This window comes from Melozone crissalis, unplaced genomic scaffold (assembly GCF_028551555.1).
Source record: "Melozone crissalis strain CALT ecotype California unplaced genomic scaffold, PUWL_Pcris_2 ptg000005l_1, whole genome shotgun sequence".
Taxonomy (NCBI): domain Eukaryota; kingdom Metazoa; phylum Chordata; class Aves; order Passeriformes; family Passerellidae; genus Melozone; species Melozone crissalis.
In genome coordinates this window covers 15,336,628-15,408,716 of record NW_026535783.1, presented here as the reverse complement: position 1 = coordinate 15,408,716, position 72,089 = coordinate 15,336,628, and the positions used below count along the sequence as shown (strand labels likewise).

The 72,089-nt window shown below is 41.8% G+C and overlaps 1 protein-coding gene across 2 annotated transcripts; it reads right to left on the bottom strand.

Annotated features, from left to right (window-relative positions):
• Positions 1–19,984: 19,984 nt before the first annotated feature.
• On the bottom strand, positions 19,985–48,828 carry LOC128942269 (3'-5' RNA helicase YTHDC2-like). Of its 2 annotated transcripts, XM_054284616.1 has the most exons (30): positions 48,648–48,828; positions 48,323–48,413; positions 46,679–46,875; positions 44,764–44,960; positions 43,957–44,123; positions 41,106–41,208; positions 39,784–39,940; positions 37,857–37,964; positions 36,584–36,732; positions 36,068–36,203; positions 35,558–35,684; positions 35,229–35,294; positions 34,115–34,293; positions 33,844–33,940; positions 33,676–33,763; positions 33,510–33,590; positions 32,502–32,584; positions 31,363–31,468; positions 31,109–31,228; positions 30,480–30,752; positions 29,910–30,036; positions 28,761–28,966; positions 28,140–28,335; positions 26,954–27,063; positions 25,356–25,645; positions 24,781–24,958; positions 23,644–23,847; positions 21,586–21,768; positions 20,305–20,408; positions 19,985–20,153 (listed from the first exon to the last, which is right to left on the bottom strand). In XM_054284616.1, exons 1-29 carry the CDS (start codon positions 48,826–48,828, stop codon positions 20,346–20,348), a joined length of 4,263 nt encoding a protein of 1,420 aa, XP_054140591.1. In that variant the 3' UTR covers positions 19,985–20,153; positions 20,305–20,345. The 2 variants fall into 2 exon arrangements, with proteins under 2 accessions (XP_054140591.1, XP_054140600.1); XM_054284625.1 differs by lacking the exons at positions 19,985–20,153; positions 20,305–20,408; positions 21,586–21,768; positions 24,781–24,958 and having other exon boundaries at positions 23,703–23,847.
• Positions 48,829–72,089: the final 23,261 nt, after the last annotated feature.

Here is a 72,089-nt window from a genome sequence, read left to right as displayed (position 1 = left end):
AAATATAGTAATACTGCTATTAATACTAATATTAATACAAATAATAGCAATGAAAAGGAAAAAGGGAGAGAGGGATAAAATCCTTGAGAAAAAAGCAATGCACAATACAAATCTTCACCACTCACTGATTGATACCCAGCCTTTCCCTAAGCAGCAATCACTACCTTACAGCCAGCTCCCTCTGGTTTATAATACTGAACGTTGGGCACTCTATGTTGCGTAAGTTCAGGTCAGCTGTCCTGGCTGTTCTCCCTCCCTGTTTCTCGTGCACCTACTCACTGGCAGAGCATGGGCAAACTGAGCAGTCCTTGATTTAGGGTAAGCACTACCTAGCAAGAGCCAAAACATCAGTGTGTTATCAACATCATTCTCATACTGAATCCAAACCACAGCATTGTACCAGCTACTAGGAAAAAAAAGCAAGGCTGTACTGTGGGGTCTATTGGTAATAGAATTTTTTCTCATGAATCAGAGCAGAAAGTAATTGAGATGAGTTAAAGATATGTATCACTGTCTCCAGTGCATTTACTAGGCATAAAACAATGGGTGAAATTCTGCATCCATCACTGTGAAGTACCATAATCGAAAAAGAGGAAGCTCTTTATGATATACATATACAATTACAGGTTTTAATTTAGCCATTATCTCTCAGGAAGAAGCTTAGAACATTTGGGACAGTTCCATGTAAACATAACATCAATATATAACATTACTCAAAAAGGCAAATAGAATGTTAAAAAGTGTAAGGGGAAAAATCAAGCAAAGAGCAGGAAATACCACACTGCTACTATATAGATATTTTTTGCAACTCCATCTAATTAATATAATATAATATAATATAATATAATATCTCAAAAAAATAGAAAAATGTGTCTTCTTTTCAGAGTAATATTGCAGAAATTGAAAAGATACAGCAAAAGGTGGTGTAGCTGATCAGTGTTGCAGAACAGCTCCTCAAGTAAGAAAAGATCAATACATGAGGATTCCTCGAGCCTTGAAAGCCAACAGCTGCTGAAAAAAAATGGTAACTGAATGTCAACAAAAAAGATTAACAGGTAATCAACAGGTTTGATGAGGATACAATTTTGGGAGATACTTTCTGAAATTTAAAAGTAGGATAGAAATTTTTTCTATTGAAAAGCAAGTCCTTGTTCCCCAAAACATAATTGAAGTGCAGGCTATTAAGGTCATTGACTGTCATGACTGCAAAAGCAGGGAAATTCCAAAGCAAAAAAAAGAAAAAAGCACCATGTTTTTTCCACACATTGAAACATCTGATCATGTGTCAATATGAACTATTTATATGAAAGCTGATCATTGCCCAAGCATCAACATAACTCAAATCCTGAAGTGCAGCACTTACTTTACTTTGAAAGTAAAGAAAAACAAGTCATATCCATCTCATAACTTAGTTTAGGTTCCAAAGGGAAAACTCCTGTTTGTGCAGGACTTCAGGAAAAGCCTCTTTTAACAAGAAAATACTTGTATTACCAGCTAAACTGACAATAATGGCTGTCCCCAAGGCTCAGATTGTTTTCCCTTCACCTAGTCAGTTGTTCTTCTGTAATTTGTCTTGCAACATGCTGTTCAGACAACACAGGGGATGCACCACACTCATTCAGTTTTCTGTTATTCATTGCAAATGGGTATGCATTGCCTTCAGCACAAGGACATCATCAATCAAGTTGTTTTGTCCTCTGAATATCTGGAATAGGTGGCTTTCTTTCTACCATTTAGGTGTCCCTTAATTTTTTGTTACTATTGCAGTTGACGTGAGGGGATAAAGAAAAAAAATTATGATCACGGTCAGATGAGAAGGAGCCTGGCAACCAGATTTTCTTGTGCTTTGCATTTGGGGCGAACACTTACTATTTTGTGGTGCTCTCCCAACTTTAGTATGATTTAGCAGCGGTTGCAAAGTGAGATGCATCTGATTTGTACTTTTTCTGAATTTTATATCAGTAATAGATGCAGTCTCTTTGAAGTCTCTGCTAAGATTAAAGAAGAATGTATTTAAATGAATACTCTTCATTTTTATCTACTCTTATAAGAAAGACAGTGATGGAGAAAAGATGTCCTTTTTTATTTAGCTCTACTATGGGATGGGAAGATCTTCATCCGATAAAAGAAATAATCATGATGTTGTCCTACTTAGAAAAAACATATGAAACAGAATTTAAACCGCCTTAACCTGTTGCCTTCTACTCATTTGTCACACTAAAAGAAAAAGTCATAGAAGCAGGGTTGGAAAATAACTTGGAACTAGTTCCACGAGCTGCAAATTATCATGCTTGGTTTAACTTCTTTCTGTGCTGAGTCGGAAAGAAGTGGGTAATACTGAACTACTGCTCCAGGGATGTCTGTATCACATGCAATACAAAACCATGGGCCGCAACAAATACCCCCACCGCTGAGGTGTGGAGTCACTGACAGTGCCCTTGTACTCCTAACATGTAATCAGGGTGAGCCTGTGGTCTGTAGAGCATGTTAGAATTTTCAGCCTAGAAGACCTGGTCTCATTTAGGACAGTTCCCCACACACATATACAGAAAGTTGTTGATATAAGTTACAAATTCATAAAGCACAAACGTAGCTGAGATTCTGAAATTGCAGATAAGTTGTCTAGAGATGCTCAGGTCTGCAGTGAGATGTTGTCTTGTGCTGATGTAATTTTGCTGCATATATCCATTGCAGTCTCCCAGTCCACTGTTTTTCTCATCCTTATTGGTGTTACAGATTTCATCCTTCTTTACATTTACTGTGCTTTTTCTGTCAAAGCAGAAGTTTCTGCTGTTTTACCAGACACTAGGTAAATCCCCAGTAAAACAGATGCCCTCAAAGAGAAGTGAAAGAGCAGTTTTAGCCTCCACTGTGCACATAAAGCAAGAGGAACTGGAGGGTGTCTGTGACCATGTTCTAGGCAGGCTGAAAACTTCAGACTATCCAAATCTTGGTAATTACCTTGTTCCCAGAGAAACAGCAAATTTTGAGACAATCTAAACCACTGTGTGGATGATCAAGATCCTCATTTTTTGACTTTTAAACCAACATCATCTTAGCCATAGCTGAGCAAGCACATTACTATAGATCTTCTAAAAATAAAGAGCAGCTAGAGAGTACCAAGAGGCTTCAGCAGCTTGACAATCAGCTAAGAGTAAACACTCATGGATCATTAAGTCATTGGGTTTCCCAATGCCTGTTGTTGCAGTCTGATTTGTTGCCTAAGGGCCTAAGGCCCAACAGCCTTCTAGGAGCCATTGGAAAGTGAGAACATCCACTTCTTGGGAGAAAAGATGAATCTCATGTCCCACCACTAAGGGTTAACAGATAGGACTGCAAGTACATGAAGACCATTTAGAGCTAATAGTGGAGGCCAGAGAAAGAGATGGAAACTAGTCTCAGCTGGGTGAAACTGGACTCAAAATGAACAGTATTATTCTCAGCAGCAGTGTAAAAACCCTGGTGAGAAGACCTACAGTAGAGGCACGCAAAAGCAGAAACTTAAGTGATATGCACTGGCAGGACCAACCTTTGACAATTTGCACTTGAGGAAGTTCTGACACAAGCTGCTCAGAGTTGGAGGGTGCTTAGGGCAATGGGACCCACGCTAAGAGAAAGACACCTCTAATTGACTTTGAACGTCTTCTTGTCCACTTTTCTATGGTTGAACAATGCTTCAGAGTAATGCAGAGGAGGCAAGATTAGGGGGTGTGGTTGAGGAACATAAGGGATAGAAAAGGGCGGAAGTCAATTTTTACAAATGTTTGCTGTCTGTTTTCATTAGACATCCAGTATTCCCAGTGTACAAGCCTCAAATCTTGGCACAAAATACATTTATAGGCAGTTTACAGTTAGAGAGTTTTACTAAATACAAAGTCTTTTTAGGTGGGCCTCATTTCCTGGTATCTTGATAAGTAATTTGCAGAGCAAAAGACTTCCCTTGAATTTCTGGTCCAGCTTCAGCAGTAGCAGCAAAGACCCTCATCTCCATTTCAGATGAACAAAAGTTTATCCAACTTATACTATGATAGCCAGATTCAGGTTATGAATATACTGGCAATGTAGTCTTCCACATTCAAGAAAAATTAGGCTTGCTGGGTCCCAAACCCAAGGCGGACTACTAGTATAGAGTAAAATAGTATGACCTGATGCAATGTCTAAGCCACTATTTATCTCAGGAACAGCAGAAGTGGTTCAGTTCTTATTATATCAAGGAAAAACTACTGAGCACTGAAGAATTAGCTGCCCTTATACTCTTCTTTTGAATCTTGTATCCCCTTATATCTCATCCCCTGCTGTCTTTTCTATGTTTTTCAAAACTCAGTATTTTAAAGCCTTCTAGTTTTCTTTATCATTTGGATTCTTAGCTAACATTTTTTACCCATAGCAGAGTATTGTCACTTCTTGAAATATGAAAATTAAGGTGACATTCTGCTTTGGAGAAATAAGACCAAAAGAGTACTAAATAACACAAAGCCTAATCACGTATATTTTATTAAGAGAAAGCAGAACACTTTAAGTAAAAACATTTGCCATAACCTAGCTACTTTTTAACTAGTAATATACTAGGCAGTAATATACTTAATTGGAAATGTAAATTGAAAACATACAGCACAAAAAATAACAGATGTCAAAAAGAAGTGTCATCATTGGAGTAGGGTACAGGCATGGAAAATAAAAGACTTCTATTTTGTCCTGACAAATATGGTCTATGAGCACAGTCAGCACAACTGTTCTGTTGTGTTTCATTTAACCTCCCCATAAAAGAGGAAATTGCAGGCATAGCTTATTGCATGGTCAAGCTAATCTACTTAATATCAGTAAAGCTGAGAGGGCAGAAGGCAATATTAAACAGTGGGTTATACATTATGTCAAATAATTCAGTACTGCTCCAATAAATCTGTCTTACTAAACGAATTTCTGTGCTTAAGCAATGTTGCTAGCAATTTGAAATTCTCCAGGAAGATGTAATATATTTGTTACATATATATGGAAATATATATGTAACAAATATATATACAAATATATGGAAACCAAATCTTAGCATTGCTTCATTGCCAAGAAGAAATCAAATATATATCTATTGCAGAAAATGTATGCTAAAAAAAATGGATAAATGGAAGTAACAGCTGTGTGAAAACAAGGACTTGAAACAACTAAAAGTATCACTTCTTTCAGTGAAGTGTTTGGAGCTGCATAACCTTGAATCAAAATCTGTGCATAGCAACAGAAGTGAATTTGGCAGTCAGCTGTATTTACATTCTGTGCTATTAGCTCTTTGAGATATAAATATCTTGCTTTTACCACTCTTCTGGTATAAAAGTTGAGGTTTGATTCTTTTCACCCTTTGACAGAAAGGAAAGCGAGTGCTTGGCAGAAATGCAGTCTTAGGAAAAGAAATTAGGTTTTACAGGAAGAAAAAGAAAAGTGGACAAGAAAGAAAAGAGAGAGGAAAAGAATGAGAAAGAATCCAGTTCTCTTTTTGATGTACTGCATTTACTGGTACAGTGTTTGACCCCACTGGCAGACTGGCTCCACAAAGAGGATGAAGACAGATGTCCTCATTTCTGGAATGGCCCTCTGTCACGCTGTGTTTCAGCAGCTTTCAGCCACCGCACTGGTCTTTGGTCACCTGAAGGTATGAGTATCTCTCCCACTGTGTACATGAAAAGCAACTAAGAAAAGTAATTCATTGCTCTGAATTCGCTTGACTGCTGTTCTCACCCCAGGTGGAAAATTTTCAAGGGCGTGCAGTGAGGATGATGCTGTACCAGAGCCCCGACTGGCACGAGAGAGCATTGCAGATGCAGAACCGCACACAGCAGCATGAGAAACTGGAGAAACAAGTCCCTGCTCAGACCTCGGCTGACCCCATTTCCCTGCCCCTCCACCCGAGGCCGCTTTGCAAGATGAACTGCTCTGTCGCTGCTCTGTGAGCGAGGCGGGTGAAGAAATTCTGTGTGAGCACAGAATGCAGTTGTTCCCTCTTGCCCCACGTATTCAAGCTCCTCTGTTAACACACAGGTGCTGTGCAGATTCAGCCACTTCTCCTGTGGCCAAAGGAAAGTAACCCACACAAAGCGTACGTGGACAGCACCAGGAGGCAGTGCATCAGTGCTGTGCTTAAGCCTCGGGAAACCTCCCCACTGTGGCAGTTCCAGCAGGACACTGACCTACCAAAATCTGTTTGATGAGAGAAGAGCTCCTCCACCTCCACTATCATCACCTTTTTCCCTACTTTGACTTTATCTGTCTGTCAGACAATTCCAATGTAGAGGGAAGGATGCTGTGGCCGTGAGTAGTGGCCGCTTCTCCCAGACACATTGACTGCTGTTCCTCATCTCTGAGGAGAGGCTGGGGAGACCCATCCTGTCAGAAGGGCAGAGGCCACAGATAGACTGCAGGGCTTCCTGGGATTTCACCATTAGTACTGTGGTTTTCAGAGCTGCAACCTTGCAGCAATAAAGTCAGCAAAGTACTGCCAATACCACCAAAGGAATGCACACACACAGAACTCAGCAAATTCCAGAGTGGATATGCAGAACATGGAATCATGTTTTCCTGTATTTCTTTATTAGTACCCTAGCATCAAATCTTGTATCAAGAAAATAGTTTGGGCACAAACCATTTGGGGCATTAATTTAGTACACAATGGGTATTAAGACGCTCAGAATACCACGTCATGTGAAACAGGTTAATAGTAATTTTGATTAGTCTTTTACTGTTAGCATAAGTTAAATATTTAACCTTGAATTTTTTCTCTCACTGGGGGGAAAAAATTCCAAATAACTGGAGAGTGAAAGTCCATGTAAATCTTTTAGATTCCATACAGATTTTCCTACTGAAAAGAAAACGATAATTTTTTTTCCCCTCAAGAAGATAGTGTCAAGAACAAACCTATCATTAAAAATACAAGCAGCAGACTGGGGATCTCCCAAGTCAGCATCATGTGTCTTCCAGGCGAGAGGAAAACTCCCTGTAAGGCAGACAGGGAGTTTGAATTATTAAAGCTGAAGGAATAATCGACTCAGACTGATCAGAGCAGGGCTCTCTTGAGAGCTGGTGGGGTTTTTCCATTGGCAGGGAGACTATGTTTTGTACGTGAGCTGCATTTAAAGCAGTTTATTTCCATATTGCTTTCTCAAGCAGAATTTCTATTGCTGCAAGTAGTTTCCAAAGAAACCTCCACCACTTCACCACCCACACACACACGAGAAACCCCTGTTGTTAAAAATGATCAAAAATCAAATGAGAAATTAAGATTAAACTCTAGAAAATAAAAAGTAATTTCCCCATCACTCCACTGATTCCATGGGGAGAATTTTGGGGGAATTTTTTCGGCTGAAAATAGCTACACCTACATAATGCAGCAAAATGAAAATCAATGGACACAGGGTTTCCCAGGCAACCTCTTATCAATTGTCTGTTTCTTGGTGATACTGTTCACTGCAATATAAAACCTTGAACAGTTTCATCTGCCGCAGACTGAAAGAAGGGGGGTGGCAGAGGGAATCACCCAAACGAGAGGCTCATGAATAAATGAGTACTTGCAAGATTATTTTGATTCCTCTGAAGAATTTCCAAGATATCCGAGTGCAAAGACTGGTTGTCAAGCAATGCATTAATATATTAAGAGAAATTATTATCCTAAACACTAAAGTATTTTCAGTCTCTTACAGAAAATATATCCTGTATTTTAAAAAATATTTCCTGGCACCCCTGTGAAATATTTCTGGCTTCTTTCATAATTCAGATCTGTCACTCACATTTATTATGACTTGCACCTCCTGAGGTTTCACAAGAAGAAATGCCAATCATGCTGCAGACATACATAAATAATCACTTTGTTGGAGTCAGCCTCAAAGAGCCAGGCATCAGGAAAAGCAATCTAATTTCCTGACATTCTCTCATCACCATGTCAGTTGCCTTGTTTATAAATTCTCCTCAAGGTGGGGAACAGAGAGTTGCTGCATGCTGTGCTCTCACCTTGCAAACTTGTCTGGTGGTATCACAAAGGGCTGGAAGTCCCAGTGCAGCTGAAAGCTCCTGAAAGCTTATGTTTTGGATAGGTATTTATGTGTTACAAAGGTACCCACCTGCACTGAAAAAATTTAAAAGTCTCCGATTACTAAACACAAAAGCTTTTCAGATGATGAGAGTGCCTTTAGCCATAAGCCCACCATCCTCACTGACAAACATCTTGCATAAAAATTCTCCTGCGAGTTCCTGCAGCAGTCAGATCTTCATCTTCTCTTTCTCTGCAGCACATTTCCCTGTCCTGGCTTTTGCCTTTTCCTGCCTTTTTTTGTCTATTTTCTTTCATGAAAAACTGACATTTGGGTCAGTCCTGCCAAGGTGGGTAAAGAGTATGCGCTGGTAACCTATGGAGCCCCTAAGAAATCACAACAGTATTTCAGGAACCACCTTTCAACTCCCATCCTGCTGCACCAATTGTAGTTCCACAAGTACAACAACAAGGCAAACTCTGCTGTCTTTTTGTCCTTTCATTTTCACCATTGAGAAGATGGTGAAAATGTGTCCCGTATCTTAGTGCATACACACAGAGGGAAAAAAATCCTTCATTTTCTTTTATTTTCTCCTCATATGGCAAAAACACTAAAATCTGTTGTGGGCACACAGCTTTGTGGACTCCTCCCTCATGCGATTTAGATTGGAAATATGGGGAACACTCAGCTGGGAACCTTCAGATCACTAATAGTTAGCAGGGAAGTAAGGGGAGAAATTTACACCAATAAATTGAGAAGGTCAAAAGCCAATACTATACTTTGAATATTAAACAGACTAGCACTGCCTGGATACGTTCAATCATTTCCATATTTTTACTGCAGCTTGATTCTAAATTTTACTTTTAAATTATAAGGGTAAAGCATTGGACACAAAGGAAATGTGACCCAGCTTTGGTAACAGCAATAACCAGTAAACAGCAAGTGAAGCAGAACACACACCACTGATAGCTAACATCTCATTGAGTTGGAGTTTTTGAGACTCCCAAAGTAAAACTCAGTAATAATTACTAAATAGTACAAAAGGAGATTGATTTTATTTGGTACCCATACCAAACACTATTGCAGAATTTACTGCAATTGTTTATTTTGTTGGCTATATGTAATTAGTAGAACACAGAAATAATGTTTTGAAAATTAATTGAAGCAGAAGACAAACAAAATCTGCTAGTCTTATCTATAAGCAAGAGTCAAGAGGGAGAGATTAAGCAATACTACTTCTTGAACTTTGCTAATTCATAAAAATTTTTCTGGATTATTTAATCTATTTTGCAAGGCAGTAAATAATCCAGTCCCTGATCAATTATTTTTGCCGCAGCAGCACCTCCACACAAGACAGCATCCTGCAAGAACTGCTGCACTATTGCTTAGTGTGGAACAGACTGGCGAGCCTCATGGAGGTAAAGCACCAGATGGAAAAGATAGGGTGGATGGTCAATACGGTTTGATCACCACAGTATCAGAGGTACCACCTCTAACTGCAAAGGATCACCTCCAGAGAAGAAATTCAGTGTAGAAAGAAGCCTCACTAACATCAATATCTTGCTAGTGTCAGAAAGCAAAAGCTCTGCAGTCTTACATGGCATAACTATGGAAGGCAGGGCAACAGCAATTTTTCAATTTGATAGTAATATATACAAACTTGAGTGCTTCTTGAGTGCTTCTCTCCGTTCCAGATCTCCAACCAAACTTATTCTGCAGTAAGTAGAGATTTTGGGTATTTTAGGGACAAAAACCATCATTGCTCCTGATTTATTAATATTTTTCTCCGCAACACCTGTTGCTATGTAGGCAGGACATAGGTCTACTGATGAAAAGCCCTTCACTGTCACCTACCTTAACTCTTAGCTACTGGCCAGAGGGTAATACAGAGCTTACACTCAGAGCTAAAGAAATCAAAATTAGAAATCTTTTCCCTCAATGAAATGGGGATGAAAATGTGTGATGAACTCTGTGATCTAACCACACCACTTCCTCCGTGTAAAATATTTTTTCATCTTAAGTTGTGGTTACAGGAGAAACAGTACCAATATGGGTGTAGCCAAAGTATGCATTCCACACCCATCTGCATTATTCCTGATGACTTGTTAATAGTGGGCCATTTGCAGAAGCTGTCCCATGCACATCCCACATAAGAGCTGGGTGTAAGGTTTTCTTTGTCTTCACATGATGATCCTTAAGGGGGATCATCTCTGCCAATGAGCCATCAAGGGCTCCCCATAATATTCTATGGCTCACAGGAATACATAATTCCATTGTGAAAATTCCCACCCTGGTGGAGGTACCAAACATTCCCTGCCTGTATATAATCTGTGGCTCGAGACACCACCACCACCACTGGACATCTGGAGGGGGACCAGACTTTCCACAGGACCACGTCTTTTGGCAAGGCTGCAATCATCTCTAAACAGCACCACAACCACCGCTTAATTGGACTGAGACCACCACCCCGATTAACAGGGGGCACGTTGTATCCTGTGGTTTTAAGCCAGTTTTCTGTATTCTTTGCATGTATTGTAACCTTTCTATTAAATTTTAACTTCGACTTAAAGTCCCTTGCAAGGTATTTGTGTGGGGTTAACTTCTCCTGCTGGCTTACCTTCAAGCCAGCACAGCTTATTAAAAATAATACGTAAAAATCATTATCTCATTACAGCTGGGTGACCTTAACTCTTCTCCATGTATTTTTGCTATATGTCCAGATAATCCTTAAAACCCCTCTATTAATTACCTTGATTAGCTGTGCAAAACACTGTAAGTTTTTGATGTGCAGAACTCTTTACCTTTTTATCACCAGTACCAAGTTCTGAAGTATCAAAGGACAGAGGTACCACTATCTGATCACAGTTACACAAAAAGGCATGAAATTAAGAGATGTATCCATCCTGAACCCAAAGAGAGTGCCCCTCTCAAATGCAAAATCTGGCCTCTGTAAACTGTAGTACAAGGTTTCTCTTCCCAGTTAGCAAAGAGTCTATGCTACCCCCTCATTGTATTTGTGGGTTTTGACAAGTTGAAGAACTTGATGCTGATTTCACTCTCCTGCTGCTGCAGTCAGTTCTACTTTATGCAACCAGGTATTCCAGAACGCCCCTGCACACACAGGCTCCTCACAATGGCTTTGCTGGGGTTGGGACTGGCATTACTGGAATGGCTTAATGGCACAGACATCTCTAGGGGTCTTCATGAATGAAAATCTTCCAAACTAGAAAAGCTAAGTAAAATAACGGTTATGCTAATTCCACTACTCACCCAGCAGGAGAAAAAGCACTTTATGACTGATTTTTGGCAGTAATTTTGTCAGTATTGCCCAAAAATACTGAAGCAAAAGCAGTTACCTGTGCACAACTCTGGCATTAGAGTGCTGTTGATAGATGTTTCCAGTTCCAGAAATTAAATGAATGCCCAAAATCTCCTTTCACTCAAAAGCAGGATCAGTTAAATGTTGAAAGAATGGATGCCATTCTGAATTCATCACCAACAGAGTTAACAGGCTTCAGCATTTTATTACTTTATATAAACCAAAGAATATTGCTGGTACTGAAATATACCATGATTGCCTATAAGAGAAGCACAGCTATTTTACTGAGAGTACAAGCAGGAGTCTCAAAGTTTAAATTGTGGCTTTTTTCCTAATGTTCACAATAAAAGCAGTGCAGCATAATTAAATATATTAAAATGTGGCTTTTAGAGGTAAACAGAACTAACCTAAAAGATTACCATGACTACAGATTATCTGCATTTTTTCCAGATGTGGAGTTTGCAAAGTTCTTAAGTGGCAGCATTAAAAATCTGTAAAACTCAAATGTTATTACAGAATTGAGACTTTTACAGAGGAATCACAGTTTTCAAATATAAATATGAATCCTGTTTTCTCAACCAAATCCTAATATTTAATATGGAAAGCATGGTTGAATATCTATTTTTTTCAGAAAATACAACAGAATTTCCTTATGAAGGACGACATTTCAAAGGTTATTAGATTTTCAAAGGCCTAAATGCCAGCAGCCTGTGGATTAAAAAGTGCTTTATTGCAAGAGGAATGTGCTAGAATATGCTACTTCACTTTCTTATTAAATATTTCTGGTTAAAAGAAAAAATGTGCTGGATAATCACAGACTCCTGCTAAATGCTCCTCTCACCAGCAATGCTAAGGACTCATCCTCTGGACCTTATAAATCCAGGTAAGCTCATGGACAAGCTTCCCCCTGTCCTGATGGATACAACTTTTTACTTGACTCTAAAATGAGATCATGAAATTAAAAAAATGTGAAATAAACAGAGGCATCTTTACAGTAGTCTCCTAATTTAATTGCACAGCATCATGTTGGTTGTCCAGCAGTTTCTTAAGATTCCAATATCATAGAGTTGGGATGGTTTTGTCTCTCTAACAGCACTTGTGTCTTCAAGATATGATCAAGAATAGAATCTTGGTATTTTCTGCTCTGGAAAGATCTTCCTTTTGCAGCATGATTAGATATAGCATAAAACAGACAAAAGCTTTGAGGTGGAGCAGTAAGAGCTGCAGAACTTCTTACAGGGTACATATTTTCTGCTGTGAAAAAAGCAAGATATCATAGTGTGGTTTGATTTTTGCCTAAAGCCCCATATCAGGGGGCTTCATCAGTATCCAGAGCAATGCTGAAATAGTCACGACACTTCTAAGGGATGAATATAGAACTTATTAATCAGATGAAAATTTGAAGTCACTAATGTCTCTTTCATTTTTTGTGTGTTGCCAGTAAGTAAGCAAGAAGCTCCTCTAAAAGGCTTGGTCTACAGCAAAGTTAATGAACCCCCACAGGACAGATACAGCTTACACAGCAAGATTGCTTATGCTGACACAGCTTGATAGTACTGCCACAAATGAAATAAACTGTATTGACTTGTTTGTGAGAATGAGTTGCATTTGCACCAGACATTTACTCTGCTGGTATAAAAATGCCCATTATTTTATTTTTTTACCCCACAAGCCTCACAGACATGACTACTTGCATCTACCTGTCCCAATGCCTTTCCCTCTCCCTCCTGTGTTGGAGAGGTCATTTCGTAACTGACTGTGTTGTTTATGAGTTGGTGGGTAGCCATAAGTTATTTGGGCATTTGTTTTTCACTGTCCCTAAAAATGCTTGGGGGAAGAGGCAAGGGAGGAAAATTAAATTCTTATTTTTATTTAATCAGACCTCAGAAACTTGTTTTGGAATGTAATTGGCAGGAATAGGATCTGGGTGGAAAATTTTGGTTTACCATTTCACACATGAACAATTCTCAAAGACATGTAATAACTCCTAAAACTAGGGTGTGCTGTGGACTAAGGAGACTATTTCCTTCCCCTTGTGCCTAGCCAGTCCAAAATACTGTGCTCATAGATTAAAATTCTTGGTAATCCAAAAGACTGTTATATTATTTCATAGTTTCCAGTGTGTTTCTGCTCCCTCTTAATCTACATTAAGGAGATTGCAAAGACAAACAACTTCGCAGAAGTAGGAATGGTAGTCACACTAAAGAAAGTATTTGTATTTGCTGGAAAAGGAGAGTCATGCCGCAGAGAAGCACATATTAAAAGGCAGATATGACTGAATTCACTTATTTTGGCATACAGGTGCTCTGAATTGTTGCAAGTTTCATAACATAAGCTGCAAGCAGCAACTGCCAGAGAGAAAAGAACTAAATATGTATTTTCTGCTTCTTTTTAATACAGAAGTAAAGATGAAGACTTCCGTTATACATTGGAAAGGCAAATTCGACCTATCTAGTCAAAATTTTAGGAGAAAACAAGAAATTGGTATTTGGGAAAAAATGAAAGAGGTTTTAAAATCTGTTTCAAAATTATGAAAAGATGATTCTTCTGAAAGTTCAAGTACTCTTTATACTATTGCCTGTGACGTAAGGAACAATTATCCTCTTATTTAAGGGAGGACCATCCTGGTTGTAAGGAACATTTCTGCACCTCTTTATAGATTAGGAAAACATATAACAAAGCAAATACATTTATGAAAGCAGAAATGTCTCATAACTACATGTCAATCTCCGCACCTTCTTTACTCCCTTATGCATCAACTCCAGGAATGTTTTTAAACTTCAGATTTGAAAATGCAGTATCAGATGCCACCACCCTTCCCAAAATCTTTACAGCAGTAGTGTCAACTGCCTGGTGAAGGAAGATGTAATTATTCATGTACAAAGCCATTACTCAAGTTAACGTACATAACAAATAATTCATAAATTTGAAATAAGTCAACAAGAAAAGAGGATTTTTTTCTCCCTGAACTTACAAATTTTGCAAAACTATAAAGAAAAAACTGCAATAACTAAATCATTGTAATCTCTACATTCTCTGGCCTTTTTCATTCTTTATTCATGAATCTTTAGCTCCCACATTTTAAGCTTTTCTTTGGCAGAACATCACCACCTAGTGATCATGTGTGCTTACAGGAGCTTCCAGAAAGCTGACTGGAACCCAAAACCAGAAGGCTGATGGAAAGAGAAAAAGAAAATTTAAGTGAAGAAAAATCCTTTTTTTATTTACGTTGGAAACAGTTCCTAAGGAAGATTGAATAGGACACTCTAAAGTAATATAAGAAGATTTTTAGAGACTGATTAATTGAATAACAGTTAAGTAACAATATTATTTGGATAAGAAAATGTATCCTTTTAGCTGACACTATCTCAGATCAATTCATTTCATTAATATCAGATAAAATTAGAATTAAATTTACACGTAAAATACTAAGAAAGAGGAAATTCAGGCATTTTTAGCAAACCTCCCAGAAGTGACAGCTATTAAGTGGAAATAGCATCTTGACTACATGTTATACCCTAAAACAAGGCTAGTACACATCATAGAATTAAAATCCATATTTACCAGCATCTCATATAGTCCAATTGGTAAGTTTCTTCAGAATTTTTTTTTTGGCTCTGAGATACTCAAGAATCAAGACGGAGGTCTCATTTGTAGATAAGCTTCTCCCAAGCAAATCACTTAGTATTGCAATCACTCTTAAAGTGTTTCTTTCTGTGAGACTATGCATACCACCACTCCAGTTACACTCTCTTCCCCTTTGGAGTAATTTTAAAAGGCAGAAATACAAAATAAAGACTAAGTCAGTATATATTTTCTAAATATTTAAAAAAAAAAGGAAACATACCAAATTTTTGCAGATGTGTTCAGACTTATAAAATTAAATGTCATTGCTATGTTGAGCTAAATAAAGTAAAAGATAACAAAAGATAACATACATTTAAAAGCCAGCAACATTGAACTGTTCCCTAGAATGTTTCCTAAAAGTGGACATACCTGGAGTTTTCAGCTCATTCAAACAATGAACACAGCTATAACTAACACAGAGGAGCTACACAAATCTCTCAAAAGCAAGAAAGTATTTCAGACAATGAAACTACATTGCAGTCAGTTTAACAGGGAAGAATCACCTCAACAAAACGGTTTCTTTTCAGGAAGTTCCTTCAGAATATTCATAAATGCTTTAAATGCTTGCTAAAGCTTGTTCTCCCAAATTCTTCTGCTTAGAAGTGCACTGGAAGGATCATATTTATGCCTTTCCTGCCAACAAAGTTCAATTCCAGGCCCCATTCTGGAGTTTTGTCCATTATATTTTCTATGGTTATAAGTGGGAATCTCAAGCAAGAGCCGTAGCAAAGGGAAGATAAAAGAGTCCACGACGTGTCCTAAGCAGGAGGTGACAAAGAACTGCCCAAAAGGGGAGGCAAACCACACCAAGCCCAGGCGCAGAGGGACAGAGGCCAAAGCCTCACTACTCCTGCAGACAAGGGGCACAGGCCTTTGGCAAGGGGCCACTGCAGGGCTGCCAGAGGGGAGCCCATGGCCTCAGCAGGGCTCAGGCTGCACACAGCCAGCATCCCTCCCACTTCAGGTCGGCACTCCAGGCTCTGAGTGCCGCTCTGCCTGCATGGGGGGATGCCCTGAGCATTGGTGGCCCACTGGCAGCACCAGGTCGGGCTCCAGAGATGCTGGCTGGCCCTGAGCCTGCTCAGCATCCCATGGGAGCAACACGGGTGGAGAATGCCAGCAGAGAAAGGCCTGCACCGCGTTTGTGTCTCAAACACTGATAATTGCATGGCTGTGGAGTCAGCCAAGGACTCCAGCTAAAAACATGTGAGAGCTGTTGGGAGGAACCCAGCACTATTTGTAATAACTGCATATCAGAAAGAACAACTTGTGACTGGAGAAGGAGGCCATGCAGAGGTAGGACACCGCTTCTCTGGGACAAATATCCTTGTTTGAGTGCCTGGAGGTAAACACAACACAGTACAGCAAAACAGTAAGAATAAAGCCAAGAAGTGAGCATAGGCTGTAGAGCAGAGTCAAGATCATGCAAGAACCACCACAAGCAAGAAACCTGGTTTCCGAGCAGGGAAACCTATCCATAGAAAGGAAGCCCCTAAATCCTGGACAGTGCTTACAGGACCATGGACATCTATTTTATCATCTGCATCAATGACAGAACCAGGAATGACATCCCATCATCTGGGTTGATGATGGAACCAGGATTGCTGGTCTCTTTTTCTCTCCCTTTTTCTTTCTCTCTCCCTCCTTCTCTTAAATCCACCTCTCCTTTTCTCCCTTCTCTTTTACCATATCCCTTTCTCCCAAACCCTCTGCCATGTGTATATAGGGTAGGCTAGGACTGACATAGCAATTTCCATGCCAAGTGTGTCACCTAGAACCGGGACTAGTGGTCTCTCATGCACATTTTTTTCTTTCCCTCCCTCTGTTTAATTCATGTTTTTTTCTCTGCTTTCCCTTTCACTCTCCCAAACCCTCTGCCTTGTATATAGGACAGGGTATGGACTAACATAAACATAGCAATTTCCATGCCAAGTGTGTAAGTTGCTAATAAAACTTGGTGAGATTTTGCAGACCCTGTCACTTTTGCTGTTCCTTTTGATCACGAGCATTTATGAGTATTGGATGCTTCCTTCCCCGTAAAGGGGGATTCACAAGCGGTTGGTTTCACCATGGACACACTAACGTAAGTTCTGTGTGTTCTCAAGAAGTTTTCTTCCTCCCATTTCTGGGAATCTCCTGGACCAGTCCTGCAGAAGAGGACCACAGAGATGCCAATGGAGGAGAACACGATCCCCAGCTGTTGGGGCAACCACAGTGAGCAGGGCACAGCCACAAGCTCTTAAGGCTTGGGGGCTGCACTGCCCTGTACCTCATCCCATGGCACATACACAGTGCACAGGAGCCATATTCTTGTACAAGTCGCCCGTGTGGTCTCCACTGGGATCCAGAGGCCCAGCCAGCAGTCAGCCACCACACAGGACCAGGCCCACAGCATGCCTGTGGCAGCTCCCCTGGGCAAGCAGGACCCAGAACTGCCTTTGCCCAACATGGAGGAGAACATGAGCAGGACACCTCTGCCAGGCCCTGAGAAGCACAAGAAGGATCAGAGAGTCATCTCCCAGACAGAGCCTTCTCATGTGCTGAAGACCAGCAGCCAGGTAGCCATTGTACATCCCAGGAGATCTGCATCAAATACTGGAGCTGTATCACAGAAAATATCCCTCACAACAAACTGCCAGGATCTAAATATTTGGACTGCCTCCCAGATATTACTCCCCAGTTGGATCTGGCACCCTTTTCTACACCTGATACAATCCTGAGGAACTTTTATCAGGTCTTAAGTTTTCACCAGACTTCTTTAAGGTCTGTTTGTTTTGCCTAACACAGTAGGCCACTTCTCACATTACACTTCATTTAGGCCTTGGATCACCACCAAATGGTAGACAGCTGATTTTTTTCTCTAATTTAAGACCTCCAGAAGCAGTGTATCAGCCAGATCTATCCCTTCTGTATTTGGTACTAATTACCTGTAATCCAGCCAAACGAAGTATAAAAGCCTGCTGCAGCAGGATTCACAGACTACAGGCAAGACAGAGACACCTATTTTAATGAACACAAGAAGCAGGAACCATTGTGTAACACAGCTTCTCTCCAGTTTGGATCTGGATCTTAGTTCCATGCTATACTTATCCTCACTTGAAATTTAAGAAGGAGGTCCTTAAGATCTCCCAAATCCAGTGATACTATTTTGTCTTACCTCTGTTACTCAGCACCTTCCCTCCACCAGTAGATGTGAACCAAACCCAAACTTTAATGGTTCCCTTAAACAGCAAATAGATACATCCCAATTGCCCCACAGGCAACTGGGAATGCTCCAAGAGACTGCAGAACAACTGCAGAGGCACTTCAAGCAAGATCAATACAAAAGCTTTTATCTACAGTTTCATTACAAAATTTTTCATACAGGTTATTTGACAGCATGAAGACAATTTAAAAAAACCCCAAAAACTGAAGGACAGAGAAAGGCACCAAGTCTAAAAAATCCAGTTTATGCCAAGTACTTTGTTCAATGAGAACACTGAGAAGCTGAACATTTCAGTACAGATTTTCTGCCTCCCTTCCATCAGTTTCAGATCTAGGGAAAAAACAACACATTCCAGCTTCTACTCTTACAAAGAAATAAGTTTACCTCTTAGGGTCCTTTTAATAAGGATTCCTCCAAATGCCATGTTAATGAACAGCAATGACCACTTTGACCATGTGGAGAGAAAAGGCAGCAGTCAGAGAGGACATGACAAGCACGTCCTAGACCTGTTTATGAAATTATTGCATCTTGACTGACCGAGAGAAGAAGCAACATGCCAAAAATCTGACTGTTTTCTAAGAGCAGGGTTCCTGTAGGTTATATTTACTATTTTTATATAAATTAAAGAGGGTGCTAAACAAGTAATAAACGTCTCCCTAGGAAAAAAAAAGAGAGAGGAGATGGATTTTAAAGTGCAAATGAGTCTTCAGCTATGGATTCAAGATGAAAACATATTATACATATATTTTTTAAGATGTTTGTTTGTTTTTTAAATGCCTAAAGATCCCTTTTCTTTTAAATCTCTGGATACCTTTTTCATGTCCTTATCTTTCACAGCCATTCATATTCTTGGCAGCTTTTTTGTTGACTGCACAAGGCCTTTTTCAGGTCCAACTTAAATTTCTAATGATGCTGTGCCAGAGTTAATGAATACATGGGATAGCCTGAACTATGAGAACATCCTAAGAAGACATGAGAAACTAAGTAGAAGCTCAGAAGCAGGAAAAGCTCTCAGTTTAACTCAAGAATGAGCAACATTGCTGACAGTGAGCAGACTGAATTTGCAACAGCCTTACATTACAGTATGTTAATGACTAAGGAAAAGCCCAATAAATGAAAACAGCAGTAGTATAGAAGAAAGAAATGAACTTGAAAGACAAGGTATAGAAAGAAAGAAAAATTGAAGACTACATCGAAAGATGACTGGTGCCAATGTACTGGCAATTATTTTTTATAAAAGAAGTAGAAATCTTATAACAATGTTCAAGTTAGTGAACTATTAGGAATACCGTTTGGCCACAGGCCTCTGAAAGATTGTTTCAGCTTGTCAAAGTGTGAGTATTTTTACGGGCAAAAAAATTGAAACTAGAAATACCACTGGATCAATCCACATTCAAAAAAGTCTCATGCTTCTTTCCCTTCTGTATTTAAACTAGAATTCAAAAACTAGTGTTCTCCAGCTGTCTAGTTGTTTGTAATTGACTATATCCTTCTCTCTTGTACTATGGATACAGAAGTTCATCAAACAATTACAGAATCTCCCAACATATTTGGAGACATCTATTCTCAATTTATTTATTTTAATCAAACTGCAAGAATGATTAATTAACATTAAACTGGCTTCTTTCATACATTTACTGGATTGAGAATGCTTTAAATGTAAACTGTCTGCTGGGCTATTTTAAACCCACAAACAACTTACATGTGGTGCGTTGCTTTAAACTTAGTTTTGAACTTTACCACATTTTCAAGTATCTGCCCACTACTGTAGAAAAAAATAATCAGTCAAAAAAAGACTCGTGGATAACCTTATTGACATTTTTTACAACAAGGAAACACTGAAACAAACATAATTCCCTCTTTTTTTCCACTGCTAGCTAACAGCTAGCATGACTAAGAGCTTCAGGAATTCGTTTGTTGTGCCACCTTCTTCCTGATCTTGGTATTGTAGGCATGCTGCTGGTTCTAGTGGTTAGAGCTGATGTTTCAATGTCAGCTAGAAAAAAATCAAAAGGAAGAAAACATTTAGTTCTCTGTGTACCTGTTCTTCCAGAAGCTACAAATGACAGTACTGAAATGATATAATTTATGTTGAGACCTGCTCCTCCATCATAAAACCAGAATGCAATACATGAAATAATAACTACCTCCATCTCATTATCTGACATGCTTAATCAGTTGAGTTTTTTCACTCCAGTGGAATATGGTCCCAAAGCTGCAACAACTGCTCTCCAACTTGTGGTTCGAGCTCCTAGAAGCAATCAGGAAATTAGAAAATTTATTAGCACTGCTGCCATTGTGCATGTAAAAACTATTTATTACAAAATCCTTAGAAGAGGTTGCTGGTGGTCTTTCTGAAATAATTACTTTTGCTATTGTGACTTATATTAGAACTATCCCTACAAAAAGGGGTCAACAGCAGATTAGAAACATTCATAAGCAACCCTCACCTACCAGTTGTTTGGGGTTTTTTGTTTCAGGCAAGATGTCAGTTCTCAAAAAAGAATTCTTAATGAAAACACCATCACTAGAACAAATGCGCCATACAATTTGTGTGTTCCACAGGCCACTTCCTTATTAACTTAAGATCATTATTCTCCACATCTTTTAGGTTTAATTCCATTAAATGCAGTGGAGAATGTGGAAAGGCAGGTCATAGATAATGCAGTGGCTCTCGGTGGAATCACAGACAATAATATAAATCACTTATTTTTGGTATTGTTCAGATTCTTTAGGTCTTAAGAGCCACTTAGAGGAGATGCACTGTCAACTTCAACATGTGCTATGTTCCTTTCCTTGTTCTTACAATACTTTCCTTATTTTTCAACTGAAGAGTTTTTGGGGAAGCAGTGAGAAGACAATACAAAAAGTTTAGCTCCAGAATCTTTTATCAAGGAGATGTTTCGGGAGGGGATTGAGGAGAATGCAAAAAACTGCTGCAGAGAATTCTTGTGCAAATTCTTTTCTGGCTTTTTGTAGTTGCATTTAGCTTTAACAGACTGGAGAACAGTACTAAGCTTTATTCTGCCTCAAATATCAAGATTCTCTTGAGGCTTTACAGAAAATGAAAACCTCTAATTATGAATGGTTATTTGGGTAAGACAGACTATTTTACTCAGAGGACACATCTGAATCAAACAGGAGACAAAACTCCAGAAATTAAAAGAAAACCACCTACAACACCTCTGAAAAAATCCAGCTTTAAATATTTTTTTTAAAAAACAACATTAAGCAAGAAACTGGTGTGATTTTAACAAATTCACTACTGCAACAGTAATTATGCATTAGCTGAAGCTACAACGCGCTCCAAGGAACTGTGATTCAGATTAATACGTACATGAACACAGTTGAGTTCAAGGCTGAACAAGCTAATGAGGAAAACACAGTTCCACCAAGTACAGAAGAGAGTAGAAGAGAGTAATAACTACCTGGCCATCTCTGCTTATTTGTACTTTCTTATTGTCATTCCAAGGGTTGAGCAAATGATGTGCAAACTGGAAAGGAATGCTTTCTTTTCGGATCCACTCCACCTTAAATATACCTCCAAGTCCAGCAGATCCCCAGTCTGGACTTTTCTCACACCCTATTGATGAACACATTCTAGCAAAACCCTGGAAGAAAAATTTAAATATGAAAGAACGGACATAATGAGAGCATATCTATTTATGCTGGAATTAAATAAATGAGTGGACTTCATATGAAACTTTCAAATTAGTTTCAGTGATTGATTCAAACACTCACACACATGAAGCTGGATCTCCCAAAATGTTTACACCTAGAAAGTTAGAAGTATAATTTGTTTTTTCCATATCAAATATACCTTCTAGAATATGAGCATAAAGGATATCTTTCAATTAATCTTTCACAATTAACATTCAAGTGGCTTTTTAAAGAGGTTGAAAAGCTGCTGTAAAAAGTGCAAGGTACCAAGATGAATGTTCTATGCCCATTAGCTATTCCTCACTACTTGTACAAAATTCTTTCAAACATCTCTTCCTTCCTTCTGTCCGTCCTTCCATCCTTCTTTCCCTTATGCCCTCTTTGTTAACAAACATTCATATACAATTAAAAATGAGGAGCTGTTCTCCAAAGAAATAAATTAAAGCTGCTTAAAGTTTCTTTTTTAATGAAGCTGAAAGAAATTCCAACAAGACAAGTATTCAGAAATTAAATGAAAGAAACCACAAATCCAAGACTGCCTTCAATTTATTTAAGGATACCCTTTAAACACACACACCAAACAAAACAAAAATAAACCCAGACCATGCACAATGTACCAACTGTTCAGGCAAATTTACTCCAGTTATGACTTAGGAGTCCAAGAGATGCAGTGCACTGCCTAAGGTTACCAGCACACACTGCTGCTGTAAGTCATACAGTCCTAGACAGCTCAAGCCTTAAATGAAAATAAATGAAAATTAATAAAAGGAACAGAGGAAAAATACAGGTGGAAAGTAGAGACACCTGCGGCAAGAAAATATTATTAGAAATGTTAATCTCACATTCCCATGAAGATAAGTGCATTGTCAAAACTGGAAGGGCAAGGCAACATAAAACCACCTACATCCTGAGTTCAGTGTGTCCTCCCCTCCCAGCTTTCTTGTCTAAGAGCACCAGTACAACAGCCCATTTTCAAATTCAAATGGCATGCTGAAAATTACTTTCCAATATGGCATTTGCATTTACCAAATCACTGTACACATACGTGCATTTCAGAACAATCCTTCAGTGGTATCATCCATACCTCTATGTTTGGACTGGTTCATTACATTTTAAGTTTAGCTGACTTCTATTAATAGTTTAGAAAATATAAAGAGGTAAATTGAACTTTCTTTACTTGGAGCAATTGAGTTTAGCAGGCTCTACAAAACAGTTAACTTGCAACTTTGTACTAGCAGGCCAAGTCTTTACCTTTAAACTAGCCACAAATATGTCAGCAAACTGCTGACAAATACCTCACTAAATGTGAACTCAAGAGCTCTGACAGAAACATGGCCATGACTTTCCAGCTTCCTAACTTTGAGAAACTACAGTTCCAGCAGAACAGTTTTTATTAAAACTTGCATTAAAGACACATGAGTTTCCTGGCTTTAGAAAGCTGTGACTTGATTGTATCTTCTTTTTCACTTACAACATTTATTTTGGCATGCAGAGAAAAAGTCAGAAATTCCCTGCTTTGTATGGATTTCTTTGTTTGTTCCACTGCTGCTGTTTTAAAGCATTTATGTAGGGTAGAAACATTATTCTGACTCACTATGTTTGGAGACAACCTAGTTTTATCCTTTGAGGGAAAAAATCGAGTTCATTAAAAGGGAATACTTTGGAGAAGAATGAAGTACTCTTCCTCAGCAATCAGAGACATTGGCACAGTACTAATTATGGAGTGAGAAGTCATAAGCAAAGCTCTCCATACTGTACACAGCCATTTGCTGCACTTTCCTAAACCATCAACCACTACCAACAGCTGGTATTAGCTAAGGACTCACCTGGAAGTGTCCAGACCCTTGGACAGAAAATATTAAGTAAACCATGCTGCTTTGCCAAAAGGCTCCATTCAGTTTTCGTTCATTGCTTGGCATAGTGAACCATATACCCGTCTGCTGAGAAATCTCAATGTTCTGCAAGTTGCTACTTTTCATTATAAAGTACCGAACTGGCTTATTTTGTCTTGGTGAAGGTGATTTGGGAGCCTGAAAGAATTAAATTAAATTAATAAATACAATAAAATAATAATACAATAAAAATAATAATACAAAAACAAAAAATACAATAAAATAGTAAATAAAATAAACCAAGCTTTAGCTCTGAAGTTCTACACGCATGCAGACAGACCTTTCAAGGAGTTTTTCCTCTCTTCTCCAAGGTTATACAAGAAATATACTATCTATCAGCTGGTCCTGTCAGAATTGCATTGAAAGTATATTTACATCTATTTTACATTTTTAAGCATTTTTCAAAATTATAATTAATTCAAGAGGGGCAGCAAACTATTATGGCAGAACAAGCCTACACAGTCTAGTGATTAATTACAATTTTTTGAAGTCTGAGACAACTTCAGACGACACAAAATTAATCACTCTAGACTGTACCCTGCAGCACACTTGCATTTCCATTTTCAGGAAACAAATTTTCTCCCTGTAACACTGGCTGAATTTAAAAAATACAGGAAGATTTATGAAAATAACCTCACTAAAAATGTATGCTTTAATAAATAATCATCAAAAAAACTGCTAAGCAGTCATAATGTTGCACATAACACAAAACTTAAAGAGAATCAGTACCACTGTATGCTATAACAGAAGCAGAGGAAGACAGAATCCACAGAATTCAGAAATGCATATATTGTACACACTGTCACTGTTTATTACACCAAGTTTCAAAAAAAAACCAAAAACAACCAAACACCTCAAAATTGTTTTTTTTTCCTACTTTGAACAGCTCTTAGAACAAAGATATTTATCCGTGATTTTTGATTCCAAAATAAATATTATGTGGTTGTTAACAATGAAAATCTAAGTTAGGTTCTTAATTTATCAATACAATACCTGATAGTTTCTGAAAGATATCTGCAAGAGATTCTATTAATTTTGAAGAGCAGGGTAATATGTTTATAAGAACTGTACCTTCCCAGACATTGGAGAAGATGGACTAGCACAGGGGCTGGGGAAGCTACTGCTGTCTGCAGATTTCACTGATGATCGATCTGACCTGTCATCTGAAGTTTGTTTGGAGTGTAAAATATTTTTTCGTTTGTTCTTCTTTGGCTGATGAAGTATGGGACGTGTAGACCTCATCAGAACTCTAAAATGTAAAGGTAGATACACAACAGACCCTGACTTTTTCAAGAGGCCACAGAATAATTTATACCTACATATCAGCCTACTAGATGACCATATATACTAGTCATTCCAAAACACATTAAACACTAAATAAAAAAGGATGCATTCACTCTGTAATGGTTAAACCTCTTCTGCTACTTCCCAAGGACACTATTTCTGACTGCTTTCCCAAACAGCCAGCATATGTAATAAATAATTCTCAATGAAATCACAACTAACAACTCAGCACAGGGCAGTATCAAAGCTTTCAGCTGTATTTATATTGTTTCTTTCTTCTTAAAGCTAGCAGAAATTCAAGTGATGTTTTTACAGATAAATAAATTACAAGCTACAGTCTCTGGAAGATCTCAACATCTTACTTTTCAGCATTAGAGGAGTCAGAGAATTCAGTTTCTGCTGTACTTCCCCTGGTGTTAGTTGACCTCCATGTAGATGGTACAAGAAAATCTTCAGAAACCACAGGTCTTGGTCTCTGACCAATTCCTGAAGGCTGCTGCAAACCTGCAGACTGTTCTTCAGCAGTTAAAACAGCTACAACTGCTCTTACAATTGCTTCATCAACTTGCGACCACGATTTAGAAGGAGCTCGCATGCGACGCAGAAATAAGCTATGCCACTTCTGTCTGAGTTGCAACAGCAAGCCAGCAGCCTGTAATGAATTGCAGTTCTGTTAAAGACTAATAAAAAATATATCAGTTAGGCAAAGGCCATCCTACGTCTTTCCTATCAGGCAGCACATGGCATTCTGGCAAACTGAAAGGCAAGTCTAAGGGCTCAGGGGGGAAGAAAACCTTACATTTAAATTATGCTGCTATCTTTTCTCTCCTCGGGTCCAAGATAATTTCTAAACCATTTCATGCTGCACTGCACAAAACTTAAAATTCTATTGTAAACACATAGGACTTTTCATTTTTCACTTTAAAAAATTATCTTTTCTTTAAAAGCAGTCTTTCAATGTCTAATGCCCTTCCTGCCAGTTCAGTTTGTATTAATGCGCTCTTCAGACATACTTGATGGAAAAGACCTCTGGTTACTCTACCTTCTAACACCATCAGAGCTTCGCAATAACCAGAAGACTTGTATCCTCAAAGGCTGAGGCTCTTTTCTTCTTTTTATAAAACCTGACAGCAATTTTCTTTCAGCAGCTCCAGTTTCAGGTGCTCCATTTTAGTCAAGCAACTTCAGTCATCCTCTCAGAAGAGGAAATACACACTATCACATTTTTACTATTCTCTCAACTCCTGCTCAAATTTTGTCTAACCCAGTTCAAACCAAGGTCTTGTGTGCTGGCACAACACCACACAGGCAATACAGGTGACCACAAACAGCAGAAGAGCCATTACACAACCACTACTCCCGCACCCTTCTGCTCCCTGCAGCCATTTTCTTTTGTCTGCCAGTTTCTTTAGAATCTCCCAACTTATGGAAATGGATCAAACTGCCAAGCTGGAAATCATAAAACATCAGATACCCAAATTGCTTCCCAAGCAAATCCAACAGCAGCTGACTGCTGAGGCTCTCCTGCTTCCCAGTGTGGTATGTAGGACAGCCACACCATGACAGAGAAGAAGGATGAACACTTGCAGTTGGCTAGGTAACTAATTCTTTCTTCCTTTTTGCTCACAGGTGCAAGATTTAAGAGTTATGGGTTGCATCAATCCATACGAAACCCTACAACTTGGATGTTGAATATGTGAATTCACGCAAATGACTAGCCTGGGCAAAAGAAGATTGAGTCCATGTTTGTGTGTTTTCCATATTTCTTACTGAACTCATGAAATAAAAGTTAACTAAAAGTTAGTGTGTTTTCCTGTAAATTTGAGAGACTCGAAGGGATCACAATAGCCATTCTTACAGCAAATTTTTGGCTATCCAACTGTTTTAAGAATCCTTTTAGGATGGTATGGCACAAATATTCTTCTACACAAAGCAAGCATGGAAGTGATAGATTACGTACTTCAGAGTCCAGTTTGAGGTGGAGCCATTCATCTAGCTTCAGTAATGATACATTAGAAGTTGTTCTGTCCTCCATCTCACTGTCACTGCTATCACTGGATACCCTGTCTCCTGAATGAAGTATAAAAAAATGCATTAACATTTCTGTATTATTTACATTAAAAACTTGAATATCACTATATTGCCAGCAATAAGATAATTTTCCTTCTAAATTTTCACTTAAAATGTAAACATTTGTAAACACGCTTTTTCATTTCCGCATGTACGTCCCAGGGAAGGCCTTTGCTTCAGTTAGAAGAACGGGTTCCCAGACCTCCAAAGAGCCCTAATAAACACCTATACTGCATGTGATCTGACTCTTTCATGCACCTTCACCAATAACAAGCCATTATCAAAGTTTTGCCTGAAGTTGTTTGCAAAACCACATATTGCTCTATGCTTTCTATCTTAGTATAACGATTAAGAAAAAAAATATAAATGCACGTGGCTATTTAGGATTCCTTTTTCAAAGTGCAATTTAATCGGCAATAACATTATTTTAAGGGTAACAGTTTTGGAGCAGTCAGGAAAGTCAGCCTGGACTCTTACTTCAAACTAGTATTTCTATAGAATTGACAACAGATAAGATTACTTTTGCTTCTGTTCTTACAGCACGCCATTTAAATATGAAAAAAGGAAATTTTAATAAGTTGTCTACTACTTCTAGCTAATAATATGGCTAATTGACATTAAAAGTTATCAGTAGAAAATAATCTTTAAAATGCACGTGTCAACTGAAAGCAATATGATTATTTGCCATGTTAACTGTAACTGTATTATTCAGTTTGAATCATCTGGTTCAAAGTATCAAATAAACTAGGCTGTAGAAAAAATATACATACTACACTTCTTAGCATTAGTACTGTCTTTTAAACATTTTGGTTGCATTTTTTATTTTTTTGAAAACTATACTGTAATTTCTGAGATTCCAGAATCGTAAAGATTATGAACTTACAAGGATTCACAAAACTCGAGACATTTGTTACACAGCCTATAAATTATTCCTGAACAGATACATGAACTATATATAGCTCTGTATTTCAAAAAATAGCCAAATTATGTAGAAAATAGACTTGCAAAATAAGTTTTCCAAACCACATACTAGTAAAATATGAACGCAAACATTCCAAATCCAGACTCTGGTATACCTTGAGAGGATGAAGATGCCTGTAAAGCATTACTTGGTAACCTAGCTGGTCCACAGAAGAGAGCCACAGTGATGGGTGTTACAACAGAACAGCACCTGATGTTCGCTATCCTGTGAGCTCTCGTCATTTCATCGTATATCAGCCAGTCTGTAGGGAGTGCCTGAACAGCTGCAGTTTGGCCATTCACTGGGGGAATCTGTGCAGAAGCAAATAAGACTAGGTTATTTTATCATCTATGTGTCATTAAAATAAATTGTAAATTTAGTTCCTACTTTATGTATATAGAAATAAATACATAAATATTTACATACACAAGAATAAAAAAAGCACAAGTATATTCAACCAGACTTAAAAGTTATCCTATTACCTTGAAGAAAGATATTTTGCTTTAAAAGAGGATCTAAAGAAGCATCAGTTTCAGAGCAGAACCTTTTCTTCGTAACAATGAGCAGAGATTGTTACCTCATCCAAATACTTCTACAACTAGCTTTTTCTTTTAATATTTTGTCTTGTTCCACTTAGCAGGACTGACTGAAATACCGGAAAAATACATCAACTCCAATTTTTCATTCTACCACCCGCCAGAAAAAATATTTTCTAAAACATTCAAAGTGTCTTTACCTTTTTATACTGAGGTTGACTAAGAACAGAGGTTGGATGGAATCGCACTTTCTTCTCCTTTGGTGCAGTTAAAACCAGGCTCTGTCGGTCTACATGCACGAGATTGGGATACATCCCAGCCACTAAGGCAGCTTTAACTACAGCCCAGTTTTCAGAGTTAGCATTAACATCTCTAGTATCAGCTCCTCCTCTGGCTCTAACAAAACCTGAAGAAAGGAGGTCCAAACAGTGTTATATTTGCTTGTATTTAAGATCTCCTTTTTTGCTTCTCAAAAGGAATTTGAAAAACAAAAATTAAATAAACTATAAATTAGTTACATTTTTCACAACTGCCAACATTAACAGCACCAAGAAGAAACCCTTACACTGAACTCCTTCCTGGTAAGGGGTTTCATACTAATGCAAAATAGAACTACTTTTTACAATACTTGCTAAGAAAATATTAGAAATTGTGTAATTTAACTGCAACTTGCTTACAATTTAGCATGAGTGGACCCTGCACAAAACCTAGAGTAGGTGAACCTTAAATATAGTGCAGGTGAACTGTTTGTTAGCATGAACAGCTAAGCAGAGGAAGTAAAAGATATCTTTGGATGAAGGATGAGACCTCGGAAGTGGCCCAAGGCTCGCTGAAGCTGTAATATATGAGCAGGTGATGGGCTGCCCACACTGAGTTAATGGAAGACCCCAGACCATGAACTGCCATTGGATCAACAGAAGCATGCAAGGAACAAGCAAGGCACGTGAAGATCAGGCACACTGACAGTAAGGGATAAAGGGACTTCATTATTCAGAACACTCTCCAGGAACATACAACTTGAGCTGAAATTAACTGACTCTGCCTCAGAACCTAGGGTCTGAACTCATTTTAACAACTGTCTGAGGAAAAAGTTTACTAGAACATAAAAACCCAAGGAAACATGTCTCACCCTGCAAGACAGCAGGATGTTGAACAATCAGGCTGCTTTCAGTTAGGCCAGCTACTCCCCAGCCACATTTTCTTACCCTACCATCGCCCCCATGCCCAGCATGAATATGTACTGGTCTTTTTCAACTTAGGAAGGAAAATGACAAGTAAATACTACTTTCCTTACAATTTGTAAACACTTAACTCCAAAAAAACATTAGAACTTTTTCTAACTTATTTACCTGAGGCTCTAAGCTGGCCAAGCAACTGTGTTCTCATTCCTACGATGATTTGCATTGTGGCTTGAGACAGGAAGTTCTTTTCACAGAAGGCTCTCTCCCAGCCATCACTGCGTGCCTTCTGCCATGCCTGTAAAAAATAATTTTTTAACATTTGCACATTTGCCTACTAATTTAAATATCTAAAATTCAAAAATGCAGAGTTCCAAAAGCTACATTTATATCACTAAAATTAACCAAAGTAAATGTATCGAACCTCATTTATTTAACTACTAGATTTTTTTTCCCCATTCCCTCACTGAAATATAATAATTAATTCATTTTAAGTTCACTATGTTATTATAGAGATCACTGTGTCAAGGTTGCTATTTTAAGTTACCCATGTAACAGGATATAAAGTGGCATCCTGCTGGAACTTACAGAATTTAATCAGGTTTGAAAAAGTCTGACAAAATGCGTCCCTCAGAATGTGAGTCCAATACACAGGAAGGCCATAGTCTACCACTCTATACCCAGCCTGGCTGGTAGGTCATTTACTCTGATGCATGAGCAGTCCTTGTTCTGAAAGGATACCTGAAAAGCCCTGAGAAGCACCATGTGGTCGCTGAAGGTTCCCGCAGTGAAACGCCTCCTGCACAGCATGGCCGCCCGTTTCTGAGAGGCCAGCGCGGGCAGCACAAAGGGGTCTCGGTAGGCAAGAGCACAGGCAATGGTCAGGACAGGATCCAGGCACTTCAAAACAACGGCGCACAACAGCATTTTACCGAGGTGTGGCTCCACTGGCAATTCAGTGAGATGATATCCAAGTTCGGTGAGATCTTCCCAAGGGTCCATGGCATCTATAGTCTGTTTGAAAAAAGAAAAAAGGTGGGGATGTAGGGAAAATGGAAAGAAGGAGTGAGTGGGAAAAATTAATTTACTATGAAAGCAGAAAAGATATTAATTACATCACCTGGATTTGCTCCCAAATACTAAAGAAGCAAGTCAAACTAGTTTCAATTCAAGATTTTACAGTAGTCCCTTCCCTTAACATGGAAAAATACATACACACACACACACAAAATGAAAACAAACAAAAATTCAAAGCATCCTTAAGTAAGTGAACAAGACTTTCAGTATAATTAAAAGTCAGTAAGACATGTTACCAAACCGCAAACACTACTTCAACACAACTCCTATCTGAATTGTATTCCCCTGCTGACCTTGAGCATTTGCAGAGCATTTTTCACAATTAAAGCTGGTGGAGGATCAGGAGCTTTCATAAGAAAGTCAACAACTGAACAATTAATTGGAGCCAGAAGTTTTGTGTGTAAACAAAGCTCCTGCAAATTAAAAAGAAAAAAAATACTATTAAGGTTTGGGAAAGAGAAAATATTTACACACCTTTTTGGAGTTACTAGTATGGTCTGGTGATAATACATTTTTTAGAATTTTTAACTTCTAAGTGAACACACACCTGAAGTGGCATTCTTAGAAGTTCTGGAGTCTGAAATTCCAACATATTCTCAAATCTGAGTCTACTGAAGAGACGAAAACAGACTCCAGGCTGACAGCGCCCAGCCCTGGAAAATAAAATGTGGGAAGCTGTGAAAATTAGAGTTTCTTTTTTAAAAAAACCCAACCAAACAAAAAACAACCCACACAAACTTAGACTACAAATGCAGAAGGTCTAAGGGAACGGTAATTTTGTTCTTAAGAGGAAGTCCCTCATATGAATTAAAAGAGTTTTCCAGTACATTAATTATTTTTGACAGTGTGGAAATTTATATAATTTTATTATAACAAAATACTTACAATTTTATTATAAGAAAAATCTGGACAAAAAAAGAAGCAAGACCTATCTAAATAAAGTGATATAATTTTGCTAACTTGAGATCAATCCAAATCTCAGTCATCTTGCGCCACAGGGAACCTAAGTTGGGAACTTTGTTTCTTCCTCTTCAAATTCCCCAGTTAGAAGTCTAGATGTAAATGGTAAAATGAAGACCCAAAAACACATGAATGAAGGAACAGAGACAGCAAATGCTCACAATTCATGCTAAAAAACCTGGAGGATAATGACAACATTTTATCTCCAAACAGGCATTTGTTGCTGTCTACACACACAACTTCTCAGCCCTCACTCATTGCGCTGGGAAGAATATGATCTTGAGCATCCTGGTGAATATACAAAGTCATGAATACTCTGGAGCTGGTCAATAAAGAATCACTGCTCAGTGTCACTTCTAAAAAAGGGATGCCAGGATAACAATTAAAAACGAGCAGTAGGTAGTCCTTTGCCCACAGACAAGTTACAGTGGCTGCTGGTGCTACATGGCAGAAAGAGGAATTAAGTTCACAGGGGACAACAACCTAGACCTAATATAAGTTCTGGGACATTCTTGAGTGCTGCTTCTCTGTATCTTGGGAAATTAGTCCAAGAAAATACATGACTCCTCATTTACTGCAGAGAAGAAGTATTAACCATTGTTCAACATGACACTGGACTAGCCTAGAAAAATTACCCAGTGTGGCTGCTATAGGTTTGCAATTTACTCTTAATATATGGGATGGTGGATATCTGCAAAATAAAAATCAGTATGAAGCATTTATTACCTGCCTTTTCTCTGGATAGCACTGGCTTTTGAAATCCACACCATCTTCAGCATTGTAACACAACTCAGTGCATCAAAAGACTTCTATAAAAGCAGAGCAAGGAACATAAAACCACAATTAACCATGATACATGAAATAAAAAGTTATTAATAAGCTTTTAACAGAAGTTCTTTGAAAAACAGAAAAAATAATTTGAACAAACATCAGCAGCTTCTGGCACAAAGGTATGCTCTGAAGTACTTCCTTTCAATTGAATTTATAGTACATGTTCTGCATTATCTTTGTGCCACAGTTTCCTAAATTGAAGTTTTCTTTCTAGTCTCAGGAGGTAATTTTGAATCAATAAAAGATACAGACTGTATTTTGAATTATCACAAATCAGGAAAGAAACATGTTGTTGTATTGATTAAAGTCTTCTTTGTCTTACTTGGAAATCACATCCTTATTTTCTTACATTTGATGCAAAGTTCCAGAAAAACTGTATTACCACAGGAACTTTAGAAATTTGGCATTATCTCCTCTATGAAATCCAACTTCATTTTCAAAGACATAGGTCTTAAACTACCTCTTCATACTATATCTCCTTTCCTTCACACGTAATTTGGGAATGGGCATTCAACTCATCATAAGCAATACTTAAAAACTTAATGGCTTTGATTTTGACTTGACACAATAGTAGGACAAAGGGAACTCCCAGTGTTCTGTTAAGTCTCAGAAAGTTGGTGGTTTAAACAGATGGACTTGTTTAAAACAACTAACAGAAACTATAAATTTTTACAAAGTACATTAGCATATCAATCTACAACAGTTTTTACAAGGTTTATCCAAAGCTAATTATTTACAGTATTTGTCATAAAATAAATGTCAAAACTTCTGTGATCTTTGTTGCTTGACATGCACTAGCTGTCAGCCTACTATAAGAAAACAGTCCTCTAAAATTTACCTATTATGTATTGTAGAATAACACTAGGAAGTTTACTTGTCACAGAAAGTTTTAACCAACCATACCTCTTTCACCTTGCCTGAGTCAATAACAAATACAACATCATTGACTGTTATGCTGGTTTCTGCTATATTTGTAGAAAGAATCTGCAAATAAAACAACCAAAAATGTAGTTAAAAGCAAAGACAAAAGAGATTCATACAGTATCTGATAAAGTCCTCTAAAACTTACTATTTTGCGCACACCAGGAGGTGGACTTTTAAGTACTTTCTTCTGATCCGAAGTCTGCATATTTGAATGAAGCATGAAAACTTGGTATCTAGTGCAAGACAAAGAGTACATTGAAGTATTTTTAAAAGACACAATGAAAACCTCAACCATAGGAACCAGAGGCTTTACCTGTGTGCATTGTCAGCAAATCTCCTGTCATCAAAGAGAATACGGTCCCTCAGACTAACTATCTCATCATAACCAGGAAGAAATATTAAAATTGCTCCTGAAAAAGAAGGGCGTTGGCAGAGTTAAGCAGCAAATTCACTTAAAATACACATCAGTACTGTGCAGAGTAGCATTTGGAAGGTTTTACCTATTTAGTGTTTCCAAAAGAAGGGCAGGATTTACCAAAGGCTGAAAGTACAGTCATTTATTGGGAGTGTGTGTCTATACTTACCGATCTCAGAACTGTGACAGATGTTATAAAGTAAGTGCATAATAAGGTCAAGATCCACTTTTTCATCATCAAAACTGTGATGATAAGCTGTCAACAGCTCTCTGTCCTCTGCACTAAGGTCACTACCATTTGTTCGGACCAGGGAACTTTCATCCAGATATCCAAATCCTGCTGAAGCACTAAAATAGAAAAATGCACAGACCAGAGTCAAGGCTGCTTGTTTCAGGTTTGCATTCAGCCAGCAAGTAAACTTAGATCAACACCAACAAGACTATTCCTTTCAAATTTAAATTTTAAAGAGTAGCAGAACAGCATCTTCAAAATACTGTTACTGTTCACTGATTTAAGTATAATCCAACAAAGCAGGAAACTTCAATTTTTAGCATAACTTTACTTTTCTTACTCTTTATTGAAACACAGCCATAAGCAAAGTGCCAGAATTCAAAGTATAAAGACACTACCTGTTTACCTGTTAAACAAAATGTATTTAAAAGAAATGTTTGCCCAAACGTTTTCCTCACATGAACAGGTACTACGCAAATGGAAACTACACTAAAAAATGCTCTAAAAATACTGGTCTCTACCAAACGATAACTGAACTATAACTGTAAGGTAATCAGAAACCAATTCTTAAATGACCCAGTGTAAATGTTACTTCTATTAAATTTCTTTAATATGGCTACTATGTATAGACAACAATGTATAGATAAAAACACAACAGGTTTGTTTCCTAAATAAGCATCTAAATTAAAATGGTACATGGTAGAATCATTATCTCTATCTAAGTCAGTATATTCATATCCTGCCTAGACATATAATCATGATAGCAATGCCCATATGAAAATGATAAAAAATAACAATATGAAAGAGGTCTACACAACTCTAACTATATTTATCCTAGGATTTGCAAACATAATCAATTAAATACACTGAATACAAACACCCTTTTTTTTAAGAGCATCTTTTTGAAACATTCCTGGTCTCAAATAAATCCTACTATTTAGGTCAGATTTAAAGGCATAAAAAGCTAAAAACTGTTCTGATTAGAAGACAAAATTCCAATTTCCCTTCAACACGTCCCTTCAACTGTTTCCGCAAAGTAGTTATAGCTTACCTGTAGGATTCCAACAGGTCAACAACCTCGGTCTGTCCAAAGTGCTTAGCCCAGTCCACAGCCATCCTGAAAGAATACACAAAAATCTTTCTTAAACTTCTCGCTTCAAAAGTCACACAGCCTAAGACTCTGAATTAAGAATGTTATTTATAATTTCCAGAATAAAATGTGATAAACGGAAATTAGAAAATGCTTTGAACGTCAAAATTTACTATTGCGTATAGTAGTCAATTATTAAGTTAGCAATTAGTTTAAATGTTGAAGAAAACTCTTTCTCATTTGTATATTGACAAATGAATCTGTGTTTTGGTTTGTCTGTTTGTTTTTACCAGCCATTAGAAGATCTGCAGTGGATATTTGCTCCCATACTGATCAGCTGCTCTACTTGACTCAAAAAGCCTCTCCCTGAAGCAATCATTAGTGCAGTTGCACTGGTTTCACTGTGCCTATAATCAACTGAGAATTACAAATAAATAAATAAACAAATAAACCAGCAAACCAGATAAAAACATTCTTACTTTTGCACCTAAATGAGGTATGAATGTGGCTTACATGACTTCTAAAATCTAGGCCAGAGAGAATTTGTTTTCTTACTTCATCCCACCATTCAGTTTGCATGAATTTAACACTACTTTAGACACACTGCAACATCTGTTAATACTTCAAAACAAGTACAAACAAAAAAATAACTAAACAATTAATTAATTCTGCCAACTCTATTCTATTCGCTTTTCCAGAATTCAAACTTAACAACATTTGAAACTGGAGATAAAGCAGCCACAGAAATTCAAGTCATTTGTTATTGGTTTTTTTCGTATGTTATAAGATTACAGACTTACCACTGACATTTTCATTTAAAATGAGATGGAACACCTGAGCAAAGGCATCAATATCTTTATGCAACCAGATGTCAGAAAGACAAGAATCCATTTCTTTTATTAACCATAGTTCAAGGCAATTCGCATCTTTTTCAGTCTGAAGAGGAAAAACAGTATTGAAAGATAGATGTCTTCCAAGATTTATCTTTATTCTCCTATATTACACATGAAAAAATTGAACAGTTGCTTTTCCAAGTAGCAATCAGAAATCCAGCATTCAGGTACCAGTTAAAGCATTTGTTGTATCACGCAAGTACTTTAAGCAATGGCAATTCAGCTATTTAAGCTGAAGAGAAGTTGTGCACAAACCATTTCAAGTGAAAAGCACACTTATGCTAGAGTAGTTCTTGGTAACTTCAAAAAAATCATCTACAAGATATGTTAATACCCTTCAAGAAATTCTACAGGACTAGTATCTTTGGAAAACAGCTTTTAAAGCAGATTCAAACACATTTTCCAACAAAAGGAAAAACTTACCAGTTGATTAAATACTGTGTCACCATCATCACCCAAAAGACTACACTCTTCAGCAGCCCTTGGGACAAACCTTGGTCTCTCAGGTTTCAGCTTAGTATTATCTTCTCGAGCAGCACACCACTCAGTAAGAGTGCTTTGCTGTTTTTCTTCTGCAACACATAAAGGATTTCCATGAAAAATTTTACAGCCATCCTAACTATCCATTAATTTCAGATTAAAAAAATTGCAGTATCTAATGCCAAAGTTTAAACTGTTTGATCTCTTATTTAATGTAGAACATTGCTACCAGTACAATATAAATTCCATGATCAAGGGCTCCTAAAGTGCACCATGGCCAAAATCTACTATAAGAACAAGGTAAGAAAGACCACTTGGTTGCTTAAACCATTAAGCCTGCAACTTGCTGTAGTCAAACAAGATTCCTAAGTAGCTTCTACACAATTCTCAATTCAGATGTTCCTCCAGAAGTGAAATGCCAAAGAGCAGTGATGTAACTTGTGCATGTAACAACTAATCTTTGCCTACCAGTAAAAGAAACAGTAGAATCCATGAGTGCCCCAACTGAGCTTTTCTACCTACCGTGATCAGAGTTGAGCATCATGATAAATATGTAGCTAGGATTGCATGTTACAGCTTTGGGATTGGCCTTTTCAAAATTTTTTTAATACTCATGAAGATAATTACTTTCAGCTGTCAGAAAAATTTCTCAAATATTGTGATCAATATACCCAAATACTTAATCAATTGAAAAGAATCCCCTATACTTGGTTCAAGTGTTACTGGAGGAGTAACAAGGAGTACCTGCTCCTTGAACTAAATATGTTAAATGCATCCATGTCTGAAGAATGCACTTAAAAACGTTAATAGTAGAAAGCACTTTTGTGCAAGACACACAAAATCCTGCATTCTCTAATGGCCACATTTAAATTTGTGCCTAAATGTCAGCATATTGTATCTTATGTTTCTATAGTGTTCATGTGGGCTAAGCCCCACGCATTATGTAGTTCTACTTCATAATAATTAGGAAAAAATACACAATTTATCAACTAAAAGAAGAAAGAATATAACCACTGAAAGTAAAAATACTTTTTTCAATCACAATTTACATCAACAATGTAAACAGAGTTTTAAAGATACGTGCTGTCATCTAATCGTCTCATTTAAAAATCTGACTTTAGAATTTTAAATGAGAATCATTTTACTTGTTCAATCAATCAATCAATCAATCAAGTAAACTCACTGTCAAGACATAACAATCAACAAGTCCACCAACCTTGCTGCTTCTCTTTTTTGTACTTTACCATCTCTTTGTTTGTATACCCAGTACTTCGTAAAATGTCCTCCAAAAACATCTCTTTAACTTCAAAAGGTCTTCCTTGGACTAAAAGTAGAAATAATTCAAGAAACATTAGATATTCCCAAGCTTTGCTTTAAGAACATTACTTCTTAAAAACAGTTTTTATAGACAGGGAAGTAAATTAAACATGATTAGGGCCAGATTTAATGAATTCTTATATTCCTTGGAAGGTCTTGTAAGAGTATCTTCACTTGAGATTATCTTCTTTAAGTGACTGGGACATTAAAAAAAATTCAAAAAGGAAATGTCAGGTGCATACCATGTTTTTTATTAACCTCCTCAATTCTATTAAGTGTGAATAGCAAGAGATGTAAGATTGACAGTTATTTACTGCAATTTTATCAAATGAGAAGAAAATAGCCACTTTTGTTTAGGTGTACAAAGAAAAAATCACTGTGTCAGCCACCTGAATTACTCAATATAAGAGCAATTAAGACAGTTTCAGTGTAAGATCCCACGAGCAGACTGCCAAGTCTGTATTCAGACACTACCTCCTTTCATGAGAAGTATACAAGGAGATGGACTTCTCTCAATGTCCTCAATTACTGCAGCCAATTTTGGCTTTCTTTGCTGATCACTTCCCATGGTCTTTCTCTCCTAAGAACTTACTCTGATTTCTCTTTTAACATCACTGTTTTCTAGACCTTATTTATGGATATCAAATTATGTTTCTACACAGGAAGAATTCATATCTATTTTAGGTTCCTTAGCAGACACTTACCACAACTAAGTTCAGATCACCTAAGACTTATCTCTCCTTCAGAAAGAACAAGCCACAGTTCACATATTTTCAGAAGCTGTCATAAAGGAAATCTTCTAACACTAATCACAAATTTTGTGTTCTACAGAAACCCGCAACTAAAAAATATTGGTTTCTGTGGTCAGGATTGTGTCAACTATACTGCTGAAGAATCAAAGCTTTTTCATTATATGAATGGATAAGTTATCTAAACCCTCTTTTCTTCATTCTCAAATTAGCAAAATTGGAAAAAGCATCTTTTCAATTGTGATTATCCTGTGAAGTCCAGTATGTGATAGTAGTGTAAATAATGCAGTAAACTGAAGAAAGAGACAGTAGCCAGAATTTCCAAAATAAATCTATTAACCTAAAAGGATGAGAAGCTGCAAAAAAAGTAAACTGGAAAGCCACATAAAAATTACAATGAGGATGAGGTTTTTTCCCTCCAAAAAAATTGCCAAATATTAAAATCAAGTGTAACTTCCACATTCATGCCTCCAACAAGCTGCAAGCCTTATTTTCCTGGGCAATAATTTAAACCTGAAAATCAGAAATGAACACTTTTATGTGTAAATAAGAAAAAATAATGCTTTCTCATTAACGTCCCATAAAATTAACCAATGACTTGTGTAAAAAATTCTTAAGCAAAGAATCATATGATTAAAACATGTATCCCAATTTGCCTAGGACTGCATTTCTGAAATGGATAGACTTATGTGAGTTTTATCCTCTAACTAGTAGCAATCTCTGAAGCCAGAACTATAGTCTACTGGAATATACTCATAGATATCACACTCCTGTAAATCCTAGGGTCTGTATCGCCATGCAGACCAGCATTTTAGAACCTTCTCCTCCTTGAATTGAACACAGATGGGACCAGGACATCCCTGCATTTACAGAATATCCATTTAATAAAACAACTCCCTCTGAGGTAGATGCAAATAGTTAAGAAATAAAACACATAAGTAAACAACCACTGCTGGTAACTGTAAGCGTATTTATCACCTGCCTTTACTCAGAATGGTTTGGTACAGTTCAGTTAACAGTTATCTAGCAGTCTCAGGGCAGGTATACTGAGATTTAAGAATTTACTTAAATACTTACTGTGTATTACTGGGCAACATCCAAAATACCTAATAAAGAGGTCTGCATCTAGAGCAGCACTAGAAATAATTAGTTTTAAATTAGCTTGGCTTTGCAACACATCTCTCAGTTTTATAAGCAAGAAGTCACTGAACCTATCCCTCTCATGTACTTCATCCTGTATGAAAGAAAAACAAACAAAAAAAAGAATGTCTAAACATCACAGATCCAAGATCATAACTTTTCACAAACACGATTTTTTAAAAATTAAAACATGTAATTTGGTGGTGCATTGCAGAGGTATTAAAATGTTTAACTTAAGAATGATTTTTTTAAAAACTTAAAAGTAAAAAAAAACTTCAAAAAGTTTTATAATGGTATCAGAGTAGATTGCACTGTAATGAACAACCCATCTCAGACCTTAATTTCAGAGATCAAAAAGAGCATCTGAAACTTCTAATTCTTGCACTTGAATCTCATTTTCAAGATAAAGCCACAAACTGCAAATCCTAAAATCTTATTTCAATAAAATTACCCTTCACAACTGATAAGAATTTAAAAAAAAAAATGATACCACATAATGATAAAAAAGATGGCTTTCTTAGATCCAATAAATTATGCACAAAGCTTATCATTAAGGCACATGTCTGATTAATCATCTTTGCCTATCTTCTGTTTAGTTTTATATTCTGAATGTATGAATCAAGAACAAGATTTGCAAGCTGAAGTCAAGAATGCACCAACCATTCTTCTGCTTTTTTCCTCCTTGGTAAACGGACAGCCACCTAAACTTACTATGGCTTTTTCTTTTTCAGCAGTGGAGAACTTGCAGTAAACATTCTGGTTCCACTGACTTACCAAACTCCACAATAGGAAGTTCATCTAATCATACATGAAGCTAAATAATTTGCTAGAAATTAGACTACATTTTATGTTGAAAATATTGGGCAAACAAAGGGACTGCAAACTTGGTACTGCAAAATCAAGTACATGATAGCAGAAATTCTGACACACTTGTATTGAAGCTTCCTAAGGCTTTTCTGCTGACTGAGGAAACTCAGAAAAATTTTGACCTCTACCCTCCACAATCACATCACAATTCCAAAATTAACTGTTGACAAAAACCTAATATAAGATGTTTTTACAAGAAAAAAACAACAAACCGCAGAAAAATATGCATGTTACAATAAAAAAAATCAGTAACTCTTTAAAGTTAATTCAGATTCTAACTTAACAGAAACACCTTAAATGTCCATCAAATTAATACAGAAAACTAGGGCCTCGTCTTCCAATTAAGAAACAATACATCCTGCTCCACCTCACACGAAATACAAGATCCTTACCACAATGACATGTGTCACGGTTGACAGGGCGCTGTCTCCTGCCATCAACGTGCGAAGCAGTATGCCATTAGTGCAAAAGGTTACCAGTGTCTTTGGAGAAACCCTAGTGAACAGTGAACAAAGATGCTTCTGCTTTTTTCATCATTTAAATGCTGCTAGCTTTCCACTATTTACTGAAAATTAAAGATTGAAAGGCTCCTCACCAGAAGTGGAATCACAGTTCTGTCACACGTACTTTTTGTTTATAAATTATGCCTGTTCTCTGAGAGTTCTTAAGGATTCTTAGTGCTAATGCGCAAAAGCTTCAGACAAGTGATTAATGAACAAGGAGATATTCATTTTTTCTAAATTAATAAGCAAGTGAAACAGAATCTGGAGAACCTCGCCATGTTGTTTGTATTAATTTACTGGAAAATCCAGTGTGGACTGCCTTGAAAAAACAGATTACAATTCTTCCAAATACCCTCAGATATAGTCTTTGTCTACATGTGGTAGGTTGACCTTGGCTGAATGCCAGGCACTCACCCAGGCTGCTCTATCCCTCTCCTTCTCAGCTGGACAGGGGAGAAGGAATTCAACAAAAGGTTCAAGGGTCAAGGTAAGGACAGGGAGAGATCACTCACCAGTTACCACCATGGGCAAAACACTTGACTTGCACAATCTGGTTTAGTATATTACCAATTAAATCCAAGTAGGATAATGAGAAATAGAATCAAATGTTACAAAACCCCCTGCCACCCTGCCCTTCTTCCTAGGTTTAACTTCCATTTTTCTCTAATTCCTACCTCTCAGTACACAGGGGGACATGCAATGGAGGCTTTGGTCAATTAACATCTTGTGTCTGCTGCTCCTTCCTCCTCACAGGGGGGATTTCTCACATTCTTCACAGACTGCTCCAGTGTAGGTCCCTCCCATGTGGTGCAATCCTTCAGGAACAGACTGCTCCAACACAGGACTGCCATGGGTTCACAAGTCCCATCAGCCAAACTGCTCCAGTGAAAACTCCACTCTCTGTAGGGCCACATGTCCTGCAAGGAGCCTGCTCCAGCACAGGTTTCCCACAGGGTCACAACCTCCTTTGGACAAACACCTGCTCTAGTATTAGGGTCCTCCACAGGCTGCAGGAGGACTGCTCCACTGTGGACTTCCATGGGCTGCAGGGGAACATCCTCCCACACTACAGTCTTCACCACAGGCTGCACGGGAATCTCTGCTCTGGCACCTGGAGTACCTCGTGCCACTCCTTTGGCACTGACCTTGGTGTCTGGAAAACTATTCCTCTCAAATATTCGCAATCCTCTCTTTCTACTGCTGTGCAGATTTTCTTCTCCAATACGCTGCTCCAGAGTCATGCCCACTGTTGCCCATGGGCTCAGCTTCAGCTAGAAGTGGGCAACGCTTACAGCCAACAGCCAGAGGCTTTATCAGACACATGGGAAGCTTCTCCTCACAAAAAACACCCCCCACACTACCAAAACATTGCTATACAAACACAATACACTATACTTGACAGAATCTCAAAGATAAGCTGAACCTTTTCAAATGCTTTGATTTTTCAAGAATCTAAAGTTCTTTAAAAGTACCAACTACCTGTGGCAGTGCTTGCTGTGCAAGTAAAAAGAGCAATTACTTCCTCCAACAGTGACACACTAAGTACTGAAAACTGTAGAGTACTAAACAAAGGAACACACATACATATGTCTCTATTTCAAGTATGTAATTCATTTTTCAATTCAAAAATACTCCTACATGTTGAATTCAGGGAACGCATACCAGATGGAAGTGCTTTACTTTTTTAATCTCTTCTCTCTTTTTCATCAGCTTTCTAGAAATCACCCCTGCTGTCTAACACTAAAACATAAAAAACCAGATTTCTGTGTTACTGCAAACACTTCCATCCAACACTTTTTGCCAAGATGGAAATAGTGCCATCTCTCCCTTTTGCTCTTTCTCAAGTGAACTCTTTGGTTCTTCTGCACTGCTTCCAGTAATTCTTCCAGCTTACCTATACTTTGTTTTCTTCATACAGCATAATTCTTCCACACAATAATCATCTCCCTTACTTGCAATTAACCTTTACTTGCTCTTCTAATCTAATGCTCTTCTTCTAGCCTTGTGGCCTTCAGTATGCATAACAAAATCCTTCAATTTGGCTTTGCTGTTGAAGTGCATTCATTTTCATTAGAAATTTATTATCTTCATCCATATAAGCAACATAATCGGCCATACCTTTTGCCATCTCCCTCTCAATTGTATCCCAGCTGATGCCCACTCCTGAAAATCCCACTATTTACACAATTCAAACATTTTAGAAACCCTACTATGTTTTAGGAGCAAATTCCTCAGGTCATCTAGAATTTCTGCTTTTGTTTTAAACATAAAAGATAAACAGAGTAAATTTAACCCAAAGCAAATTGTTAAAGCTCAACATCATTGTTCACTTTCCAATTTTGTTGTTTTCCCTCTTCTCTGCCCTATAAACTCTCCCCACACAGCTTTTGTCACAGCACACTGGTCTTCCTAGCTATTTTCAAATCTTGCAGAACTTTTGGATTTATCAATGTTAAAAGTAGAGAGGATAAGGATATCCACACACATACTCCCTAGAAGAAATCAAGAGAAAGCACTTGCAGTTCAGTTCTATAGAACAACTCACTGCATGAAACTGCGTAATACAGAAGAAAAAACATCCTTGTCAACTCTTAAACATTCATTACCCAAAATAACACATCCTACTTATCCTACACAGTGATATTTTACTGGGCTGCAAACCAAATACACTGTAGTTTAAATAACCAAGACACAAAACACTAATACCAGATCAACTGACTTGAAAAAATGTCATCAGTACCTGCTGTCTAATCGGATCTGATAACCAACTGTCTGTCCAATCTTTTCTCTTCTTTCTGCTGCCACTCTTTCAGCCACAGCAAGTGCTGCCAAACGTCTTGGCTGAGTGCAAAATATACGGCAGGGAGTTCCATTTTTGTGACAGTCATCAAGAATAAACTGGGGGATCTGTAAAGAAGTGGTTTAAATGTATTTTTTAGTTTTTTAGACTCATAACTTTTTTATCACAATGAAACAATTTAACTGCACCTCAGTACCATACACATTGCAAAACTATTCACAATAGGATTATCATTGCAAACATACCTGAAGCGGCAAAAAAGGCCAGAAAAGTCAATTTTGTCTATTAAGTTTCATCTCTTTCAAACAAAACACAACAACAAAAACAAGAAAACCCAACCAACCAAATGCTGAAGTTCTCTCCCCCACTTCAGGGAAATCTATGTAAAAAACCCTTGTAGACAATCTTTCACTGTAACACAATAATACTCCAGATACCAGGAACAAGCTTTAGAAGGAAAAGGGCATACAAAACTGTAGCTACTTTCCCTTCAATATTCTATGATTATTTTAAAGAATAGCTGATATCCATCATATAATTGTGCAGAATATTTTATGCTTTAAATATGTGTCTACTGGTTTAGTACTGCAAAAGCAAAAAAGTTAACTGGAACACTAGACTCTGAACCACACAGGAAAACAAAATCCTTAGAACTAGAATAAAAAAATTCCTTATTACAAAAACATTACAGATTTGGCATCAGTTTGGTATAAATACTCTTATGTTTTTTATTTCACTAAAACGTACTTGAGTGGTTTTTCCTGATCCAGTCTCTCCTACAATCAAAACCACTTTATGGTCCTTTATTATTTTAACAATTTCTTCTTGCTTTTCAAAAACTGGTAGTGATTGCCTGAAAGAATCAAACTCTGATTCCCCTCTTCTCACAGGAACCTGGGGGATACCATCACTAAGTCGTCCACTTGTCTTCACTACTCTGTTTTCTGTGGAAAAAAGTCAATAAATTATAAAGGAAGGTCACTAAAACACTGGTTAAAATTGTACTTAAAAATGAACATTTCTGACTTTATTAGCATCCCTGTTGATAAAGTGAGAAACCAACGAGATACTTAAAAGTGGTTTTCACGGTAACACGTCCTGTTATGGTGCTTGAAATAAATATAGTTCAAATGATTTTTTACTTACATAGAAATTTTAAACTGAATTATCACAGTATTAAACTGAATTATCACAGTACATTGCTCAAGTTAAAAAAAGGCATGGAAAGCTTAAAGAGAAATAGAAACTAAATCAGAGAAAAAAAGCCTTGGCCTTTGTATCTGTTTACACATTCCCATCTCAAGAGTTAAACATTTAAGTTATTCCAAACTGACAAGTGTGTTTTCCAACAAAAAGACAACTTTATTGTGATTAACATGCCTTCTTTCACATCCTTACTTGTCTTTTAAGACCTCCTTTCAGTCAGTCTTACATAACCTAATAGTCTAGTCCATAAGATTTGTCTTAACAGGTACTAATTGAAACATGATGTACTGAGAGCCCAGGAGCCACACAGCCGTGTGATGTATCAGAAAGCAATGCATAAGTAGTCTTCTGAGAAGGCTACTTCAACATCTGTACCTTAAATGCTACTCTACAATTCCTTAATAATTATTTTCCACAAGAATGAGAAGCTCACTGTCAATAAAATTAAATAGGCATAATGCAATTATTTAATGCTATTAACAGATTCAAGCGTTAAATTCCAAACACTGTTTTACCAAGACAGACACAGACTAACAGATTAAGAGAGCCGAAGACCATTCTGGAGACATAAAGAAAGATAAGTTTTACACAATTCATTAATTTCTGCCCTATATCCCAAAGAAATTGCTTATTGGTACTTTTATTATAGTTTCTCTCTGTTCACTAAACAATCCTATCAAACAAATTGAAAGAACTGAGAAAGAAAACTAGCAAAAGAAGCACTTAAAGAACGAACACAATTAATCAGAAGTATCTCTTTAAACAAGGCATACTGCTATGTTCTCTGTTCACTACATCCAGCTTTGTACACAGAAACACAACATAACTTTTACAAACATAACTTTAAGGCAACAACCACGTTAAAAGCATTATTTAAAAAACCTATCTTTTATCAGAAGTTTGTCTTCCAGAGGACTTTATATACTCAAGAAATTACAAAGTTTACATAATAGTATGAGTTTACTTCATAGCCCTTACAGACTGAATCTATTTTAGCTGACAAAATATGAACTCCTTATTTTATCAAGGACATGAATTCCTACAGGCACAACAGACAGTCTCATTTTTTCTTAAGGGTATTCTTACACAGAGTGATGTCTCCTTAATCTTGCCTCATGGAACTTGCAGGAATCCACATTTCATAACTGTATTTTTAAATAAAAATCTGGCTAAAATTGTCTCAAAGAAATCAAAATTAACTTGATACAGGGGAGACACTGCAACGTGGGTGACATGACTGCATGAGCATCATATGTCACTGGTTTTAAAAGATCCTACATTAACAATTACAAGACAAGAAAATTATAAGGTTTGCTTAGAAAGAAGAGTGTCAGTTAGGACAGAAGAAGAGACAGAAAATAGAGGGGTTTGTTTTGGGGCTGGGTTGTGGGTTGTTTTTTCAAGTAGTATTGATTGACAAGTCCATGTCCATATTGACAAGACACAGTGAACATACCAGATTCAACAGCATATGCATTTCCGTGTTCTGTCTTTGGCAGAAGTTCTGTTCGTTCTTTATTTGTGACAGGAAAATTTCGAATTAAAGTACAAACAGCGTGTTTTGTACCAGGAGTTAAGGCACAAGTCATAACCGCACGTTTGAGTTCTGATCCATCCTTTTTTCTCACAGTTAGGTATCGATTTGCTCCTTTTCTGGGAGAAAGAAAAAAAGGCATTTCAGGAATAAGCAAACTAGTTACCTCCATGTAATGATCTTTGACAATGATTCCTTCAAGTGACTTTCAGCTTATTTTCAAATACAATGCCATAACAAGAATCCTCCAAATAATGTCCTAGGTAGCATAATGCAACATTCACAATAATCATCATCAAAAGCAGCTTCTACTCATGTGAGGTAGTGCAGAACAGACACTACAGACATCGGACAACTATGCCTCAGTTATCAAAATACAGCAGCTCTACCAATCATTTTATCAATCAATACTGAGAGTTATGACATCCAATTGACTTTCAGACTAACTTGAAAGATTCAGAAGTTAAAAATCAACAAATAAGCAGAATAGACAAAAAAGCTCCCTGCTAGTGGCATTCCAAGCCTTAACAAAATCCAAAAAACATATCAGATCTCAGGATGTTCGTTATCAAAGATTTATTATGTAGAAATGGAGCCAAAACACTTAATCATAACAGTGATCTGCTTCTCAGACTGAACTCTTGACACTAAAATGCAAAGAATTGTCATAAATGTATTTGAAACTGAACTAACTTGCATCTGGGCTACAACTGACACATCAATGCTTTTAAAACAACTTCTTAGGGTAAGAACAGAAGGTTACACTAAGAGCCCAGTGACCTGTCCCTGGCAAGGGTGGAAGGCTGGTGTACGTACGCAGGTGCTGGCAAGGGCAGCCTCTGTGAGGAGAGGCACAGCCACCTCCAGCAGCCCCTGGTAAAAACTACTCTGTCCTCTTTACATCCTCATTTCAAGTACTTACATACACTGTTGAGACCCCCCTGAGCCTGGTCTTCTGCAGGCTGAAAAGTCCTAGCACTCTGGCCCTTCCTGCACAGAGGAGATGCTGCATCCCCTTCACCAGTTGTTGGTCCTTCACTGAACTCTCACCAGTCTAGGTCTCTGTCTTCCTGGTGATCCCAGCCCTGGACAGACACAACACTTGGTGTAGCCTAATCAGTGCTGAGTAGAGGCGAACTATGACCTCCCTCTGCCTGCTAGCAACACTTGACACCTCTACTATGCTTCCCAACAAAAGCACTCTTTTGAACATGCTATTTTAAGTTGCACCTGTCAACGCAGGAGATTCTATGCAAAACCTTTGAAAACACATTAGTGCAGGGAAAAAACCACAGGAAGGATCTTTATGAGAAGTCTTTCTTATGCACATGAAGTCCTCAAAACTGCATTGCAAACAGTACGTCATGCGTTTTTTAACTCAGACATCAAGCAAAGCAGAGAGACAATTATGTTTATATTTACTTTTTAAAGTCTCTTCTCTAGTACCATTCCCCATGACACTGCAGGACAAGTTAAAAACACAGATCGTTTTAACACCGATAACGAAATCCCATCAATTTGCACCAGAAAAAGAAAATAATACATAAAAATAAGAGTCAAACTTGCCCTTTACTCTTCGAAATCAGCCCAAGAGAATGACAGCGCCGGTGAACAAATGCTCTTTCGGTTCTAGTGAAAGAAGACGGAAACTCCATTTCTGGAAAGAGAATTAAAAAAATAAAAACCCGAGCACAAAAACTCAACAGGCAAAATCCCTGACGTAAGACCTCGGCGCCGCGACTTTATCAGTCGCCAAACCCACCAGGCCTCCCGTGCACAGCGGGAGCAGTGGCAGCGCTGTCCCCGGGCCCCCATGCGGGACTCGGCCGCCCCGGGGCAGCGCGGCCGCCCGAGACGCGCCCGCCCCGCTCGGCGCGGCTCCCCGACGCACCCGTGTCCTCGCCATAGCGGAACCGCTCCAGAGCGAGGTTCACCGCGATCTCCACCTCCTCGTCCACACGGATATCCCTCAGACCTTTGCCGCCTCGGCCGCGGCCCGGCGCGGCGGGAGCGCCCGAGCCCGCTGGGCCCGCGCCGTGCTGCCGCGGCGGGACGTTCCTCGGCCGCGACATGGCTCCAGCACAGAGCGGGGACTCCGCCGCACGCAGGGACCGCGGGCGCTGCCCCCGACGCAGCAGCGGGGCCGGGCGGGCGCGGCGCCGTGACGTGCGCCCAGCGCCGGGCGGCGGCGGAGGCGGAGCCGCCCTGCAGGCGGAAGGAAGCGCCTGGCGGGGTTTGTTCCGGCCCAGCCTCACGGAGCGTGTCCTGGGGTCGGTGTTGCGCAATAGTGCTGCAGTAGCCGTGACTGAGACAGCAGCGCTGATACCTGTCAGGTGTCATGCGATTTCATTGAATGACGTTCCGAGTAGGTGGCAATTCAATATCGCAGTCCTCGGCCGTGTTTGTTTTGAATGTTTTACGGAGTCATCAAGATTTTCCTTCTCTTTTTCTCTCTTGTCCGTCTTTATTTCTCTCCTTTCATGTTATGTCTTGGCAAAGTATGGCTACCATATTCTACCCCTTGGTCTGTGCCAAAGTCTGTGGTGAGGACTGGCAGGTTGTTAGTTGTGGAAATTGAGAGCTTGTTAGCCAACACTTCTGCAGTTATATAGAAGTACTGGAAGGGCTAGTTGCTGGATTTTAGGTGACTGTATAGTAAGATGATAAAAGTCCCTGACATGTGGACTGGTGTCTTTGTTCAAAGGAACAAAGAATTTACAGCGAACACCATTCCCCAACCAAATGGGTCATTATATGGTCAGACAGGGAAGTTTTCTCAACACTTTGGCAATCCAAATGGGGTCCCAGGGCACCACCTTCACAGCCTCCCTTATTCAAACATCCAACTGCTGTGGAGTTCATGGGGAACTACCTGAGTTCACCTGAGATCTTTGAAGCAGGGAGGATACAAAAGATGAACGCTAAAATTCCCCAAGTATATTCAACATAAACTACAAGGCTCTCCAATTATTTTTAATAAATTTCTCTAATTACTTCAGACTTTTCCTTTCTGCAGCATTATGTACATAGTTGGTGAAATTAGGTTAGTGCGTAGAGCATGGGTCTGATCAGCAAAAGGTACGTTTAAAGGGGTTTTTAGGGTCTCTCCCAAGTTGCACAGAGGACTGAGGTCACCTGTAAGGTGTGCAGGGGAGATTGAAATCTCTCCTAAGGCATGTGGGAGCTGTGGTCCCCTGAGGTTTGGAGTCCCTAGTAAGGCATGCAGGGCCAGGGGTCCCTCGGAAGCCCTGCAGGGGGGTTGAGGTTGAAGGTCAGCTGTTGAACTGGGGTCAGTCAGTCCTAAACAACAGGCAAAAACTCTTCAGAACAGGTTTGTGATCTCTGCTGCTCTTCACCAACTGGAGTGGGGAGATGAACTCAGATGCCCAAATCCAGAGTGGCACAGATGGGTGTCTTAAGGCACCCAGTGTGCTAATGTAACCCATCCCAGAGAAGCCATCAGGAGCTCCAGGGAGAGTTCTGACAGTGCCCAGTGAGTTCTCAACAGCCTGTGGCCATCCAGGGGAAGGGAAAGTCCATGTCACACTGTACCCATATCCACAGCAGGTCGCCAAGGCGAACCACCCATATCCTTGCATTGCTCTGTGAACATTGATGGATGATTTGAGGGAATAACTAAACTTGATATAGCAAGAGAAGATAGGTAGGAGAGTTGTTTAAGCATTTTAAAAGATTAAGTAGGAAACTATTTTAAAACCTGTGCTATATCATGTGAAAGCAGCAGTGCTTTAGTGTATGGTGATTCCTTGAATACATTTCAGGAGTTTATTTTGCAACTAACAAATAGGCAGTTAACTACATCTCTGGAAAGCACTCACATTGAAGGAGTTGTTCACTCTAGATTGCTATGTGCACACCATCTCTTCAAAGAGGGGGACCCACAAAGATCTGATGTAGAGGTACACTAATCTTCAAACCATGTTTGTGACTATTTGATTGTTGTGGTGTAAATTTGAAATACTATGCCAAAAGGAGGTTCTTCAGAAGTTATGCTGAAGTGCTGCTTTATTTTTTGTATTTGCACAACTAGTAATTGTAATAATGGTGATAATTCTGCATATTTGTCAAAACAGTAGTTACATGTACATTTATTTTAAGTGTGAGGATGGTAAACATGCAAATAATATTTCAAGACTTCCTCCAGAATATGGAAAACTGTTGCAGTTGTCTGGTAAGATTTGCTATTCATAAACAAAGGGCATTCTCAGTGGCCTGGTTTACCGGTACAGTTACAGGAGCAGGAAATCTTTTTAGTATTCACAATAATGTTGTATCTATTAACTTGGAGAATTCTGTTTCATTTTCTTACAGGAGGATAATATGCAAAGAGTACTGCCTGAGCAAGAAGCTGTTGCCTAGTGTTTTGTATTGCCCCTTTGATGAAAAACAAAAGGAAAAGAGGATGTTTAAAAAAAAAAGGTGAATGAGAAAGTGCTTTTATCTTAAGGAGGTATGTTAGGCCCCTTGAATCTACAGAGACTTAAGCACTTACTGCATGGCAATTAAGATACAAAATTACTGGAATCAGCTGTTCTTGTACAGTTCACGAAAATAACTTTTCCTAAGAAAATTGTGATAAGAAAGAATGGTTGTAATACTAGATTGTGTTGCCCTAGCAGAAAGAGAACAGACTGCATCTCCATCCATGTCTCAGCTGTGTCAAAAGGAAATTTAAGTATTTAGACTGTATTTTGGGGAAGGGGCAATAAATGATAACAAAGAGAGGCCATAATTGAGCTCCCACGTCTGATCACAAAAAGTAGGCTTGAGGTTTTCTCAGAGCTGTGGCATCTGACATCCACAGATTCCTAGGTCAGTGCAATTGACTATGTCTTTGATTGAGACAACTGAGAACTTCAATAGCTAGTGGAGAGGTAATGCAGAAATTAGGACCTCACAAGAGATTGATTGCAACTACATACAGTTGCAGCAGGAGCACAAGCTTGTATTAACTCTGTGGCAGCAGCAGGAGGAACCCAAAATTCTAACACCACAACAGACACATAGATATCACATCTTAACACCTTTAATTCAAAAATCTAATAGCAGTACCTAATGATGGAGAAAAACATCACCAGTGTGAACAAGTGATACACATTTCAAGTAAAGCAGAATATCAATTCTGACAAAGAATATTTAGTTAGTAGCTAGATGGTTTCATGATAAATCCTATAGAGGGATGCAGGTAATATTTATCCAAGTACAAAAAATATAGCCAGCAATAGCCCCTACAGGAATTTAGCTCCAGGAATTTATGCCACCACAAAAGAGAATCACAAATGGCTGCCTGACCTGACATGAGTTTTCAGGCAGTAGACTGAGTTCACAGTTAGGAGGGTGACCATGGACTGATTTCCATTCTCAGGGAATGCAAAGAGACCCTGCAAACATGCCACCTGTGGCTGGGTGGTAGTTGACCAGCTGTCAGGCTGGGCAGAAACCTTTTTTTCCAACAAAAAAGACTTATTCAGGAGGAATAATAGATGCCTTCTTAAAGAAATCAGTGCTCATTTTATAGCAAATACGATACCAAAATTTTCCAGATAGAAACTTTCTACAAGAGTTCTGAGTATTAGAAAGCAGGTGTTCTTTATTGAAGCATGCTGATCACTCGGAGGACCCTTTCTCTATTTAATTGCCCTGAGTGTTTTGCATAAACAGAGGTTTTATCATACCCACTGATTTACATAATCGTTAGCTATCCCCACTTACTTGATGTGTATGTTTTACTTTATTTTACATTCTCACACCCCTTATCAGAAGTCCTTATATGGTTCTTTGGGGGTCTTCTTCCATGGTCTTCAGCATCTGGTGTCCTTTTTAGGTAGCTGCTCCTCGACCCCCACTTTTGAGTAAGCACAATATTCTTTATAACTCCTGCTTTGTCAGCCTTGCAGAGCTTAGCTGGCATCCTGCTTGTCTTGCAGGACTTCTGTTTGATTAAGTTACATCCTATTTTTATTTTTCCAAGGCTATACTGTTTTGTTCTACTGTCCTTATCAAATACAATCAATCAGCTTGCTAACAACACCAAGGTCACATATACATTCATGTATTCTCACACAACCCCCATATGAATAATTTATTTAAAGAGTTGGCCTCAGTGATCATTGTAGGTCCCTTCCAATTTAGAATATTTTCTGTGTGAACTTACATCCCAGTTAAGGCCTGTTAGATGGTGATGAATGCTTGACTTAGTATGATAACAGGTAGAGAAGGATCAGTCTCTTGATCAGTAACTGACTTTGGAGGATGTTCTTTGGTTTCATATCAATAAACATTTTTTGTCCTATGACATTCTTGTCGGCTTCACACTGTTAAGTTTGTTATTTGTTATAATGCTGTATGTCAATGCAGTGATAAAATGCATTGAAATGGTTTTGTTTCCCTCTCAGTATATTAGCAGGTATGCTCAATGAATACATATGTGTTAAGTGTTAAGATATCTAGTCAATGCAGATAGCTCCATGTGCAACTGCAGTGCCAGCTGCAGATTGGGCTCTGACTGGCAGGAACTCAAGGAAAGAAATTGTGAACTAGTGCCTTTTTATTTTGCATTTTAGTAGTTTCCTTAAAAGGGGTGAAGAAAAGTGATCCTAAAAGTTTCCCTAAGAGAAAAGCTGTCCTGGGGGTTGGAAGAGGCCAGAAGGCAGTGAATATTTCTATTCAGACAGCCCTGAGAGTTCTTAGCATCAGTAGTGGGGTAGCCTCTTGCTTTGTGACCTAACATTGTACCAGAGAGAAGACCAGCTATTTTCCAAGACAGAAGCTCGCTTCCTCCATGCCTCTCGGAGCTGGTTTTGCAGCAGACTAACTCTGGAGTGAGGATATCTCTCTCCAGTTCTTAGAAAGTGCCGGGTTTGAGTTACAAGGTTACAGATAGAGGGGCTAAAGTTATTTGCCATGCGTTGACGGGCTGGAACAGAGAGGAACAGAGACAATTCACAGAATGACTAGGTTGGAAGAGACCTTCAAGATCATCAAGTCCAACCCGTGCCCTGACACCTCAACTAAACCATGGTACCAAATGCCATATCCAATCTTTTTTTAAACACATCCAGGGATGGTGACTCCACCACCTCCCTGGGCAGACCATTTGAGTACTTTATCACTCTTTCTGTGAAAAACCTTTTCCTAATATCCAACCTATATTTCCCTTAGCACAGCTTGAGACTGTGTCCTTGGTTCTGTCAGTTGCTGCCTGGTGAAAGAGACCGACCCCCACCTGACTACAGCCACCTTTCAGAAGTTGAAGAGAGTGATAAGGTCACCCCTGAGTCTCCTTTTCTCCAGGCTTGGCAACCCCAGCTCCCTCAGCCATTCCTCACAGGGCTTGTGTTCCAAGCCCCTCACCAGCCTTGTTGCTCTCCTCTGGACACGCTCAAGTGACTCAACGTCCTTCCCAAACTGAGGGCCCAGACCTGGACACAGCACTCAGGGTGTGGCCTCACCAGTGCTGAGTACAGGGGAAGGATGACCTCCCTGTTCCTGCTGGCCACACTGTTCCTGATACAGGCCAGGAGGCCCTTGGCCTTCTTGGCCCCCAGGGCACACTGCTGGCTCATGTTCAGCCGACTGTCGAGCACAGCCCCCAGGTCCCTTTCTGCCTGGGCACTGTCCAGCCACACCGTCCTCAGTCTGTAGTGCTACAGGGGGTTATTGTGGCCAAAATGCAGGAGTCAACACTTGAATTTATTAAACTTCATCCTATTGAACTTTGCCCATCCATTCAACCATTCCAAGTCTCTCTGCAGAGCCCTCCTACCTTCCAACAGATCGACACATGATCCCAGCTCAGTGTCGTCCGCAAATTTACTCAACATCCTCATCCATGTCATTGATAAAGATACTGAACAGAACTGGCCACAGAACAGACCCCTGAGGGACATCACTGATGACTGGCTGCCAGCTGGATACAGCACCATTCACCAAGGTCACAAGGTCAGAGCCAAGACCTTTGAGGATCCCTGGAATCTCTCTAGTCATGGCAGCCCCACTCTGTCCCACCTCACCCAATCCCAGATCTTCCCATGCCAAGAAGGCAACTGGCAGTAAGAGGATAAGCTCAAGTAAGGTGCTTGCCATGAATACCTCATGTGTCCATTAAATCTCTGCTCTGATCACACCACTCCCCTGTAGAGAGCAGAGCCTGCCCAGGATCTTTCCTGCATTCACACCTGTCCCTTCTGATATCCCACTGCTCCCATTGATTCTCACAGGTGACCTGGAGCATTCCTGCTGCCTGCTCAAGTGGCAGCTGCTGAGTACTAGGGACACCAAGCTTGTCATCACCCTAGTGGCGCAGCTCCCCAACACCAGTGCTGCCAGCCTGTCTACATGTCCTTCTCCCCTTGGCAGGGCTGAGCCATGCATGAATGTCAAGGGCAAGGGTGGCAGAGGGTGGCAGGGAGTCCTAAGGCATAGTCAGAGTACCACAGCCACTGGGCTGTGTCCTGCTGCGGGGGTTGGGGCCAAGCTACAGTAGGACAGCGAGGTACCCTGAGGGTTTTGGCTCACCAGTGAGCCTGACGGCTGCCTCTCGTATGGACTTCTGTGGGCTCTGCAGGTACATCGCAGACTGGCGCAGGTACCCATCTGCTCTGTCTCTGTCCTCTTCCAGCTGAAGAGAGCACAAGGGGACAGAGGGAAGGGTTGGCATTGTCTCTTCCCCTTGAACGGCAGCCTCTGCATCCAGGACTGGCATCCCTGCTTGGACACTCCTGATGGCCAGCCAACAGTTGGGTTGGAGGGTGCATAGGGTTAGTTACTCCACAGGGACCCTCAATGCTGTCCTGATGCCAAAGCACAGCTGGGCTTTGGCTCTCTTGGCAGCCTGGCTCAGGGAAGCACAGGAGTCTGGAGAGGAGCCTGCTGGGCCACATGCCAGAGGGGAGTAGTGTGTGGGGAGCAGGCTGTTGGAGATGAGTGCAGCAGTAGGCAGGGGCCACAGCTGCCAGCCCCTCACAGTGGGTATTGAGGCAGAGGGCTTGTTCAGAGTGTCTGGGGCTTTGAGGTCACCCTTACCAGGCACTCGCCAAACCTCCACAGCTCTTCTGATTCCAGAAGCTGCACAAGATTCCATTTCTTCAGGAATATCATTGCTCGAGTTAGGGTTTCCCAGGAGGCCTGCAGAGCAGCAGAGACTGGGAGATGGCACAGCATCTCAGGGCATAGGCCCAGACAAAGGCCAAAAGGAGGCCAGAGTGCTGCAGTCTTTGCGGCATTGGAGCACAAGGCAGCTGAGCCCGCTCACAGGGGATACAAGTAGATCAGTGTCCTCACCTCTGCCACAAACTGGTTCTCATCATACATATGGTAGAAGAGTGGGACCACGCTCTGGCACACGCAGTCCTGCAGGGCCCATTCTCCTCCTTCCCCCACCAATTCCATCACTGCTTGAAAGAGGCGAATGGAGAGCAGCTGCACATGGCTGTCATCCTAGTGAAGAGAGCAAGAAACTCAGCACTGCCGGCTCCGAGCTCCAAGTTTTCATGGAACTGAAAATCCACAAGGAAACAGTTTCCTGGCAGCATATAGGGGGGAGGGGGGGAGGTGAGAGAGGGAGAGGAAAAGAGGTGGGCACAGAGCCTTACATTGTCAAAGAGTGGCCGGAGTGCCTCAGCCAGCTGCAGAGCAAGGGAACTGGCAATTGGCACATCTCTGTTCAGGAACATCTCGCTGAGCACAGAGAGGGTCATCCACTCCACCTCCCTGTCTTCATCCTTCAGCACCTCTGTGAGGCCTTCAGTCAGGTTTTGCATGCTTTCAGCCTGTGTGGAACACAACGTAATGTGAAGCCATGAAAGGCTGCATTGCCACAACCACTCCAGCAGTTTAATTCCATGCTAATGTCCTAGAGCCCAGAAGCCAAAGGCTTTGGCCAGGCAAATAGGGAGTCAGGAGAGCTGAAATAAGCAGCCCATCTTCTGAAGACCAAGTGCAAGCTACTGTGTTACTCAGTCCAAGACACTGCCCAGCTTCAGTTGGACAGCCTGCTTCTCACCATAGACGGTCTCTTGCAAATTACTATCAGGCATCTCAGCACCAAGAGACGCATCGCTCTGCTGTCCTTGAATAGGTAGATTTGGACAAGTTGTAGGATGCGTCCATCCCAGTTGTCTAACTTAAGGCAAGGAAGGACCTGAAACACAGCAGTGAGAGTGTCGTGTCACCCCAGCAGCAAGGGACAAAGGGCACAGGGCAGAGCCCACCTCAGCCCCTCCTTCACTGACTGGACTCCCCTGCAGCTGCATCTCCAAGAGAGCAGGGTGCTGGGACACAGCTCCACAAGGCAGTGCTCACCATCAGGCTCACCTCAACAAGGAAGGCCATGGCAGCCACCTCCCAGCGTGCCTCCTCTCTGCGAAGCAGCCTGAACAGGTATCGTGCAATCCGGTAACACAAAGACTGTGAGATCCTGAGCATTGCTCTGGCAGGGGGAAAAAGACATTGTTGACTCTGAGCAGGGCAGGCAAACCTCACCTGGGACTGACTCACAGAGGCCTCTTCTTTCACCACTACTTCTTGCAAGGAGGAGGATGGAGCCAAACACCAGCAGGCTCATTTCAGGAAGGAAGAGGCTGAAAAACCACCCTTTCTGCCCATGGGACAGTCCCCAGGCTGCCAGTGGCCCTCAAAGCAACCTCCCTGTTCCCAGCAGGCTGTCCTCAGTGAGGCTGCCTGCAGACAGAGCTCCTGCTCTCATTACCACAGAGACTCTGGCACTCCCCACGGGAAGAGATGCGGGCACTTTGGGTTGTGGCTTCTCCAGTGCACCCAGCCCTTCAAGAATTGTCCCTCTGCTGTACCATCCCTCAGTGACAAATGCCTCTCACCCATGATCACAGGATTATGCAGACACTGTGGAGAAATAACAGCTGGAGTGAGGAGAATGAGGCTCTCACCTGGCCAGAAGACCCACTGTATGGTGGTGGGTGTCGGTGTTGAGGAGTGTGTCCCAGCCACACTCACGTTCCACTTCAGACACCACATCCTCATACTCAAGGTGACAGAGCAATGCTTTCATGGTCATCAATGCAAATCTGTGTGCAGAGAAAAGCCCAGGTCATGCCAGGAATCCTGGCACCAGCTCCAAGGGTGCTGTGGAGATGGGATGACCAGAATGTAGCACCTGTTGGGGTTATTGGGCAGGCAGTGCTTGTGCTGACATCGCTTCCAGAATGCATTGACTTCCACTGGCATATGCTCTGTGCTGGAGAAAACTTGGAAGAGCAGGGCCACAAATAGGTGGGGGAAATACAGAATTAACATCTCTGGGCCCTGGGGCAGGTGAATGATCTCCCACAATGCTCTGGTTGCCTGCAAAAACCAAAACAGTCACAGACCACACTCAGCACCAAGTCATCTGTGTGGCAGGGTCCAGCCACAGGAGGATGAAGGTCAGGTATTGCTCTGTGCCAGGGGGAGCAGCATGTGCCCTGGCTGCCTCTGCACCTGCCATGAACCAGATTTCTAGAACACCATGTGAGGCACCATGGGATACAGTGATGGATGGGTGACAAAGGATGGAGAGATGCCAGAGAGGCAATCCTTGAGGATGTGCGTGGGCCTAGCCCAGAAACTCACAGCCAGAGGAAAGACATCTGAGTTGTCCTTATCAGAGGTGGATGTGCTGTGCAGTGGCCAGTCCTCCAGCACACAGAGGAGCTCTGGCAGCACTTTCTCCACAATTCTGCTTGAGGAGATAATTGCCCTCCACATGGCCACAGCAACTCTGCAAGCCAGAACTGTGTGTCAGTGGGGTTTTGGCCACAACACAGTGGCCTGGCCAGCTGCAGGGTCCTCAGCTGGTCAGCAGCTCTGCCTCTGCCCTCTGCCCCTCTCCAGCAGCACCAAGCCACACTGCTACTGTCAGTAGCACACAGCCAAGTGATGATGCCTCAAAGGAGCAGGGTCTTGGGCCAACATGCCATGACTGGGAAACAATGGCATGAGAGGGGCCTGCAAATCTTCCTCTTTCTGCCACCACATGTGGGACAGTGTCTACATGTTTGCGAACTCTCAAGGTGATGAATCCTGATCTCTTCATGCCAGTGGGCCTCATACCTGTCACATGATGGGGCACACCGCAGGAGGGTCACCACCACATCAAGTGGCTGGGCAAGGGTCATGTCCTGCAGGGTCTTATCTAGTCTGTGCTCTGCAGACACATCCGTGATGAATGCGAGCCATTGGTAAATGTCCCTCACAATGGTCGGCACCTGGAGAAGACATGGCAGGGAACTGGGGTGCCACTAGAGAGACCCATTTCCCCAGCTTACCCACAGGAAGTGTTTTCCTTTGCAATACACCACACTGGACTTAAAAAAGCATTGACAAGGCTGTCTGGGGCTTTGAGTTCATCCTTACCAGGCACTTTTCAACCCTCCATTTCATTTCCAATAGGTCTTCGAACTTCCTTTCTTGCAGGAATGTGTTAACTTGAAGCAGAGTTTCCCAGGAGGCCTATAGAGCAGTAGATACCTGGAGTTTTAACCACTGCTGAGATTACAGAACCTGTATCCCTGCATGTGGGCAATGCTTAGGGTCTTTCCCTTGGGAGATGGGAGGATGCAGCAGCTGGGAAACCAAATTCATGAGTCTGGTCAGAGTGATGGGTCAGCCCCCACCCCAGGCACGTAGTAGTGCCAGGACAGGAGAAAAGAAGTATGCCAGAACTGCTGCTCTGTAGCTAAGTGGAGGAGGATGCATTGGCCATTGGCTCCACCAGGCATCAGCACAGAAGGCAGCCAAGTCACAGCCTAATTGGACACCAGCATTTAAGAAGTTCTGACCTCTGCCACAAACTGGTTCTTGTCATGCAAGTGGCAGAATAGTGGGAACAGGCTCTGGCGTACAATTCTCTCTAGGGGCTTTTTTCCCTCTTCCTCTACTAACTTCATCACTGCTTGAAAGAGGCGAATGGAGAGCAGCTGCACACGGCTCATATCCTAGTGAAAAGGAAGACAGCAAGAATCTCAGAACTGACTGCTCCAGGCCCACCTGGGCATGGAACTGAAAATCCACAAGGGAACAGTTTCCAGGCAGCACCCAGCACCTGTGGTGGTGCCTGGAAAAAAAGAGCCTTACATGGTCAACGAGTGGCCGGAGTGCCTCAACCAGCTGCAGAGCAAGGGAACTGGCAATTGGCACATCTCTGCTCAGGAGCATGTCACTGAGCACAGAGAGGGTCATCCCTCTAACCTCCCTGTCTTCATCCTTCAGCACCTCTGTGAGGCTTTCCATCAGGGCCCACATTGTGTTGGCCTGTGTGGAACACAACGCAATGAATGTTGTGAAGCCATGAAAGGCTGCATTGCCACAACCACTCCAGCAGTTCCATGCTGCTGCCTCAGAGCCCAGAAGCCAAAGGCCTGTTCTGATAGAGTCTTGTAGATGAATGGCAAGTCATGAGAGCTGGAAGAAGCTGCCCACCTTCAGAAGCCCATCCAAGTGCAAGTTACTGTGTTACTCAGACCCACACTGGCTGGCTGGCTGCCTGCTTCTTACCATAGAGGGTCTCTTGCAGAGTACCATGAGGCATCTTAGCACCAGGAGACGCATCACTCTGCACTCCCTCCATAGGTAGATTGGGAAAAGCTGTAGGATGCGTTCACCCCATTGCTTTATGTTAAGGCAAGGCAGGATCTGAAACACAAATCCATGGCAGGGATACAAAGCTGATAGAACTCTATCACTGCACAGGGCTAGGTATGGACAGCAGTAAGGGCATATGCATAATCAAAGATAGTAGAGGCTGAAGAGCACCCCTGTGCTTCCACTGCCCTGCACAGGTTGCTCACTCTGTCCATCAGCTCTTGGCAGCCTCCCAATATCTTGGCCTTGAAAAGGCATGGTGGAGGAGGAGAAGCTGTCACTAGAATAGCACAAATGCATAGGTGTCACCCCAGCAGCAAGAGACAAAGGGCACAGGGCAGAGCCCACCTCAGCCCCTCCTTCACTGACTGGACTCCCCTGCAGCTGCATCTCCAAGAGAGCAGGGTGCTGGGACACAGCTCCACAAGGCAGTGCTCACCATCAGGCTCACCTCAACAAGGAAGGCCATGGCAGCCACCTCCCAGCGTGCCTCCTCTCTGCGAAGCAGCCTGAACAGGTATCGTGCAATCCGGTAACACAAAGACTGTGAGATCCTGAGCATTGCTCTGGCAGGGGGAAAAAGACATTGTTGACTCTGAGCAGGGCAGGCAAACCTCACCTGGGACTGACTCACAGAGGCCTCTTCTTTCACCACTACTTCTTGCAAGGAGGAGGATGGAGCCAAACACCAGCAGGCTCATTTCAGGAAGGAAGAGGCTGAAAAACCACCCTTTCTGCCCATGGGACAGTCCTCAGGCTGCCAGTGGCCCTCAAAGCAACCTCCCTGTTCCCAGCAGGCTGTCCTCAGTGAGGCTGCCTGCAGACAGAGCTCCTGCTCTCATTACCACAGAGACTCTGGCACTCCCCACGGGAAGAGATGCGGGCACTTTGGGTTGTGGCTTCTCCAGTGCACCCAGCCCTTCAAGAATTGTCCCTCTGCTGTACCATCCCTCAGTGACAAATGCCTCTCACCCATGATCACAGGATTATGCAGACACTGTGGAGAAATAACAGCTGGAGTGAGGAGAATGAGGCTCTCACCTGGCCAGAAGACCCACTGTATGGTGGTGGGTGTCGGTGTTGAGGAGTGTGTCCCAGCCACATTCACATTCCACTTCAGACACTACATCATTATACTGAAGCTCACAGAGCAATGCTTTCATGGTCATCAATGCAAATCTGTGTGCAGAGAAAAGCCCAGGTCATGCCAGGAATCCTGGCACCAGCTCCAAGGGTGCTGTGGAGATGGGATGACCAGAATGTAGCACCTGTTGGGGTTATTGGGCAGGAAGTGCTTGTGCTGGCATTGACTCCAGAATTCATTGACTTCCACTGGCATATGCTCTGTGCTGGAGAAAACTTGGAAGAGCAGGGACACAAAGAGTTGGGGGAAATACAGTATTAACATCTCTGGGCACTCGGGCAGGTGAATGATCTCCCACAATGCTCTGGTTGCCTGCAAAAACCAAAACAGTCACAGACCACACTCAGCACCAAGTCATCTGTGTGGCAGGGTCCAGCCACAGGAGGATGAAGGTCAGGTATTGCTCTGTGCCAGGGGGAGCAGCATGTGCCCTGGCTGCCTCTGCACCTGCCATGAACCAGATTTCTAGAACACCATGTGAGGCACCATGGGATACAGTGATGGATGGGTGACAAAGGATGGAGAGATGCCAGAGAGGCAATCCTTGAGGATGTGCGTGGGCCTAGCCCAGAAACTCACAGCCAGAGGAAAGACATCTGAGTTGTCCTTATCAGAGGTGGATGTGCTGTGCAGTGGCCAGTCCTCCAGCACACAGAGGAGCTCTGGCAGCACCTTCTCTGCAGTTCTACGTGAGGAGACAATTGTCCTCCACATGGTAACAGCAGCTCTGCAAGCCCAGAACTGTGTGTCAGTGGGGTTTTGGCCACAACACAGTGGCCCGGCCAGCTGCAGGGTCCTCAGCTGGTCAGCAGCTCTGCCTCTGCCCTCTGCCCCTCTCCAGCAGCACCAAGCCACACTGCTACTGTGAGTAGCACACAGCCAAGTGATGATGCCTCAAAGGAGCAGGGTCTTGGGCCAACATGCCATGACTGGGAAACAATGGCATGAGAGGGGCCTGCAAATCTTCCTCTTTCTGTCACCACATGTGGGACAGTGTCTATATGTTTATGAGCTCTCAAGGTGATGAATCCTGATCCCTTCATGCCAGTGGGCCTCATACCTGTCACATGATGGGGCACACCGCAGGAGGGTCACCACCACATCATGTGGCTGGGCAAGGGTCATCTCCTCCAGGGTCTCATCCAGGCTGTATTCAATAGATACATCCGTGATGAATGTGAGCGTTTGGTGAATGTCCTTCACTATGGTTGGCACCTGGAGGAGACATGGCAGGGAACTGGGGTGCCACTAGAGAGACCCATTTCCCCAGCTTACCCCCAAGTAGTGCTTCCTTTTCTAGCATACTATGCTGGCCTAAAAGTGTGTTGGATGCTCAGCAGACCCAGCTTAAGAATGTATGCGTTTGCTTGTTGGCCAAGTCCTTGCCATAGACAACTTACTTTCTTCAGTCTGGAGGTGCTACTTCCCATGATCACATCCAGCATGGCAGAGTCCTCTGTTTTATGGGAGTCACCATTTGCTATGTCCTCAGCAGCCATGCTGGTATTGTCTTCAGGATCAGTAAGCTTATGGCAGTGTAAAAATATCTTAAGGTGGGAAAAAGAGAGATGTCAAATCTAGTGCTCTACAGCAGTGTCTGGCTGTGCTACAACATCAAGTCCAGCCCAGGCAGTGAATTCTGCAAGTACCTGTGCATTTCTGTGGAAGTGGCGATGGGTGTGATTCTTCTTTTTTGGCAGTTTCTCAACTGGATTTGGAATAAAGCAAGCACAGTCATTGCTGAGGGACTGCAGGAGAGACTGGAGAACATAGCTGTGTCCTGCACTCCCTAGCAGGGGCCACGTCTCAGACAACAGCTTGTGGAGACACCAATCCCTGTCTCTCTGGCTGCAGCCTGGGGCTGAGGGTGCCCAGGGGATAGAGCAGGGCTACTGGGGGAATCAGCTCCATTCCCATTTCCCCTTCTTCCCTGGGGATGTCCACAGTGCATGGGATGGCCCAGTTCAGCCACTTACCTGCCTGCAGCAGCTGGACTCCCTCCACTTCTTGAGGCTGCTGTGCTGGGGCAGCCCTAGGGCTTTTATCATCATCCTCATCCTCCGCCCCCTCCTCCCCTTCCCTCCCGTTCACCGAGGTCAATCTGAGCATGCTTGGAGTTCCCTCCACTGGGGGTTCTCTCCGCTTGGTCCTGCTGGAGCTTGGACTTGAGGGCTTCAGCCACAGGGATGGGAGATGTCCTGGAAAAGAAGACAGGGGTCAGTAAGACATGAGGTGGCTATGCAGGGCCTCCTTGCAGCCCTGCTCTGTTCCTTCCTGTACTCTTGTGTCCTCCAGGGTTATTTGGGTGGATGCTTTGATACCAGAGACGGGTCACAAAGTGCCCATATGGTGGTGGGTCACAAAGGGGCTCATGAGACATGACATCCACTTGGCAGTGCCTACGTCACAGTGGGTAACACAGGGTCCATGGCTTGTGCCATCCAATTGCCAGTTCCCATATCACAGTAGGTGGTTGCCATGAACATATGTTTGTTAATGGAGAGATCATGTTCACACAGCAGAAGTCAGAACTATGGGCATATGTTGCTTTGAGGATGTCTCCACCAATGCTCTTTACCTAGATTTTCTGTCTGATCCTTTCTCAAGCCCCTGTGTCTTCATCCTCTAGGGTTCTTATGTTTGTCCCAGTGGGTCAGACTGCAACCTCCCAAGCCTCTCATCCTACAGTCCAAAGAGAGAGGGAAACAAAACATACCATATCAAAGCCACCTCGTTTGTACACAACAGAAGGACAGTACAAGCACAACCCAGAAGACCTTACCTCAGCAAGGTATCAACACTGGTGACAATGCCAAGAGTGTGGATAGTGGGTGCCTCTGCCACACTCTACCGCAGAACCACAGTCATGATGTGTTTCATTCCAAGACACAAAGAAGGATGCTAAGGCAGGGACGTCTTGGGAAGAAACACCCCTTTAAGTTAGGGTGACACAAAGAGTTGCTCTCCCAAGTCTCTTGCTGTTATATGTTAATAACCCAAGTGTTCCTTTGTCATCCCTTAGGAAAGGGATGATAGTTCTAGAATGTTCCTCAGTTCTAGAATGTTCCTCACTCCGGCCTTCCCTATTGGTTCCCATTCCTCCCCTGAATCCCAGTTGGTTGCTACCCTATATTCCCACCTCCGTACTGCCCCTATTCTCTTTACCCACTGGCCCTCGGACCTGATGCTCTGCCTCCCTTGTGCCATATATAATCCTCGACCCTTCCTTGTTCTTTGCTCTTTTTCCCTGGTCCCCTTCAGTGTGCTGATAATAAAGGCCACTGGAATACCATACAAAGAGCACCTCCTGTGCTGCTTCTTCATTGACTCTCAGATAACAACGTGGTGCAAGCGTCTGGTGCACGCTGAGCTATCCCCTTCTCATAGAGGATGCTCTCGGGAAGGTGGTGACTTCAGCAGCTCCTGCCACATCACTGCAATGATCTGATCAGTGTCTTGGGATGGGTGGCGCCTCCAAAGTTCATAGTAGCTGCAATGTTACCAAGTTGCAACGCCTACTATAGATGACTGTGACAGTGGTCACAAGGGTTTTCAGGGTGAAGAGAGAGACAAGAATGTTGATTCCATGTTCAGAAGGCTGATTTATTATTTTATGATATATATTATACTATGACTATACTACAAAGAAATAGAAGGAAAAGTTCTCAAAAGGCTAGCTAAGCTAAGAATAGAAAAGAATGAATAACAAAGATCTGTGTCCTGGCAGAAAGTGAGAACAGCTCTGCCGTGAGTGGTGAGTAAATCCAAACATCCACAGGAGATCAATCACGGATCCACCTGTTGCATTCCACAGCAGCAGATAACCACTGTTTACATTTTGTTGCTGAGGCCACAGCTTCTCAGAAGGGAGAAAAATCCCAAGAAAGGATTTTTCACAAAAGATATCTGTGACATTTCACCCTTTTAATTTTATTAAATTAAAAAGAAAAGTGTTTGTAATTTTCTCTGCTGTGCACATGCAGAGGAAAGAACAAACACTTGACAGGTTATCTGTTGCCAATCAAAACCTCACTCAAGTGCTGGTGTGGAATGAACAGGGAATTTCTTCACCTGTAGAACATAAAATACTAACATATCACTAAAACAATTTTACAATATAAGAAAATGCAAAAACAATGCAAAGAAAGTCCAAGTCCAAACAGCTGAGTTTCAGGAAAAAGTCCATGGACTGAAGATGTTCCTCTTTGCCATCTCTGAAACTCCCTTTTTGGTCCTGAAACAGGCTTGCTGCAGAAAACTCCATCAATAGTTATCAAAAGTCATTGACAGTCATCAAACAATTTCAAACCATTTGAGACAACTTCTGGAATGTCCTGGCCACAGCTGCTGCCAGCTATTTCAACTTTTTTATTTAATTTAAATTTTTTTGGTTTTTTTGATTGAAAAGAGCAGCAGCAGCAACAGTGGAGCCAGAGAAAGGCCCTGGGGGGCCCTGGCCAATGTGGACGGATCAGGAACCCCAGAGCTGGCCCACAGAAAGGTGGCCCTGGGCCAGAAGGGGAAAGCAAAACCCCCAAACCCATCAGGTGGCCGGGGGATGGCCCTGGCCCAGGGACCTGAGCCCAACAGCCCAGGCCCAACCTGCCAGGCGGGCTCTGCCTTGCCACAGCCCGGCACCACACTGCCAGTACAATGGCCGAACGGGTGACCAGACGCTTCCTTTCCCCAAAATCACCAAGGCATGCCAGCAGCAGGGAAATAGAAGCAGTCCCAAGAACCCTCATCTCAGGTCTAAGAATGTTTCTTCCCCACAGCAAACATGCCATGATCTCTTCCCGCTGTGCCCTCTGCCTCTGCAATGCAAATGCAACAGGTGTGTCTCCCATCTGCCTCACGGCACCACTCCCTCTGGGCTGGAAACCAAAGGCAGAACTCTCGGGACCCACCTGCCCCTCACCGCTGAGGCGTGCGAGGGGTGGCAGAGAGATTCACACCCCCCAAGGGAAAGCAACTGACCAAACACCCCCAACTCGCAAAGAACGCTAATCTTGAAAGCCGGCAGTAGAGCTGCACTGGCACTCAGCTGTTGGGCCATGCCTCCTCCATGGAAGGAGAGGCTGACGCCCTCTTCCCCTGTCCTAGCTACCCCCCCAGGACAGCCCGAAAAACTCAGAGGGGAAATTACGCTGGGTGCAGGAGCCGCCACAGGCTGCTCCGAGGGTCCCACGGGTTCGGCAGCATTTTCAGCATCATCCTGAACAGGGACTGGCTCGGTTTGAGGCGGTGGGGGTGCGTGGGAACATGCCGCTGCTGTGTCCCTTGGCTGCGGGAGCGGCAGCAGGCACGGCGTGGGGTCGGCAGCATCTCCTGCCCCTGGCTCTGGGGTCGGCTGTGGAGGCGGCGAGGCCGGAGAGGGGGCGTCCCCCGCTGAGCCGGAAGCAGCAGCCGCATCATCGTCGCCTAGCAACATCGACGCAGCTGCAGGGAGCGGTGTTTCTGAGCTCTCAGGCGCAGGCGGGGAAGCCAGCGGAGGCACGGGCGGGACCGCCCAGGAAGGCGGCCACGGAGCGGGTCCGGGAGGCGGCTCCGCCGGCCCGACCTGCGCTGCCCCCATCTCTGAGCGGGGCGGGGTCCAGGAGGCTGGCAGTGGCGGGGCATGCAGGGCTGCCAGGGGCGGTGCTCGCGGCGCCGGCCGGGGAGGCACCGCCCACTCTTCATCCCCCGGAGAGAGAGAAGGGGGGGAGAAAGACGGCCCCATCTGAGCATGCTCCGAAGACACAGCAAAAAAAACTTCGGCTCCGGGCGAAACTTCGCCCCCCGGCCGGGATGCAGGGGAGCTGGGAAGCAGCCGATCGTCCCCCTCCAAAGGGTCTTCTCCTGCTGGACTCCGGGAAAATGGGGCAAGCCCGTTGCAGTTAGCAGTCCAGGGAAAAACAACTGCTCTCCGTTCCAAGACCGGAAAGAGTGCCTTAAATGTTAGGTGAATTTGGTGGTGTCCAAATCCACGGTACAAAAGGACTTGGAAAATGGATTCCATGCACTCCCATACAGACACATCCAGGGCATACAGCACATTCGTAAAAAACCCAAAAAGCTTTGCCCATCGGAAAAACTCATAGAAATGTCTTTCTGACAGGAAAATTCCAAGAATTCCATCCTCTTCATCCCATTTTTGCCAGAGGGCAATAAGTTTCTCCTCTGAAGGGGAGAAAGGAACCTCGGCCCTGGTGGGAATGCCCCACCACCTTTGCAGCCATAACCTGCAAAGGCCAGGATCATCAGGAAGGGAAAAGCCAACAGTACCTTTTGAAAGAGTCCAGAATGCTCTGGCCAACTGCAAGGTGCTGCTAGGCTGTCCGAACATCTTCCTGGAGGCTTTTCAGAAGGTTCTCTTTGTGGTCAACCTTGCTGTGAACTATGTCCAAATCAGGATCTTCATTTCTTCAGCTCCTGGCTAGAATCCACTTCTGTGGTCACTTGTGAAGCAACCATCAATGCCACACATTCAGGGTTTACGCAGTGCAGCACTTGCTCTTCTGGGGTCTCATCAAGTGATGATTTGCTCTTCAGACGAGGGGTCACCAATTTTGACAGTGGTCACAGGTGTTTTCAGGGTGAAGAGAGAGACAAGAATGTTGATTCCATGTTCAGAAGGCTGATTTATTATTTTATGATATATATTATACTATGACTATACTACAAAGAAATAGAAGGAAAAGTTCTCAAAAGGCTAGCTAAGCTAAGAATAGAAAAGAATGAATAACAAAGATCTGTGTCCTGGCAGAAAGTGAGAACAGCTCTGCCGTGAGTGGTGAGTAAATCCAAACATCCACAGGAGATCAATCACGGATCCACCTGTTGCATTCCACAGCAGCAGATAACCACTGTTTACATTTTGTTGCTGAGGCCACAGCTTCTCAGAAGGGAGAAAAATCCCAAGAAAGGATTTTTCACAAAAGATGTCTGTGACAGATGACCACACTTCAAGCACCATTAGCGATGAACAGTCAAGCGACAATAAGAACAATAAGCATGCAATAATAACCAACATCATAGGAACAATTAACAGTAGCATTGGTCCCCGTCACAGACCCCATCCCTATACCTTCCGCTCTGAGCTCCTTCCCCAGTGGTCCCTTCACCTCCAGTTCCCACAACACCAGGACTGGAAGACATAATGACAGCGACCGGAAGGAGGCAATCTTGGCCTCCACTGCCACCAACCAGAGGGCAGATTCCAGTCCCCCAAAAAGGGCCCGCACAATCATCAAGCGCTCTCCATCCTCTTTGGAGGATGAGAACAGCAGCTCCCGAGTCTGAGCATTGCTGGGCCCAGACACAGAGTGAAGCCACTCAGGAGAGTGACTCCGAGTTGGTCAAAAAGATCCTGGCCTTCCCCGTAATTTGCAAACGCAGTAGGAGGCTGACTGCCATCAATACCTGGGAGCCAGTCCCCTACAGGGAGTTAAAAGAACTTTGTAAGGTAGCAAATGAGCATGGTAGAGGATCCCACTTTTTCAAAAACCTACTAGAGCCTACCTTCTCCATGCATGTTCCAGTTCCACATGACATTAAAAATATTATGAACTGCCTTCTCTACCCTGCCGAATACATGTTATGGGAGAGGCACTGGAATAAACATCTAAAATCATTATCTGACAAATATGCCAAAGATGCCAACAAGCAAAATTTGTCAGTGGAACAGATTGCCAGAGAAGGTGACTTCCAAAAACCCCTAGACCAAGCAAAGTACCTTCCTGAAGATGCTCTAGCTGTCATAGCTACAGCAGCAAAGACCTCTCTGCTCTTCACACCTGACGATAGTGCTCCCACCCAAAGTTTTGCCAGCATAAAACAAGGAGCAACAGAAGCCTTTGTAAAGTTTATTGACCGATTGAAGACCACACTCAAAAAGCAGATTGAGAGCCTGGAGGCTCAGAAAGAAATTTTAGTAAAAATGGCTGTGGTCAACACAAGCCATGTGTTTGCAGGTTGATTTTGAGAGCTCTCCCCCCGGGCACAGAACCAACCATTGGCTGAGGCGTGCACCTCGAAAACACGGTTGCCCAAGCAGTGGCAAAACGAATTGCACAGGGAGTCTCTGGAGCTTTTGCCATCATATCATCCAGAAAAAACTCAGTATGTTTTAGTTGTGGGGAGCTTGGACATGTTTTTATACACTCCCCTGAAAAGCCCTCTCTCCAGGACCGTTAACCAGATCATCGGTGGCCCCAAAGACAGCCTAGGTTCCAGCCACATTTGGGAAACTCCCAGCAGAGCGCAGGACAGCCCCATGGTCTGACACCAAATCAAATGCCGTATCGCTCTGTCCCGCCTGCGAGTTCCACCACCGACCATCAGCGGCAGGGAAATGGACCACAAGTGACACCATCACCATAGGATATCCCTGAACACATTGCCAAGATCCAACACACGGAGCAATACAGGTGGGAACCCAGCTCCAACTGGTAACCTCCCTATCAATCGACTTCACTGATGAATGCATACACCCCATTCCTACCAGGAAGTTTGGGCCATCCGATGGGTCATTCCAGCATTTTAATTATCAGAGACACTATCATGGGCCTGAACAAATTTACGTTATTCCCGAAGTCCAGACTGTCAGCCCAGGAAAAGAGATTTTTATACAGATTTGGCCATATTGACCCTCCTTTTTATCTCTCAAAAGAGACAACAATTGCACAGGCTTTCCTCCTGCCAAGAGACAACCCAGAGTGAGCTCCCCCTCAACCCAATCATCATGTGGATGCAGACTGTGGGCACAAGCAAACACATCATTAAGTGTGGGCTGTTTTGTAAGAGGGAGGAGGTCCACCGCCCAGGGATGCTGGACACCAGAGCTGAAGTCACCATCATCACTTGCTCCCAGTGGCCAGCAAACTGGGAATTACAACCAGGCAGGGGTGATCTCAGGGATTGGAGACGTAGCTGTGCTGATGTGAAGCAAGAGAAACATCATAGTTGAAGGTCCTGATGGCAAAATTGCCACCATCCGCCCATTTGTGGTGAGGGTGCCTATTACACCCTTACCCTTACAATAGGGCAGGGACCTATTGTCCATATGGGGAGCCACTATCTGTCTCACCCAGGGATTTTTAATTGGGGATACTGTACAGTGTGCACCCATCATCCCTCATCTCATGTGGAAACGACACCATCCAGTGTGGGTGGACCAGTGGCCCCTTTCCAGCATAAAACTCTGTGCTAGAGGCCCTTATGGAGGAGCAGCTCGCCAAGGGCTACATCACAGAAACCACCAGCCCTTGGAACTACCCTGTCTTTGTCCTCAAAATACCAGGCAAGGACAGGTGGAGGCTCCTTCACGACCTTCGCAAAACCAACAAAGTCACTGAGGACAAGGGTCCCCTGCAACCTGGCCTGCCCTCATCATTGATCTCATCCCAGGACTGGAAGCTAGCTGTCATCGACATCAAAGACTGCTTCTTCAATATCCTGCTCCACCCTCAAGACACCTCAACATTCGCTTTCTCTCTGCCCTCCCCCAACAGGCAAGCCCCACTCAAGCAGTAACACTGGCTGGTTTTGCCACAAGAAATTAAGAACTCGCCATCAATCTGCCAGTGGTACATGGCTCACATTCTGTCCCCAGTGCGGAACGATCATTCTCCTTTACATCGATGATATACTTATCTGTGCTGAGACACAGATTTATCTAGACTTGACACTAACAAAAACCATCCAGACCATCAAAGCAGCAGGCTTTGAAATCCATGAAGACAAGATGCAGCACACCTGCCTACCTGGGACTCCAGATTCATGAGAGGACAGTCATGCCCAAGCAACTGACCACCCAGGATGGCCGAAGACCTTGTGAGATTTACACCAACTCTGCAGGTCCATCAACTGGGTATCCCTGCTGAGGATCAAGACGGAGGTCCCCGCACCACTCTTCAACCTGCTCCGCAGCAGCAAGGACCTAGATTCACCATGCATTCTCACATCAGAGGCCAAGGGATCCATTACAAAGGTTCAAGAAGCCTTGTCTTCACAGCAAGCCCACTACTTTGAACCCAGCCTGCCTTTCTAGCTTGCCATTCTGGTAAGGCACCACGCTTTCACTCACTAATTTTCAATGGGACAATATGCTGAGAGACCCACTCCTCATCACTGAGTGGGTCTTCTCACACAATCAACCCTCCAAGACTGTAACAACACCGCAGGGACTAATGGCTGAATGAATAAAAAAGGCTAGGGCTCGCCTCTGCTCTCTTGCAGGGAGTTCACATGCATCTACCTTCCATTGAAAACTGGGGATTTGGAGCATTTGCTCCAAACCAACGAGAGCCTTCAGTTCACCCTTGATAGCTATATGAGCAAAATTTCTATTCATTTATCAGGACATAAAATATTGAAATCTGAATTTAATCTGGTCCCCAAATTACTTCAAAGCAGTACACCTCTCAGGGCCCTGACAGTTTGTACTGATGGCTCAGGGAAATCCCACTAGTCAGTGATGACTTGGAGGAATCCCAGGATGCAGGAGTGGGAATCTGACATCCAGGTGATTGAAGGATCACCACAAATTTTAGAATTAGTGGCCATCGTTAGAGCCTTTGAGAAGTTTCAAGA

Coding starts and splice junctions, on each gene's coding strand:
- LOC128942269 (XM_054284616.1), bottom strand. CDS start 48,828: ATGTCGCGGCCGAGGAACGTCCCGCCGCGGCAGCACGGCGCGGGCCCA. Junction 36,733..37,856: donor CAAAAAAGAGAAGCAGCAAG/GTTGGTGGACTT, acceptor TATGTGTTGCAG/AAGAAAAACAGCAAAGCACT. Junction 35,685..36,067: donor TTTAAATGAAAATGTCAGTG/GTAAGTCTGTAA, acceptor TGTAATTCTCAG/TTGATTATAGGCACAGTGAA.